This window comes from Perognathus longimembris, chromosome 7 (assembly GCF_023159225.1).
Source record: "Perognathus longimembris pacificus isolate PPM17 chromosome 7, ASM2315922v1, whole genome shotgun sequence".
NCBI lineage: Eukaryota > Metazoa > Chordata > Mammalia > Rodentia > Heteromyidae > Perognathus > Perognathus longimembris.
In genome coordinates, this window is record NC_063167.1 from 11937787 (window position 1) to 12007649 (window position 69863).

The following is a 69863-nucleotide window of genomic DNA, read 5'->3' on the forward strand; positions in this document are numbered from 1 at the left end:
TCCTGTCTCCCCAGGTGGTCTTTCCCTCTCACAAGTACTCCTACCATGATGCCATCCATTGTGATGGGACCCAACCAACATGGCCCTCACCAAAGCTGTAATCAATGGACCACCTAATCGTTCGTGTACAGCCTCCAAAAACTAAGCTACAGAACCTCTTTTCTTTATAAAACACCTGGCCTCTGGTATTTCATATAGTCACAGAAAATGGGCTGATACAATCTGTGAATGGGATTTGGTCCTTGGTTAGAGGTCAATAGATGTTAGCTGAGCTTTTTCCCCATGTCATGTCCCCTTCTTCACCCTCACTCCAGACCATAAACAGAGTAAGTAGCTAATTTCTCCATCGGCATCATCAAATCTGCTGCACTGCAGGTTTCGTCTCTGCATTTTGTTCTCTTGATGAATTTGATCTAGGTCTCCTTCCCATATGTTCTGTTTCTCAGTGTACCCAAGCTTTCTTTTATCTTCTTAAATGCATAGCTGCTAATCCTATCATCTAGGTTGAGTCATTTCTAGGTCTTTTTCTATTGCTTGATTTAAAAAAAAAAAGCAAACAGAACAAGTTTATTTGAAAGTGAAAGGAAAGTCATGAAGGTAGGGAGATTGTCTTTTCATACAGGGCCTCCAGAGAGGAGTTCAGTGGAGTCCTCTAGGGGGAGTTTTATAGCATGGGGCTCCTGTCATATCTCCTCCCTCGGGCTCTGTGTTGATTGGTTGATGTCTTTCGTATGCAACACTCTGGCCTTTTTTCATTGATTGAGTGGGTCCCCGGGGCATTATGGGAAGAAGAAGTGTTTAAACAGGGGCCTAAGGCATTATGGGAACAAGAAGTGCCATGATTATCCCTATCTGCCTAACCATTTCCCTCCCCCCCCCCCCACCTCTAGGATAGAAATCCTATTAGGGGACAGCGGCAGTGGCTACACTAGGTTACTTCTTGATGAGAGAAGTGGGGGGCATGGCAGTTGGGGGGGGGCCTCTGGGAAGGGTCTTTTAGGTAGACAGGATATGGTGTGTTCCCGTGGACCACCACAGTAAAACTCCAGAGGATAGTTAAGATGAGGCTTGTTTTTATGGCCATTTGTAGCTTGGCTGACTCCAATCTAGAAGAAGGTTGAGAATGCAGGGGTCAAATATTAGCAGAACTGTTATATGCCTGATGGACTCTTTAGAAGGCATTTCCAGAAGCGAAATAGCCAAATCCGTTTTGCATTCTCTAAAGTTCTGTGTGGATTTAGACCTGCCCTTCCTCCTATCCCAGCTGCAGGATCTGATGAGGCTGGGTGTCTCTTGAGACTTGTCAGCTGCTCTATGCTTTGGCTGCCCTGGTCACCGCTAGAAAAACTCTCGAAGGAACCGCTGGGCCGTAATTGAACACAATCCCCAGGCAGTGGGTGGAAAGAGGCAGGAAGACATGCAGATTCCGAAGAGTATATGCATAATGGTTACCACTGGGCCTCCCAGGTGCCAGGCTTTGGGTGGTTCTGTCATTCAACTTTCTCAGTGACACCAGAAAGGAGAGACTGTTATTCCTGTTTCACAGATGGGGGGAAACAGGGCTCAGGAAGGTGGGAAACCTGAGCAGGGCCAACTAGCAGGGTGTAGCTGAGTTGGATGAGCACACAGGTTTGCCAGGGCCCTAGATGGAGCAGCGGGGGTTCTTCACACACGTGCGAGGTGTGTGGGTGCTGTCCTGGTCCCAAGTCAGAGGCGATTGGCTCTGCTGGATCTCAGTGTACCTGGTTGTGCCACGCCCTGGCACCTGCTGCCCCAATCCGCTGCAGAAAAGAAGAAAGGAGGGCCCTTCGCCTAGGATATCTCCCCATGTTCGAGAGTGTGTTTCCCTAGCCAGCCAAAGCCAGCGTCCTTGCCTCCATCTTACTCCCTTCAAAGCCCTATTCTTCAAGGAAATCCAGTAGCCACCCCATCCCTGCAGAGCCAATCTGAGGTGCTGCTCAGAAGCACAGCCAGGGGTATAGGACCAGGATGTCCATAGGGTCAGGGAGCTGGGCTTCCTCAGGGTGGGGCCCGTGGGAACAGCAGAACCAAAGGAGTCATTCCTGTGTCTGCCACGGCATGGTGGGCAAGGGTTAATGTCACCACTCACAGATACAACAACAGGTTAACAAGCCACGGCACACGATGCCTCAGGTGAGCCTCACAAACGTGAGGCTGAGTCCATCTCATAAACACAAGGACATGTGTGTGAGAGAGAGAAGAGTCAGGACTGTGGTGTTCCAGAACAGTCCAGCTCCTTTGTGCTTCCCAGAGTCAGGACAGTGGGGACATACAGATACCTGCCAATGCAGGGGCCACCGGAAGTCACTCTGTTGGAGACGTAAATGTGTTCACACAGAGGAAATTTATCTAGCTGTTCTATGGTTTGTTTCCTGTCTATGCTTCAATGACTTAAATAATTAACTGGCAATGGTGATTGAATAGGCTTCAACTTCAGTAAGAAGGCTCAGAGAACCTCCTAGATAATCAGACATCCTAGATTATAACCAACAGAGATTAAGTAGCAGAAATAAAGCCACAGCCTAGATATCAGATGTATTAGCTTCAAACTGTATCTGAATACCACAGTTACCTTGGCGACTTATTTTTTTTTTTAAATCTCTCAGATCCTCCAGTTTTTCATCTGAAAAAAATTGGGCCCACAGGGCTCTGCAGGCTTGTTGTCATGGTAACTGATAGGCATCGGCACACAGTAGGTGGCTAGGTAATGCATGATAACTGCTCTCCAGGAGGAAAAGGCTCTCCAGGAGTGATGAGAAGAATCAAGAAGCACTTTCAAGACGACTTGAACTCCAACAGCTAAAGGATAGGGTTTTTGTGGGTTGTTTTTTTTTTTTTTTTGCTTATTTTCAGACCAAGCCTGGTTTTTGGTTGTTTTGTGTTTTTGTTTTCTTATTCAGTCATTATAAGTAATGTGGGAGGGGGATATAATATGCTGAAGGGTGTGTGTATACAGTATTGTACTGAAACAATGTAGACAGATTTAAGTACTTTAGGGTTTGGAGGGTTCCCCAGAGACACCAAGTAATGACTGTATTTAACACACAGGGTGATGGGTGGCATGTGTTCATATCTGTGAGATGCTTACCACAATCCATCACCCCCATATGGATCCTAGACAAGCATTAGTTGGCTTTCTGTCACTATAGATCCATTTGCATTTTCTAGAATGTCATAGACAAGTCATCAGGCCCTATGTGCAGGTTTTGTCTAGTTTCACTCAGCATAATTATTTGGAGACACATCTTTGATGCCCCCCTGAGTCTCTATGGCTGAGTAATATTCTGTTATGTGGACTTTTTAAATAACCATTTACCAGCAAATGTGTATTTAGTAGTTTCTAATTTTAGTCTTTTACAATCTGCTCCTTTTCTCCTTCTTCATCTTTGTTTTTGTCTTCTTCACTTAGATTTTACATCCAGCCCTGTGACCCTTTTTTTTAAAAAAAACACACATTTATTTCTTTAAGTTATGTAAATGACATATACCATGAAATCTATAATCAGAAAACTTTCCATGTGCAGTTCAGGCAGTCACATTCCCACTGTTGAGCAACCATCTCTCCCATCCACCCACAGGAGGACTTTCATCTTGCAAAACTGAAACTCTGTCCCCATTAAGAGCAACTGCCCATTCCCTCCCCAACCACAGGAACCACCATTCCAGTTCTCGTTTCTATGAACTTGACTGCTCTCTGTACCTCGGGGGGGGGGGGGGGAGAGACAGACAGAGACAGAGACAGACAGAGAGAGAGACAGAGACAGAGAGAGAGAGGGAGAGAGAGAGAGAGAGAGAGAGAGAGAGAGAGCCATGCAGTTTGTCTCCTGGTGACTGACATTGCACTCCTTTCATTATAAACACAAGTGTCTTTAAGGTTCTTCTAAGGTATATCATAATTTCCTTCCTTAAAGACTAGGGGTGTGGGGGGGGAGGGAAAGGGGGGGAGGGAGGGGGGCATGAGGGACAAGGCAACAAACAGTACAAGAAATGTATCCAATGCCCAACGTATGATACTGTAACCTCTCTGTATGTCAGTTTGATAATAAAAATTTGAGGAAAAAAAATTTAAAAAAAAAAAAAAAGACTAGGGGTATGGATTAGATGGTAGAGGATCTGTCCAGCACGCACAAGGCCCTGAGTTCAATACTTGATAATGGCAAAAAACATTTTTTCCTTCTTACTGGGTGCCAGTGGCTCATGCCTGTCATCCCAGCATCCTAATGACTCAGGAGGCTGAGATCTGAGGATCCGGGTTGGAAGCCAGTTCAGACAGACGAATCTAATTAACCAGTAAAAGGCTGGTAGTAGAGGTGTGGCTCAAGTGGTAGAGCACCAACCTGAAGCATTAAAGCCAAACAAGAGTACAAAGGCCCTGGATTCAAGTACCAATACTCTCTCTCTCTCTCTCTCTCTCACACACACACACACACACACACACACACACACACACACTCATGCTGAGCATTATGATATTATGATCTACTTTCAAATATAACAGTATGAAGTTAATATGTATATGCCACACACTTTTATTTCAAATGTATAATTCAATTGTTTTTCCTCCCAGGCTAGGACTAGAAATTGGTATCTAACACTTTACCATCTGAGCTATACCTCCAACCCCATAATTCAGTTCTTCATGTCATGCATTCATCACTGATTTGAGACCCCCCTACCCCCGAGATATATCCTGCCTGTTAGTGGTTTTCCTGAATCCCCTCCACCACACATGCCCTGCCCTTTGCCCCCGGGAGAATCACGAATTTACTTCCTGTCTCCACCTATTTGCATATTCAGCCTTTCACAATACTTTCGACATGTTATAGCCAACACTGGCACTGGACCCTTCCAGTGGTGTGGGCAGCTCCACTGCCTGGACATGTTCGCCCAACCCATGCTGCGCTGGTGGGCTCGTGTCCTTCCCCACTTTGGCACTAATGAACAGAGCCTTCTGGGTGCAGTGTGTGGATGTGTGTTTTCATTTCTGTTGCTTGCACACCTAAGTCCAAACACTGCTTGGTGGAAGCTGTTGAACAATTCGAGGAACTGCCAGACTGTTTTCACAGGAGAGATGATTTCACACTCTTGTCAGCTGGGTGAAGGTTCCAATTGTTTCCCATTATCACCAACACTTGTTATCATTGTCTTCTTTGATAAATCACACTCCTCCCAGCGGATGCGTTGTGCTGCCCCAGCATGGTTTGGAGTTGTATTTCCCTAGTGACTAACGATGTGAGGCATCCTTCCATGCTTATTAGTCATGAGTTTATCTTCTTTGAAGAAACGTCTAATTCAAATTATTTGTCACTTAAAATTAGATTGTTGTCTTTTTACTGGTTTTTTTTTTTAATGTGTTAAACAGTGATGGAGTTTGAATTCAGGACCTCATGCTCTTACTTGGCATTTTCACTCGTAGGTAATGTTCTACCACTGAGCCACACCACCAATCCAACTTTTTTGTTTTTGGTGGTTAATCTCAAGAACTTTTCTGGCTGGGCTAGCTTTGAACTATGATCCTCAGATCTCAGTCTCTTGAGTAGCTAGGATTACAGACATGAGCCACTGGTGCGTAGCATTCAATTTTATTAGACACACACACACACAATAGTTGAGTTAGCTGTCCTATATACTTTTGGGGGGGTCCGTTGTGGAGCATGAACTCAGGCCCTGGGTGCTGTCTCTGAGTCTCTTTGTGCTCAAGGCTTGCACTCTACCACTTGAGCCACAGCGTCACATCTGTTTTTTGAGTGGTTAATTGGAGATAAGTGTCTCACAGGGACTTTTATGTCTGGGCTGGCTTCAAATTGTGATCCTTAATCTCAGCCTCCTGAGTAGCTAGGATGACAGGTGTGAGCCACTAGCACCCAGCTATGCTTTTAATTTCCACTTAATTTTAGAAGTAGCCTGAAAATCTCAGCAAGAGAAGTTGTTAGGATTTTTGATTAGCAGTTTACTGATGTCACTGACTCTATAGAGCCAATAGGAGAATTGACATCTCAGTAACACTGAGTTTCTGATTTATGAACATGGTCTAGCTCTCAATTTATCTTGCTTTCCCTTCATTTCTCTGAGCACTGTTACAGTCGGTGTACAAAAATAGTACGTTTTAAAATTGCTTTCATTCCTAAATATTTCATATTTTTAGATATTATTGTAAATCTGCTTTACAATTTCACCTTCAATTATTCACTGCCAGAATGTAGAAACATAACTCTTTTTTTTTTTGTATTTTCATCTCATCTCCTGCAACCTTGCTAAATTCACTTATTCATCCCAGTAGCCTTTCTGTAGGCTCTACAGGACTGTTTGTGTTGTTAAACAATGGATTTTGTTGCTTGAGTATGGAGATAGGTTTATGCAACCAGGGCAGAGGCCCTGGGTGACTCATATTCTTGACTGTGGGGAGCACTCATTTGGACCTGTACTGGGTCAATCTATTTCTTTGTGTCATCAAATGTCATCTTCAGCCAGGTGTGGACACTGCCACAGTAAGGCAGAACATGTATGTGATCCAAAATGTCGGTGATCAGGCAGCAAAAAATCATGACAAGGACAATTCTGTTTGTGCTGTACAAGACATCTTCCTTTCTAATCTGAATTTTTTTCTCTTCTGTCTTCTCCTCTCCTCGCTTCTCTTTCCTCTCTTCTCTCCTCTCTTCTCTCTGTTCTCTTTTCTCTTCTCCTCTTCTCTTCCCTTCCTTTCCTTTTCTTTTCTCTTCTCATCTCTCTCTGCTCTCCTCCCTTCTTCTTTCCTTCCTCTCCTTCCTCTTTCTCTCCCTTCCCCCTCCCCTCTTCTCTTCTTCCCGTCTCTTCTTTTCCCTCATTACACAAGACCCACCAGTGCAATGCTGAGAACAATTCCTAACTTGGGGAAGGAAGCATTCCATTCTCACCATCAAATATGATATTAGCTGTCAATTTTTTGAAGATCCTCTTTCGAGTTGAAGATGTTTCTTCTGAGTTTGTATTTGTTGACACTTTTGTTATTGTTGTGGTTTGGTTTTGTCTTTTGAGATAGGTAGGCAGTCCAGGCTGGCTTTGAACTCACTGTGGGGCCCAGGATTACCTTGAACTCATGATCCTCCTACCACAGTCTCCTCAGCAGAGCTACTGAACCTGGCTTGGTTTGATGAAGAAAAACCACATATAGCACACATACAATGATATACACATATATGTCTGTGTGTGTGTGTGTGTGTGTGTGTGTTGCAGTACTAAGGGATGAACACAGGTGATGGCATGCATCTGTTATCCCCACTGAGGGGATGCAATGGCTGGATGCAGTGGCACATGTCTGTCTGTCATCCCTAGCAATTTGGGAAAACACTATAGGAGAATCATAATCTAGGCTGGCCCAGGCACAACAGCAAGACCTTACTTTGAAAATCGCCAATGCACTGAGTGGCTGGAGGTGAGGCTCAAGTGGTAAAGCAACTGCCCAGCTAAGTTTGAGGCTCTGAGTTCAATCCCCAATATCATAGAAAAAAAAATCACCCTTTCATTCCTGAAATAAACCTGTCTTGGTCATCATATATTTTTCGGTTGTGATATTATTAGATTCTGTTTGTCAGGAATTTTCATGTCTAGGTATCTAGATTCATGGAGTCTCCTTGACCCAGTGCTTTTTAATTTAGCGTTGATATGGAATAACGGAGATTTAGTGGACTGGGCTGGGAAGCCTCTCCTCCACTTAAATCCTGGAGGAGTTTGTGACTAATAGACATTCTGAGCTAAATCGTATCCTCTCAAGTTTTATGCGCTGCATGCAGCCCTAGTACCCAGGACGTCAGAATACCACTATATTTAGAGACAGAGTGTATTTAAAGAAATGATTAACTTCGATTGAGAGTGGGCCCAATCCACTTGATTTCCTATGGAAAGAGAAGCAAGCTTTGTGCATGACTGACATCCTTGCACCCAAAGAGCCACAAGGCTGTGCACGCGCAGAGAGGAGATCACGAGAGGGCAGGGAGAGAAAGGCACCCATCCGCGAATCAAGCTCAGAGAGGTCTGGGAGGAAAACCAGCACCTTCACCTGGGACTCGCATCCTCCCTATCTGTGAGAAAAGAGATGCCCAGAGCCCTAGGCCTGTGATATTTTGCTAAAGCAGCCTTGTCAAACCAACAGGGATGCTGTTTCATCTTCCTTCAGGGACTGAATGTGTAGTCAAACTTCCCAGTGAGGCCTCTACCCCCAGAGGGCATTCCCAGGAAACATTTAGCCTACAAGTTCAATGTCTTTAGTAGCTACTTCCAGTTGTGTGAGTTTATAGTGCCTTTCAAGGAAATTTGCCATTTTACCTGAGTTGTTGAACATATTGTTGCATTTATAGTAATATGATTACAAATAAAACCCAAAGCATACGTTTTGCCTCTCTCCCCAAACCCCTTTCTCTCTCTCTCTCTCTCTTTCCTTGAACTCAGGGCCTGGGCGCTGTCCCTGAGCTTTTACACTCAAGGCCAGCACTCTCCCACGTTGAGCCACAGTGTCATTTCTGCTTTTCTGGTGGTTAATTGGAGAAAAGAATATCACGGACTTTCCTGCCTGGGCTGGCTTTGAACCATAATCCTCAGACCTCAGCCTCTGGAGTAGCTTCGTTTTTTGTTCCCCCACCTAATATTTAAAGAAACTCTCGTTGTAAGGTGGGTGCATCATCTCCCCTTCAGCTGGGTTGAAGGAGACTTGGTTGCCTTCCCAGGGTCTCAGGTAGAACCAAACCTATTGGTTTGTTGAGTTTGCCTTTTTGCTCTTTTTCTTTTCTTACATTTTGGTGCCAAAACTTGGGACAGAGCCTTGGGACAGGGTGATTCCTTCCTTGGCTAAGCTCTGGCGCTCTCTCTCTCTCTCTCTCTCTCTCTCTCTCTCTCTCTCTCTCTCTCTCTCTCTCTCTCTTCCAAAACCGCCAAGTGCTTTTTTTTTTCCTCAAACATCAACTAGTCTTCAAAAACACCATTCAGAATGGATACTTAATAATTTGCCTAATGAGTTCCCCTCTTTAAGTTGCTTGGATTCGTGGAAGCCCCCTAAATCACCCCAGTCCATGTCCATTTGTATCTGTCTCTGAAAAACAACTCAGGTCTTGTATTTTGGTTTACAAACCCCAAAGTAGAATTTCTGGGCCGACCAGTTTATTAGTGACATGATTATTGAGCACACCTGGGCTAGGTGCGGGGAGGGCCGAGCGAGGAACCGCTCCTTCCCCCGGGGGAGAAGGCCTCTCCCACCCACGTGACCGTCCCAGTGCAGCTTCTCCAGTGGGATTTACAGAGGATGAAGTTGCAGTGGGGCCTAGCACAGGCTCTTAGGGGTCCTTGGCCTTGGCTCTCTCTGTATGAATCTCAGGGACTCCGGGGGACCTGTACGTTGGAGGCTGGGGACTGTCCTCAGCCTTACATCTTGTTCCTTCCTTTGGAGCATGGGGATCTCATTAAGAGATGAATGCAAGCATGAAAGCAAGAATGGAAACCCAGGCTTGGGCAGTCAAGTGAGAACACAACCTTGTCACTGAGTCTGTGGAGGCAGTGATGCCTTTATCCCACGGGGAACCCCCAGGCTTGTGGAGGAGATAAGGGCCCTTGCTCTGTAGGATCCCTGGTCTGAAGGAGCTGTGCAGATCCCCAAGCCCAAACACATATAGCTGTCTATAAAGCTATGCACACGCAAGCGCAAACTGCCCCCTTTGTATGGGAGGACCTGTGAATGGCTTTGGCCTGGTATTTCTAGAACAACTTCCTGGGAAGGAGAGGGACCTGGCTCCATGGAGAGGAAGCTGGGCAGAGGGGGACGAATGACACAGGAGATAGGCTAGGCAGTTTGGGGCCACCAGAAGAGGAAGCTGGCAAAGCTGGGGTTAGGAATGGAAGCCCCAGAGGCTCCTTGATGTGTCTTGTCGGCAGGTGTGGGGAGATTGGAAAAGAAGTGTCATGTCCAGGTTAGGGGTCCATGTTCCAAGTAACCTTGTCTCCCACCTCCTAATTCACCTGAGGATGGTGATCAGACTCTTGAACAAGCAAGTCTTCACACCTGAGTGGACCCCCCCCCCAACCACCACCACAGCATAGAACCCCTGACCTCGGCTAGGCCAAGTCTTACCTGGTGAGGTCTTGGTGCTAAGGACCAGGCAGAGAAGGAGGAATGCCAGCCAAGTCCTCTGCCAGGAAGCAGAGGATGCTGGGATTGTACTCCCACCAGCTTGACCACCCAGTCTAAGGAGAAGCCTCCCTCTGCCCCCTCCCCCCCATGCCAACGCCCTTGTCACCGGAAGCCATCAGTGCCGACTCTCTGGCCTTCCACCAGAGGCAATGGTGCCTGTCTGGATACATTTGGCAGTATCCAGAGACACTTTCAGTTGTGACACCTGAAGGGTGAAGGAGGAAGACAGATCCTGGAGGCCAGGGGGGACCTGAACAAATGTCTTTTTCTTAATCAGACCCCACTCAGCTCCCCTGAACTCTTCAAGAAAGCCGTGTGTGTGTGTGTGTGTGTGTGTGTGTATTGCCAGAGTTTAGTAAGAATCCTGCTATGTTGGTTCAGCCACGATCTCGGCCCTCTCTAATCACCCCCATATCTGATGGGTTGCCCAGCCTCCCCTGCCCCCCAGGGGATGTCTGCTCACCAGGCTTCCTCAGCAAGAATCCTGTTGAGTCAGTTGAGCCAGAAATCCCTTTACCTCTTGGTCATTTTCCAGCCACCAGCCCTCCTCCCCACCACCCTGCATCTTAGCTGGAAACTTCTACTTTTCCTTGCTAGATTTGGCGTCACACTTCATCTCTCTTTCTCACCCCGAGACCCGGATGCAACAGCCCTACACTTACCTGATGCCTCTCCACCTCCCACTAAAGTTCAAGGGCTTTAACAAGTGTCAGTGAATGAATTTTTTGTTGTTGTTGTTGTTCTTTAGCATCTTCCAGAAGGGGATGGAGAGATCTTCTGGCTAATTTCAAATCCACACGGGGGTGATTCCTGGGCAGGTACACAACTCCACCCAGGGGGCCAGGCTAGACCGTGTGAGGGGTGGGGACTTTGCCAGCTGGCTGTGGGCAGGGCTGTGGCAGTGGGAGGGAAGAGGTGGGGCCTCCTTTTTCTAGGGCACCTGGGCTGCCTCCTGCCCAGGGGCATTGCCCCAGCACTCCCCTGCCAGTGTGCGTGGTGATGGTGTGAAGCTGGGGCCTGCTCCCCGGAGCCTTCTGAGCATATCCAGGACCTTTTGAGCCCTATGTCGCTGGCCCCCCAGAACCCAGGACATGACAGATGGGGCGCAGGCCAACCCCAAAGGGTTCAGGAAGAAGGTGCTGGTTAGATGCCCCTCTGGGTGGAGGAGGCCAAACCTCAGGGCCTCCCCTCCTTGGAGAACCTCCAGGTAGGTACCTGCTGCTCCAGGATGGAAGCTTCTGGAAGGGTAGGGAATGTGGTAAGGATCTAGCTCCTAGAGCTCATTCCTCCTGAAAGCATAATTCTGTTTCTAAGTGCTGGGTTGGGATATGACATTGTGTTTATAGTGCTAGAAGGAATAGAAGGGTCAACCTTTAATGAGATGCTTGAGGCCACAAGCTGTGGTCACTCTACATTTTAGTAGCAGAGCTAGAAGGAGAATCCAGGTACATCGATCTCTTTCTTGGCTGTTGGGTCCAAGACCAAGCCGCCATGTTGGGTCACGTGACTTCTCATCCCAGGACCAGAGTGGTTGGCTCTGGACTGAGGGAATGACTTCCTGTGTGGGAAGCTGATGCATGGTAGGAAATTGGTTCCAGAGCCTCCTGGCTCTGCAACCCCATGGAGGTGTGCTTTCAGGAGACACAGGAGAGGTGGGGAAGCCCAGGTGACAGCGACTGAGGCATGGAGGGGCAGCATGAGTGGTGCCTGTATTGAGGCCAGGGAGGAACAGTAGGCCCCACAGCAGGAAACTGGAAGGTTGGACTCAGGCTCTGGCTTTCCTCTCCCTCAGGTCCAGCCTGGGTGTGAAGAAATTCTTTGCCATCGCCGTCCTGGCCGGCAGCGGTGAGCACTGGTTTTGGGGAGATGCCCCCCTTCTCCTTGTTTCAGTCTTTCCTCTGAAAACCCGGGTGCTTCCATTATGGTTCCACTGGCCAAAGGCTCCTTCCTGTCTCTGGGCCTCCACTTCCTGTCAGGCTTCTTCCTCTCCTCCAGGCTGTTTACTCCTCTGGGCTCTTGTAAAGGTGCCATGGGCCTTTGGCATTTACAAGCCACGAGGGCGCCGGGCACAGAGCTGAGCAAGCATCGTAAAACGGTGCTGTTTGCTGACATTTGTGGACCTACGCGTGTGTATTTGTGAGTTAATGAGTTTGTGTGCAGCCAGACACATGTCTGTACGTGCATAGAGGTGTGTCCAGGCATGTGGGGGTGTCTGTGTATGCCACACATGGCTGTGAACTGTGTCTCCGGGCTGACACTGGAGTGTGTGAGCCCATCTCGGTGTGAGTATGGTTATTGTGGTGTGTGTCTCCAGAGGTGCATGTGTGTGCGTGTGCATGCGTGTGTATGCATGTGCACACATGCATCCTGTGCCACATTTCCTGTTCTTCTGATGGTGGGGGCCTAGCTCTGAGCTGGTCCCTTGCAGGGCAGCTCATGTATAGCTGTGAGGATTTCCACCTTGGAGCAAGGTGAGGGGGCCCTGGTCAAGTCATTTCTTGGGCCAAGTGGCACTTAAACCACTCGTTGTTACCCCAGGCCCTTGGATTGGCTCAGGTCTGTGTGACGCTCTGGTCTGAGCCCTTCTGGCTGGGAAAGAGTTAAGATTGTAACACTGGGGACTTTAGACAGTCATGTCTCAAGAGTCGCCCGAGAGATGGGGGTGGGGAGGATCTGAAATCTTTGGCTTCCTCTTCCCAAGCCTCCCTCATCCATGCAGGGTGCGGGTGGAGGTGTGGAGAGAGCAGGACGGGCGGTGGGCAGGGCAGGGCTCGGCTCACCCTCTGGCTTCTCTTGCAGTTGTGTCCACAGCCCACAGCAGCCTGTTCAACCTGAAGTCCATGGTGGAGGCCGTCACAGGCCGAAGCGCCATCCTGGCCTTTGTGGGTTACGGGTGCTACTGCGGGCTGGGGGGCCGCGGCCAGCCCATGGATGAGGTGGACTGGTAGGTGCAGGATGCAGAGGACCAGGAAGGGGCAGCTGAAGGTCAGACTGACCTCTGTCTCCACCAGGAGGAAGGGGCCCTCTTCACCAAGGCCTGGGCTTGTTGGATGATCTAGGGGCCCGGAGCCTGGTCTTTGATGGTTAAGGCATTCTGTCATCTCTCCCCAACGTCTTGGACTTAGAAATCTCTCAATTCCTCCCCCCTCTAGGGAGGAACCCAGAAAGAACATGTGGGGGCAGTGGTTACACAGCAATGCTGCCCTAGACACAAGGCCGGTGACAGCCGCTCCCGTCAGGCTGATGGGTTCTGGGTGATGGACAGGGGGCCTCCTGGAAGCCCCAGCTTCTGCGCCTCTGGCATCAAGTCACTGGTCGCTTATCAATGCATGCTGACCGTTGACTTCACCCCTCCGGGGGAGTGGGAACACCACTTTGCACTTGCTCCCTGTGCCCCATCCTCCAGTGCCCCCCTGACCCTCCAGAGTTTGTCCCTCCCAGCCATGAGGCACGGCCAGGTACACAGCATGAGTGTACATGGGGGCTCCTCCACACTGGCTTAGAGCCAGGCACACCTGCCCCTCTCCTTGCTGGACCGCATTGCATGATGGCCTGCAGCTAAGGCTCCAATGGGAAATGGGGGATAGAACAGAGACAGGATCAAAGACAAAAATCCAGGGCAGCAGACTCAGCTCTGCCTAGCTGTGGGACCTCAGGCGAGCAACTGTCACTCTCTGGGCCTGTTTGAAGATCTGGCTCAAGAGGGACTGGAATGGATGGTCCCAGGTCACTGCTGGGAGGGGGACAGAGCAGCCAGCTGCCCCGGAGCCCCGGGCTCACCGTTGCTGCCCCCCAGGTGCTGCCACGCCCACGACTGCTGCTATCAGAAGCAATTTGACCTCGGCTGCCGCCCCTATGTTGACCACTATGACCACAGGGTTGAGAACGACACAGTGATTGTTTGCAGTGAGTTCCCCCCCCCCGCCCCGCCCATCCAGGCCAGGAATGGGTGGGGGTGGGTGGGGATGGACGGCCAGCTTTACCAACCAGGGCTGGGTAGGCTTGCCAGATAGACATGGGATTCAGATTTCAGGCAAACAATGAAAAATGATATACTGCCTGGGATACGCTGATGCTAAAAGTGGAATGTTCATCTAAGATGAATAATAGCGTGCAATGAAGAAGCTGGGCGCAGGGGCTCATGCCTATAATCCGAGCTGTTCAGGAGGCAGAGATAGGAAAAGATGGTATTTTGAGCCCTCCCACCCCACCCCCAGCTCCGTCTCCAGGACTGTAGTTGGAAGCCAGCTCTAGGGAAAGGTGAGACCTTACCTAATAACCACATAAAAAAAAAATGGCTGGGAGCAGGGACTAGTGGTAGGGTGCCCAGCCAGCCCAAGGCCCTGAGTGCGAGCCCCCTTACCAAAGCAGTGGAATACATACTATATGCGTGTGAATCTGAATGGGCCTAAGGGCTGCTTCTCCTTCCTTGGTACTTACCGACTCTCCCTTCCAGGGATGGGTCCTCATCTTTGCCACAAAAGGGAAAGGAAGTCTGGGAGAGTAGGAGGTGACCAGTAGAGTTGGAGTAAACCCATCCTGGGGGGGGGGGGACTCAGTTTCCCCAATTGTACCCTACCATATTGGATGTCCACAGCTTCCTCAGTTTGAAACTCTAGGCTCCCACCTGGCACGGCTGGCTGGCACGGTGTGTGTGTGGGGGGGGGGGGGGAGAGTGGCAGTGTTGCTCTTGGCCTGGGCCCACTCTATGTCCCCTGACAACATCCTGACATTAGCACCTGCTCATCACCCACCCCCGACAGGTGAGCTCAACAAGACCAACTGTGACAAGGAGACGTGTGAGTGTGACCGGAGCTTGGCCCTGTGCATCAAGAGCCACACATACAGGGACCAGTACCGCAGCTACCTCAACATCTACTGCCGCGGGCCCACCCCCAACTGCAGCATCTACGAGCCGCCCCCCGAGGTCCCCGAGGAGGTCACCTGTGGACAGGGCCCCCCAGCCTCCCGCATCCCAGCCTAGCCCCTCTGCAGTCTGAGAGAGAAGACGGTGGAGGGTTTGGCTAGGGGACCCCAGCAGATGGGGCTCATGGGGGTAGGGCCAGGCAAGAGTAAAGGGCTGCCCTGCTGCCCCTCCTCAGAGCCCAGCACTGGGCATGGACACGTCCCACGTGGATTCTGGCCTTGGGGGGATGGGGCATGTCGGGGGTCTCCCCTGAGTGCAGAAGGTGAGGCAAGAGAGGAAAGAGCAGGTTCTCAGCTTGACTAGCAAAGCCCTTACTACCCAGCCCCACTGGGACACCAGCACAGGCCTGGGGCTGAGGGGTGTCCTGGGGCCACGCTTCCCGTCAGGCCTTGTGCTGGACATGAAGTCTGGCTTGTGGGCTCCAGCCAGTCCTGCAAGATGGCTCAAGGAGGCTTAACTCGGCCTTGGGGACTTGTGGCTCCGCTCCCACCCTCAGTAAAGTGGCTCAGAATCCACAGCGGCCCCCTTTGAGCAGGCCGTGAGCGAGATGGGCACAGCTGTAGCTCTTCTTGCTCATGGTGACCCTGCCCTGGCCAGAGCCCTGCACACCTGGGGAGTCACAGGACTGACCTCCCTGCAGCAACCAGGCCAGTACGGTGGGTGTGGACACCAGAGGCCAGGCTGAGGCCAGGTGGAGGAGGCCTGTCCACGGGGAGGAGGCTGAGGGCCTCGAACCTGCATCAGTAAAGAGGGCTACAAAAGTAGAAGAGGCAGGCAGGAAACCTGGAGGAAAATTCTGGAGGGAAGTAGAGAGGGTAGTAGAAAGGGAAAGAAGAAGGCAGGAGCAGGGCTAGACAAGTGAGGACTAGGAGCCATCTAGGAGGCAGTGGCCTCTGGGTAGGAAAAGGGACAGTTGCAGAAGGGAGGCAACAGGGGACCTGTTCCCCGTGGATCTGGGGAACTGTAGGCAGGGGTGAGGGGCCCAGGCTCTGCACCGCACCAGACCTGCTGTTTCTGCAGGGCCCTCTGCTCCTTTCCTCCCCTCCCCTCAGGGTCAGCAGCCCCCAGGGGACCAGACTCAAGAACCCTCAATGCTGTGCCCTGTCTGGACAGCCAGGAAGCTCAGCCCAGGCTGGCAGTGACCGCTGCTCCATTGTCACAGGGGAAGCCAAGCCCGGTGGAGATGAAGGCAGAGGGAGATATGTAGGAAGATGGCAGAAAGGGCCAGAAGCCTGGAAGAGAAGCAGCCTTTAGGACAGCAGCCCTGGGATGGAGGGGCCACAGGGGCCCTGAGGGGTCGACCTAGGCCCCCCTACTGCTGGAGTGGTGGTCAGCTGTGTGCTGGCCCAGCCGCCCGGCCCCTGGGGCCCTACTTGTTTACCCTTTCAGAAGCCCAGCGGGCAGGGCAAGCTTCAGGCCTCCTCCCTGCCTTGATGGGCCCCACCAAACCAGGGGCCGAGCTGACCCACACCGCTTGCAGGGTGCTGCCTTCTGACCTGTGGGGCCCTGCCAGAGGCACACCGCCCCCTTTCTGGAATCTGGGCCAGTGAGACTCTACTGCCCCAAGTCCCCCTTCCCTTGGCCTCATCCTGTACCCCACTCCTCCAGTCAATAAAGGTCTCCTGACTTGGCTTCCCATGGCGGGGTCCTTCTTGGCTGGGGTTGGGGCCTAGTCCTGGGTTTCCAGCCTGGGAAGGCGGGGTCCCTGACACCCTGCAGCTGGCCTGGTCGGGCTCCTGCCCCTGCCTGGGGGGAAGTGGCCATGGCCTCGAGCTTGAAGAGCGGTGCCCCGCCATGGGACAACGACAGGGACAGGGCTCAGAGCTTTCTAGGTTCCCGTCTCCACAATGCTCCCCTCTTCCATGTCTGTGGAATAAGTGAGGCCCAGAGAAGTAAGGCAGGCTGTCCCAAGTGACACAGCCCACCGCTGCACCCTGAATCCTGCCCTTCCCCTTCTCCCTAGTCACAGCTTGGGGCCCTCTTGGTCAGGACCAAACTCTTTTCTAAGACTTAGGCGCCACCTGGCGGACATTTTGTGTCACTTTGCACATAGTGGGGGTCTCACCTGGGGAGAGACCTCCCCCCTGCAGGCGGTGCCCAGGAGAGCAGCTGCTCATCCTCACTGTCACCATCACCTCTCCTGGAGATCAGTCCTTAAAGTGGCCAGCGGAGACGGGGCAGCTCCCTCAGCCCCCCCCCCAAGCTGCTCAGCCTCGGGCAAGTCCCATCCCCCCTCCAACAGTCCAGACTCCCTGCTTCCACGCAGTATGGCTGGTCACGAGGCTGGGATCAGAACTCCTTGGCACAGGGCGGGTGTGGAGGGCAGCAAGTCAGAGGTGGGGACGGTCCTTGGGGGCTGGTGAATGACCTGTGACCTTCCGCCCCCCCCCCCATACGGAAACTTAGCAGGACCAAAGCTGGAGGCACAGTGAGGCAATGCAGCTCCCCCCAGGCTGGGGTGAGGAGTGGGGGAGACAGTGGGCAGAGGGGAGGAGGGTTCTGTGGTGTTGTCTCAAGAAAACAGAGCCCCCTGGCAGCTTGGCCCGGCATGGCCCTGGCCACTCAGGAGCCACGACTTCCTCGACTTCCTCAGCTGGGCTTTGACTATGAACACAGAGGCGGCTTCCAGGGATAAAAACATCAGTCTGCCAAAGGTGGCCTTGCTGGGGCAGCCCTCCTGGGCAGAGCCAGGGTCCCAGGGGTCAGGGCCTGAGGAGGGTGAGGTGGATGTGTGGCGTCGAGCGTGGTGCTCAGAGACTGGGCTGTCCTCGCCTCTCTCCCCCGGCTCGGTGCTCACAGCTTCCTTTCTCAATGAGGAGGCGAAGGGCGAGACAGGCCAGGCAAATGGCTCCAGGCCATGCGGGAGTGGAACCCTGACTCCAAGCCTCACCCTTGGAAAGCTCCTGGTCCAGCATCCTCCTCTGGGGAAAGACGGTGGGAACAAGAGATTCCGAATGCGACTCAGCCCACCATGGAAGTACTAGCCACCTGCAGCCACGCCCCAGTTCTCACCCACTCTTCACTTCCATCAGCAAAATGGAGAGTCCTCTCGTGATAAGTCAGAACAAGGATAGGCAGCAGCCTCAGAAAGGGGAGGGTGGTCACAAACATCAGCTTTCCATCATGATGGGGAAACTGAGGCCCAGAGGGAAGTGAGGGCCTCCTCGCTCCAACTGCCTTCACAGGAGCCCAGGCCACATCTATTGGCTGCCGTCCATCTCACCCCACATTCAGCTTCTTTCCCATCTTCCCCGCCGGGGTGGTAGTGAACCCTCGGAGGAGCCTCTAAGACCTCTCTTCTCTCTCCCAAGCGGCTCTGGCTCTGGTGTCTCTCAACCGGCCTAAGAGCTGGACAGGCAGGGCTGGGCTAGAACACCAGCTTGCAAGGCGGCCAAGTCATGGCCCCGCAGTGGACTTGGGGATGTTCACACTTGCCTGCGGGCGGGCGCTCCAGCCGCAGGCACTGGGGTTTGGGGAACACATACACACACCCGCACCCCCCCCAACAGGCTTTGGGGGCCTGGGCCATGCCTCCTAAGCCATTTCACTAATGCCTGGCCTGCAGCGGGTGACAGCAGTCCATGCACTCAGAGACCCATTCACCCGCGCACCCGCTGCCTGTCCCCTTCAGGGCCACAACCACACCCACGTGGCCATACGCCACGGACTACAGGGCCCTGCCACCACGCCTGGCCCCTTATGCGTGCGTTCTTAAAATCTCTGCACACAGCAAGCAGGTGCCTAATCAACGTGTGTCTGGTGAACTGCTGAACAGTGAAAGCGCTCTGTGTGCTTTGTTCTGGGAGTTGGACTCGCCTCCGGTGTCTCAACCAAGGGAGGGCCACGTCACAAGGCTTCAACTGCCTCCAAGTAGGGTGAGCTTTTGAGAACCCAGGAATCTCAAGGAGTGAAGCCCAGTGTCACCCGGCAGTTACTCTCACACCACAAGCCACGGCAGAACAACATGACAACCTTTATGCAGCTCACAGTTCTGGATACTTGGGGGTCGGTGTGGGGAGGGGAGAAGGAAAAGGGAGGGAGGGAGGGGGGTTATCTGGGACACTGAGCTGACCCAGCTTCCTCCCAGAGGAGGCGGTGGAGAGGGGCAAGCTCAGGCCTGCGGAGGCCAAGGCCAAACAAGGCTGGCAGCCCCTCCCTCCGCTTGAGCACTGAGTCGAGAGGCCAGTGCGGCTGGGCGGGCAAGCTGAGCATCATGGTGAAAGGCTGGCAGGAGGCCATGCTGGCTCGTTCCGGTCAGGCTCTCTACCCCCTAGTATCCCCCCACCCCCAGGGCACACACTTCCACGTTTATTAAAATGGACATCTATCTGGTGGACTGAGAGGTTCTTACATATGGGCGGGGTTTGGGGCCCCTCCGATCTGCTGTGTCTCTCCCCTCCCCCCATTCCTTGACATCTCTTACCCCTGACCAGGCAGGGGTGGGTGCCGGGGGCCTCGTGGTGCCCTGACTCCTGGGATGCCACACAGCACAGCTCTCCTGCCTGAGGGCCCCAGCGGGCCCCACGCCCGGGGTGGGGTGGGGGGGGGGGGACGCTTGGGACCCTGTCTGCTCACCTCACCACTTCGCTCTCCGCCAGATCTGGGTTATGGATCTACATTCTCGGTCAACCCTGTACCCTGATTGGGAGTGGGGTGGGGGTGAGCTGTAGGCGAGATAGGGGTGCATTCGGGGCCTCTCCCCTCCCGAATCTGCCTGGGAGGGGGTTGGGGACACCTCTGTCTGTCCCCCTTGTTTCCTGGTCCTCTCGGTCCACCATACAGGGAGTCCTCGTTTCTCACCTCGCGGGCCTGGCGGCCGTGTGAGGGGAGGGCCACGCTCGCGTGACGGAGGGCGGCGGCCGCTAGCACTCCCGCTTGCGCCTTCTGCACTGGGGGTGGCCGGAGTAGAACTGCTTGAAGTTTCTCTCGTAGGTGGGCAGGCTGTCTTTGAAGCAGTACACCGATTGCTTGTCGCACTCACAGGCCTGCAGCCCGCAGAAGCAGCTGCTGCCGAGCCCCACGGTGCATCGACCTGCAGAGATGCACAGTGTCACACCGAGGGCTCCCGGCGGAGGGTGGGTTGGGGCGCTAAGCACTGAGGACAGCGGGGGGGGGGGGGGATGGGAGCTGGGGATCCTTCCCTTTCACCTGCAAGCCCTTCCCTTTCACCTGCAAGCCCTTCCCCATCACATCTGGGCATCCCACAATGCTGGGAGGGGGCCTGGAAGGAAGCAGAGGAGGCCAAGAGGTTCCCCAAATGATGGTCCCCCCGACACCCATGGGCCACGGGGGACAGGCAGAACCATTCCCGTAGAGCTCAGCCCCTGTTTCTACACACGGGTGTCTCGGCCACCTCCAGCTGAGCACACGCCGAAGGGCAGCTGGGAATGCCAGTCCCCCCCTCCACCTGCCAGTCATGTCCTCTCACCACTCAGGAAAATGCCACCACTGCTGGGCCAAACCCTGCCCTCCATCTGCTTCCTGCATCTGGCCCACCAGCCAGTCCCGCACGTGCCCCCATGTGTGTGTGTGCCGTTTCACACTCTGCCTCCTTCTCTCCCGCAGCCTGGCTGCTGCCCAGACTCCTGTCACCTTCAGTTCTCTCTCCTGTGAGTTATGTTCACACTCCTGCTAAAAGCCCCATCCCGGCTCCCCATTATTCAGGCAAGACCCGCATAGTGGTAATCATGTCCTCCCATGCCTTCCCCCTCCTCCCCTCACTGTGCTCCAAGGCACACCTGCCCCTTTGAAGTCATGTGTCCAGCTCTGTTGTGTCTCAGGGCCTTTGCACGTGCTATATCCTCCTGGCCTAAAACTCTTCTCAGAACTGATCCAATGGAAGGGCTTATCATCCCCTTTGAGTTTTGATCAAATTCAGCTCTTCCAAGAGGCTGGCCACCTGGTCTGAAGCTCTCCCCCAGCCCCCTTCCTCCTTCTATCCCTGCGGCTGGAGCAGGCTCCAGGCTGTGTGCATGTGTGGGCAGATGGGTGCCAAGCGCTTGCCAGAACCCGCTCAAAGGAGGGGTGCCCTCCACACCAGAGGGCAGCTGTGCCCCCTCTTGGCCAACCAGCCCCACCCTGGGCTTGGGAACAGGCTTTTCTCTGCACCGATGATCCCTCTGCATTTAGAACCATGGACAGACCAAGTTGTTTCTTTTTTTTTCTCCCGGCTCACCTACCCCTCCCTCCTGAAGAGCCACTGGTTGCTAGGTAACCAGGGCCCAGGCTCAGGTGTGGCCGGCCTGGGTGCCAGGTTTCAGAGCTATGGGAAGTCTGGAGGCTGGGGGAAGGGGTGGGAGGCATTCACCCAAGCTGGGGCCACTCTTTGAACTGGGTGTAGAGGGTGAGGTCTCGTTCCACGACAGTAACACCCGTGACTCTCACCCCAGGGGAGGCAAGTGTGCAAGGGTCTAAAGCTCAGTGAGACCACTGAGCAGTGAGGAAGACACTCCAGTATTTTCCCACCATGTAAAGGGGCCACGGAAGTCTGGGCAAAGCCAGCAATCTCCCTATCTAAATGGAAATCCAGTCAGCACCTGCTGGTGGCCAGCCCCACCTGTGGGTCACTTCTGTCACCCAGCCACCTTGCCAGGGGTGGGTGATCCATTTCCATTTACAGAGAGGGAGACTGAGGCCTGGCAGGGCAGGGGAGAGCTGAGGTTGGAGCTGGCTGGCCTCTTAGCAGGCATGGGAAGAGCACTGATGCCATCTCTCCCTGCCCTCACCAGCTTGAGGTAGACCATGAGACTCGAGTTAGAGTGAGAGCCAGGCCCACCATCTTCCTCCGTGGTATGAGGCAGGACCACCAGGGCCGAGTCTGAATCCCCACGGTCCTCTCCCTGGCTCTGTGGCCTTGGCCATCTCCCTCGTGCTCTCTGAGCCTCGGCTCCTTCTTGGGAATGGGGAGAAGAATGACCGCCTCTGAAGCTGCCCATGTGGTGCTGTGTTTCTTGGATGAGAAGATGGAGGCTCACACAACTCAGGCCAAGCGGGATGCCGTGGAGCACTGGAAAGGCTGGGATACAGATATCCTAACCTCGTCAGTGACTCGGACCCGCCCGTCCCTGCCCTCCGTCTCCCCATGGAGATGGTCTGGGAGGGCGCATTCCGCTTCAGAGTGTCCGTAAGATCACCTAGGCCAAGAGTAGGAGCTGAGCCAGCCTTGCTTTGGGCCTGTCCCCCCGCCTCCCTCCCGCCCCGTGGGCCTTCACGCAACAAGTGAGCAGTGGGCAGAGGTCCCTTGGTCTCAGTGCCCTCTCACATTAGAAACCGAGGTGCTGGTGGGCAAGAGCAGCACCCCAGTGCTGAGGCTCCTTGGCAGGCCTCTCAGACCCCAGGCTGAGGTGGGGGGGGAGGAGAGGGGGACTAGGAGGGGAGCACAGCCCATGCCATGGGCTCCCGGGTCTGCTCCCAGCCCCTGCTTTTAGTCCCCAACTGTCCCGCACACCAGGCAGGGACCATGGTCACAGCTGGGCTCCAGCCTCTGCCCTGTGTCTCTTTCCTGAACTCCCCCCATACCTCCTAGGGTCCTGCACCAAGTCACAGAAAAGAAAGTCCATGAATCATGCTAGGAAAAAAGATTAGGAGTGCATTTGTTGTACAAGTCCCCACCCCCAAAAAAACCCCAATACACACTAACCAACAACTAGGCGCCCACCACTCCAGCACAGCGCCCCCTGCTGGTAGACCCTGTCCCTGGCCGGGCACTAGGTGACTTCCTGCCTCCTTCCCTCCCCCGCCCCCCCCCCCGGCCTCCCTCCCCTCCAAATGTGAGTGCGGAGTGTCCCATGGAATGACGCATGGCTTGAGATCATGTGGGCAGAGACACATTCCAGAGTGTTCTGGTCTTGGAGCTGGCTCCAGGAAGGCCTCCCGGTCCTGATTCTGTGACGTCCCTGTGGTACATTGGGGGACACGGTGTCTAAACCATGAGCCCTGGAGAGGAGGGAGGGCGGGGAGGGGACACAGGAACCCCCAGGGACACACAGCTGTGGACACACACCTGCGAGGACAGTGGCTCACCTGACTCCACAAGGCCAGGCAGGAGGGGGGCTGCATGTGCATTCTAAGGGGCACCCATAGCCCGCTGGCCTGGCATAGATGGGCTCCCCAGAGGTCGATGCCCAGAGCCTTCAGTGTTCCCTCTTTGGAGCAGAGTTGCCCTCCTTGTACCCACGTGCCCGGCCCGGGAGCCTGCTCTGGAATCCCAGAGCCCTCCCTGCAGGCCGCGCTGCACACTTGCCCACTCTGGCCTCTTCCCTGTACCCTGCCGTGCCCCTCCTGGTTACCTTTGTGTCCCCTGCCTAACCAGCCCCAGGGCATGGCCTACAGTCGCCCTTCCCAAACATTTGTTCAGCTGAAAGATGGCTGAGCTGCTTTGGTAACGGGTGACAGAAAGAAGGAAGCGCTTTCTCCACAGCCACCACTGCCAAGGGAAGCTGCAGGTGTGTCACTGCCAGCAGACAGCCTTTCATTGAGCAAGTACTAAATGCCGGGTCCTGCGCTCCCACAGAGTGCTGAGGTTCGGTCATGGGCAGAAGAGACCCTGAAGTAAGACCTTGCAAGGGGTCTGGTTTCTCACAAGCATCCCGCTCTCTGCCTCAAAGCACTTAGGAGAAATAACCCTTGTTTCCTAGAAGATCACAGCAACAATGAGGAGGAGGCCCTTCAGGAAAAGCCTAGTTACTCACAGGCCACAGTCCCGTTGGCGATGTAGAATTGGTAGGAGTTCAGCAGGGGCTGGCAGCCCAGCTCCTTCAGCTTCTGGTAGCAGCAGTCGTGTGCCCGGCAGCACCTGGGGCCCGAGAGAGACGAGATGTGCTAGGAGGGAGGGTGGGAACAGGGAAGGACTTGCTCGCCTGCCTCCTCCCTTGGTGGTGGGGGGGGGGGACTCTGGCTGGGGTGGGGTGGAAGTGGGGTGAACATGGAAGCGGTTGTCCCTTCATAGCCAAAGGGAATGGGTTCCAGGACCCCCAAGGATGCCAAAGCCCTGAAAGTGGCATGGCATGACACACCTTCCCATGATGCCTTGTCGATTTATAGTACTTAATTCCACGTACATAACCATCATACTGTGTCATTTAGGAAATGACAAGGAAGTCTTGAACATGTCCAGTCCAGGTGTCATTTTATTTTCAGATATCTTATATCAAGGTCTTATAGATTTGAGGAGATGGGAACTATATGGATTCAGAGAAGTCAACCTTAATATTAAAAAATAATAAGTTGGAGCTGGGCACCAGTAGCTCACGCCTGTCATCCTAGCTACTCAGGAGGCTGAGATCTAAGGATCGCACTTCGAAGCCAGCCCAGGTAGGAAAGTCTGTAAGACTCTTATCTCCAAGTAAGCACCAAAGGAAAAAAAAAAGCCAGAAGTAGAGCTATGGCTCAAGTAGGAGAGTGCCAGCCCTGAGCAAAAATGCTCGGGGACAGTGCACAGGGCCTGAATTCAAGCCCCGGATCTGTAAAAAATCATCATCATCATTATCATCATCATCATCATCATCATCATCATCATCATCATCACCATCGTCATCATCATTGTCGTCATCATCTTCATCATTGTCATCATTATCATCATCATCGTCATCATCGTCATCATCTGGCCATGAGGTACATACCCAGCACCACTGACTGGGCCTCTGTAGGACTGACTGCCATCACGTTGGCCACTGGCAATCCTCCTAAGGCTTACAGTATTCTCCCCACTTTGTAGAGGAGGAGAAGAGACTCAGAGATACGTATTTCCCCAAACAACACAGCTGTAAATGACAGACCTGGAGCTCAAATCTACATTTCCCGACCCCTTCATCAGGTCTGCTACGCTGTCTCCTCCCCGGGCCCACACAGAGCGGCCGCCTCCCGCCCCCCACAGGCCAGCCAGCTTTGTTGGTACGTGGCCATGGCTAGGTAGGCAACGTTCCCAAACTGGGCTGCTTGGGTTCTCTCTTCGTGAACATGGAATAGCGGCTGGGAGGACACGGCAGGCCTACTGCCCCCTGTCATTCTAAAAGCTGACAGAAGAGCACATGTGCTACAAAATGTGAACAGGCTTTCACAGCGATGTGCAGGACCAATGACATAATGTCGCATCAAGAATTTTGAGAGGTGGCACGGTGGCTCAAGTGGTAGAGTGCTTGCTTTGAGCAAGATACACTTGGGACAGTGCTCAGGCCCAGAGTTCAAGACCCAGGACTGGAGGAAACAAAACAAAAAGAAAAAGAAAGAAAAGAATTTCAGACGGCGCGGCAGAGCATAAGGCAACATGGAGCCCTTGGTTGTGCCAAATGCCCCTGGTAGCTTCCCCGGTCACGCTTCACCTTCGAGGCCCAGCCTGCACCTCCATGGAGTTCGAGCTGGTTTCTGTCACCTGCACTCTAAGCGTCCTAACCCGTCCTCGGCCTGCCATGGGAATCCGTGGGACCCTGCACGCTCGCACGCACCTGTCAGTGTCGTCCACGGGGATCCCTTTGCCCCCAAGTCCACAGTAGCAGCCATATCCGTAATAGGAGAAGAAGGCACTGCGGCCCGTGATGTGCTTCACCATCCTCTGGAACTGCCAGAAGCTGCCCGGGGCGGGAGCAGGCCCTGCCAAGGAGGAAGCAGGAGCAAGGAAGCCAGCATGAGCCCTGGGCAGCCTCCACAGGCCGAAGCCACAGGGCTGCAGTCCCCTCCCAGGGCCCTCAAACAAAGCACGCGACCCAGCCAGACCCTCAGCCTCCCGATGGGAAGGAAACTAGGACCAGACTCAACCTTGGCAACTCAGGATGGGCACCCAGTTTGCCTCATGTGTTGGACAATGCTCTACTGCCAAATAGGGTCTTCCCCTGAATAATTGAGAACTACCATGCACTGGGCACCAGATGGGGTGCAGTGGTAACTAGAAAAGCTCAAAGCTAGATATCTCTCCCTACCAAATGCACTCAGCTACAGACTCTGTGTGTGTGTGTGTGTGTGTGTGTGTGTGTGTGTGTGTGTGTGTGTGCATGCATGTGCGCATGCGCGTATATGTTTGAACTCGGTCTGGGCACTGTCCCTCAGCTTTTATGCTCAAGTCTAGCACTCTACCTCTTGGGTTACAGCTCCACTGTGGTTGCTTGGAGATATGGTCTCACAGACTTTCCTGCCCAGCTGCCTTGGAACCTTGATCCTGACTTAGATCTCAGCCTCCTGAGTAGGTAGGATTACTGACGTGAGCCCCTAGCATCCAACTCAGAGCTGGAAACTTTAACTTCTATACAATGGTTATGAAAGTGGGCCCATGTCAACAAAAGAGGATTTTTACCACAGCATTATCTGTGATACCAAACTCTGCACACCACCCACCTGTCTATTGAAAGGAAGAAAATAAGAAAAAATTGTCTTTAAAATATGCTTCTCTTAATAGCAGTATCTCTAAGTGACAGGAGTGAGGAGGCAGAGTGGGAAAGAAACAGACAATGTTTATTTTGTACACTGCTATGTGTTTTTTTAAAAAATAATAAGCATGCATGGCTTCTTTATTCTAGCGTTTGAACCCATAAGTGTATAGCTCTAGAAGAAATGTATCAGGCTGTGGGATGGATGGGGATAAACTCATTTCACTTTTAAATTACAGGGTATATATGTTTTATAATAAAGACAGTGAAAACAGAAACTCAGAGCTGGATGCTGGTGGCTCCCTAGCACTGTGATCCTAGCACTCAGGAGGCTGAGAGCTGAGGATTGTAGTTCAAAGCCGGCCCCGTCAGAAAACTCTGTGTGACTCTTATCTCCAATGAATCACCAAAAAGCCAGAAGTGGAGCTGTGGCTCAAAGGGTAGAGTAGCAGCCTTGAGGGGAAAAATGCTAAGAGCTAGCTCCCAGGCCCCAGTTCAAGCCCAAGTCTTGGCTAACAAAACAAACAAACCCCAAAGTCATGAACTTGAAGAAGATAAGCAGAGAGTTTGGCACTGGAGGGGAGGAAGGAGTTTTATCAGGCGCCTTCCTGTCTCTTGGCCATGTGAGACGCCTTGTTTATGAAGCGTTGCTGGGGATGGGTGGACAGTGAGCCCCAGGGTACTCAGTTGCCCCATGAGACTAGAAGGAGGAGGGGGCCACAACAGTCCTATGGAAGTGGCCCTCCCACATGGACGTCCCCCCCCCCACCCAAACCACCCACAAAGAGGGAAACCTGGTTTTGACATTTTTGACTTAAGGATCTGAAAGTCAGCTGGAGAGGCAGAAAAACCGATTTAAATAGTTTCACAGCTAATTCAGCAAAAGTCTCTTAGTTTCCCAACAGACCCCAAATGGTTCCCTCGGGCAGCCCTCGCCCACCTGGCAGTCTCGCGGCGGCCAGGACTTCAGAGTGGCCACTCGACTCCACCAGCCATCCTAAGAATGGCTTTCCCATAAGAATTAATCCAACTAGCTAGACATGTATCTGCAGCATGGGGCTGGAATCCACATGACGTTATTTATTTGTTAAGGGGCCACTCTCGGGGCTTGAAGTGAGGGTCTCAGTGCTGTCCCTGAGGTTGGTTTGTTTGTTTTTGCCCAAGGCAACCACCATTCAAAGGACAAGTTTCTGGGAGATGGGGAAACCACAGCCCAGTGCCCTCTCCATGGTCAGTGAGCATGGATTTCCTTTAGTTCTAGGAGGTTCCAGCACAGGAACTGGCCCATCTGACATCAGAAATGGAAGCAAAACTGTGGCACTGCCGCAGCTGGCTTCGTACTTACAGCAGGAGGCGAAGACAATGAGAATGGCGATGACCTTCATTCCCGAGGAGATGAGGGGGCGCGGGGTGCCAGGGTTCCTGCCTTCGGCTGCCAGCTGAATTTCTGTTTGGGGAGGAAATGGCCAAAAATGGACAAGGTCACTGGGGGTGCAAACCCTAGTTTCAGTATAGGCCTTGAAAGCCTTCAGCTTCTAGAAGGCGCAGCTAGATCTTTTTTCAGATCTAATTATCTCTGAATGTGGGACTCTTCCTGGTGTTAGACTCAAATATAAAACAGAAGAAGGGCTTGAAAAGCACCAATGTTAGCCAGGCACTGGTGACTCAACGCCTGCAATCCAATTCCTGGGAGGACGAGATCTGAGGATCGCTATTCAAAGCCATCCCAGGCAGAGAAGTCCAATTAACCAGAAAAAAGAAAAAGAAAACCACAAGTGGAGCTGAGGCTCAAGTGGTAGAGCCCCAGCCTTGAGGGGGAAAAAAAGAAAGCTAAAGGAGAGTGCAAAGCCTTGAGTTCAAGTCCCAGCAACAGCACAAGAAAAGAGAGCAAATACTGTGGGTAATTTTTCTTTCTTTCTTTCTTTCTCTGGCGACACTAACTCTCCAACTTTTGTCCCCTTGGAGGAGTCGGTAGGCCCCGTATTCCCAGGTTTAAATAGCACAGGTACGTTTTCCAAGGCAAATAGGAAAGACTAGCTGCATCTTCCTTGCTGTGCAAGGTGGTTCCTTTCTTTGACTTTTGGGATCCCAGTTGTAAACTTAGCCTTGCATGCTTTGTTTCCTCTTCTGGAAAGTTGAGACTGAAAATCTCTTATCATGTCAAACCTTTACAAAGAAACTTTCCAGGCTTTGAAGGCATTACATTACGCAATCCTCACAACTTAAAAGGGTTTCCATGATCACTTTAGAGATCGGGTAGCAGAGGTCCCAGAGAGGGTGGACGAATTCCTCACCATCTCACAGTTGTCATGGGGACCAGGTGGAATAGCGAAAATAAAACTGGTCTGCGCCATCAGCTTCTGTGACAGGTAAACGCGATGCTTCCACTATGATCAGCGGAGGAAACAGCGCAGCGCCCCCTCAGGCACCCCTGCCACGGACAGCAGGAGACACTGTGGGACTGCTCAGACATGGGGCTGCCTCACTCTGTCCATGGGCTCTTTCAACTGCTGCCCTGGACTTTCTCTTTTTAATTAAATTCTGTTTCCATAGGAACGGGGGGGGGGGCCCTCAGGGAACAGTGGTGCTGGGTTTGGTCCACAAAGAAGGCATCTTTTGAACAAGTAGGTGTTGACATTTAAAGAGACAGAGAAAGGGGCTTAGCCCATGCCTGGTAACAAAACCAGACTTTCATTAAGCGCTAACTGTGGGCTTTGCTAATGAGCAGAGTCTAGCCCAGCTGGCTGCAGACAGCAAACCGGTATATGTAGAGCAAAGATCCACCAAAAGCCCTGCAAGGGCAAAATTCTAAGTTTACCCTCCCCTCCCCGCCCTCCATTAGCTCTAGAGTAATTACATTCTGGAGAAGGAGCTCCTATCTGTCCCAGCACTAGTCACTGATCCTCTGCTCCAAGATCCAACCATATATGTATATACACACACACAATTCTGGGGGCTTGAACTCAGGACCAGGGACTCTGTCCGTTAACTTTGTCAGTCAAAGCTGGTGCTCTATCCACTTGAGCCACAGCTCCACGTCCAGCTTCTTGGTGGTTCACTGGAGATAAGAGTCTCATGGACTGTCTTACCCAGGCTGGTTTCAAACAGTGATTCTCAGACCTCAGCCTCCTGAATAGCTAGGACTACACGAATAGCTAGGACTGGTGGCACGAGCCACCAGTGCCTGGTGCAGCAATGGTCTTAAGGGTCAGCCTTTGCCTCTTGCAGGAGAGTAGTGAAAGGTATGGGGGCCCCAGAGCTCCCTGGAGGATCAGCTGAGACTCCAGCAGTCACCTCTGTGTCAGTTTCCCCCCCAGTAGCCACCGGCCCCTGTGTGTGCCAGCTCTTCCCAGCATCTGCTTGGTCTACTCCACAGATGCACCCCTGGGGGCCTCCCAGCATGGTGCTGGCTCAGAGTTGTTTCTAGGGAGCCCAAGCCCAGGTCCAGTGGGAACCCTGCTGTAGTGTGGTATAAAGAAAGGCCTCCAGGGGCTGGGAATATGGCCTAGTGGCAAGAGTGCTTGCCTCGTATACATGAAGCCCTGGGTTCGATTCCTCAGCACCACATATATAGAAAAGACCAGAAGTGGCGCTGTGGCTCAAGTGGCAGAGTGCCTAGCCTTGAGCAAAAAGAAGCCAGGGACAGTGCTCAGGCTCTGAGTCTAAGTCCCAGAACTAGGAAAAAAAAAAAAAAGAAAGAAAGAAAGAAAGAAAGAAAGAAAGGCCTCTGATATCAGAGGCAGGAATGGTGAACCCCACTGGGTGGGTCATGGAAAGATTCCCAAAGGTTCTGAGGAGACCTTGGAGTCTAGTACATTCCGGTTCTGCCCCATCCCCTGCTCACTGCACCCCTGCTGGGTGATCACTGTCACTTCTCCATTTGACAAAAGGAAACCAAGACTCAGAGAAGAGAAGCGACTGGGAAAAGATCCACAGGGCTCCTCAGCCTCTAGTCCCTAACTCCAAATCCAGGGCTCCCCCCGCCCCCCTCTCCAGGTCATCGGCGTTTCTAAGGTCTTGGGATGCGTTCAAAGACACTGCCCTTCACAGGAGCCACTTAGGCCACAGGGACACATGGTTCTCTCCACTTGACTTGAGGTTTGGGGCTTTCAGGTCTGTGCTGAATCGAAACCCAGCACACAGGACCAGAGACTCGGTAAGGGGCAAGGATCTCCACACTAACCTCTGGGGCAGCGGCCAGCAAAGCTTTAGGGGCTTCCCTCGGCCCTTCAATGCATGGTTCAATGCACAGCTGTGGTCAGCTCCTGTCCCTCTGAGGACAAGAAGATGGAAAGAGCCTGCCTGCCAGACCCATGAGGATCGAGGTCCACCCTGTCCCAGGGCCTACTTGGCATCATGCCTGGCACAGCCAGACACTAAAGATGGTCACGGGCAACCTACATATTATACTTACTTAATTCCTTGCATGTCTTTTTTTGAATACAACATATACTACTCACTAAACACTCCTATTATCCTCATGGTGTGTGGGTTGTAAATACTTTGAATGAATGAATGAATGAAGAGTGAATGATCTGAATCTTATTCTTCAGCTCACAGAAATAACAGTGGCCATAATCCATTGAGTACCCGTGTAGAACTCGCTGTAAGGACTGTAGGTGTGGCTCAAGTGGTAGAGTACCAGTCTAGCCAGCATGAGGTCTGAATTTAGTCCCCAGTCCTTCCAAAGAAAAGGAAGCAATGAAAAGTTGCCAGGAGGCATGTGTTATCAATCTCAGTTTATCAACGAGGGCAGAGATGAGGTAAATTTGCAATTTTCAGTGCAGTGTGTCAGACTCAAAGCTAGTCCTCATCTTCAGCTATTCTTGTACTTGGTAGGCGAGAGGGCTGTGCTAACCCAAACTCAAAAGAGAAGGCACACCAAACCAAGCAACTCTGGAGATGCCACCATCATCTTCTTTCACACGAACTGCTCGGCCTCTTTCTCTGAGACCCAGCAGTTGAACAGGACTAGAGTTCAAGAGTGGCTTTTCTTAGTAGGAAGGCTACAGAGAAATGACCCAAACAATAACCATTAAAGGCTAGGATCCTGGGACTCTGACTGTAGGGCAGATGGCTGGGCCCACACCAACAGTATTGTACCTGGAACACACTTAGTGACACTGAGTTGCCAGAACGCTTGCATTGTGTAAGAGACAGACATGGTTTCCATTAGCTTGGTCTCTGTGTCAAGAAAGAGTCAGAGCTGTTCCACCACTTACTGTCAGAAGGATTTAAGCTCCTCTGTTAAACTTCCTTGTCTGAGATGAAGACCATGGGCTCCTACCCCCACCCCAAGGCTGGCACAATTCTGCAAGTTCTGGAGGGGAAGGCACTCTTAACAGTCGCCAAGGTCACTGCCAATGTTTGATTGGTTCCGCTTCACATGACTGGAAAGTAGGCAACACATTTCTTGGACATTTTCCAGTGATGTGGGGGGAAATAACAAAACTCTGCCATAGGATTATGTTTCATTATCTAGCAACGTCCTTCTTGCAGGTTTGCTCAGAAAGTGACGCACACAAGGACACACAACTGAGCAACTCTAGGCCTTGTGACTTCGCTTAAACCTTACCCAAGATCTCCATTCACAGGTCTAAAGGGATTAAGAGACAGCATAGAAGACCCTGGCAAGAGACTCTGAAATGGAGAAGCCACCAGTTCAAAACAGGGCTCTTTGGGACCAAGCTGCTAAGACACTGGAGCTTCCGCCTTCTGCCAGCCCTGGGGAAGGTCATTGAGACTTCAGGTGGTCTCTCCTTCAGGATACCACCTGGGAGCTTGTGGCTCTCTTGGTAGAAGAGCCCGTTGTTGGAATCAGCACCAACATCATCATTAATTTAATCATCATTTGCTGGGTACTTACTGCAAAGCAGACACTGAGTAGGCAGAGTAGAGGACTCTGAGATCTATAAATTCCTGCCCCCACCCCCAAGAGGCCCATAACCTACTATGGTAAGATGGAAACAAGAAAAAGATTGTCGACCCTCACCAACCACCTCTACCTACCAGGCACTGTGTAAGACTTTTATAGACATGACTTCTTTTCACCCTCACCATCCCTACAACCCCAGGACAGCAGGCAGCTCTACATGCCATTTGAGAACATGGTAGTGGGGGGAGAAGGTAGGGTCCTGTGGGTACAGTGGATTTGGGGACCAGCTGGAGGTGAGCTCTGCAAGCTCACCAGCAAAAGGCCCTGAGTTCCTTTTAAGGCAAAAGATGTGCTTCCATGGAGGAGAGCTGACCTAGTGAAGGTGCATGGAGCCGTCTTGGGTAAATTCCACTGGACCAGAAGGGACCAGAAATAGCATGGGACACTGAGGAGAGAATGGTCAAGAATGGCCTTCACAGAAGAGGCAGCTTGTAAGACAGGCTTGGGGGGAGCAGGCAGTTTTGGACTCATTTCAAGGAGAGAAGCAAGCTGGAGCAGGCAAGAACAAAGACCCAAGATAAAAAGGCTGAAGGACCAGTTAGAAGGCAAACCAGCTAATCACTACAGAGACCTGGAGAGTGGAGTGGGACATGGCTACAAGGAAGGTGAGGCCACACTTGAGAGGGTGACCTCCACCATGTTTCCTGAGAAGAGAGAGAGAGAGAGAGTGTGTGTGTGTGTGTGTGTGTGTGTGTGCAGAGCCCAGGGAAGCCTTTGAAGATACTCTCTGTGGAGAAGGCCAGAAGATAAAGGCAGCAGAGCCTCACTCCTGGACTGACTGGTTTCTTCTCCTTTCCTCCACAGGGCCCTGGACAGCAAAAGGCATGTGCTGCTGAACATGAAACAGGCCACAGGCACAACCACCACCGCCCCAGGTGTCAGCAGGGGCACACGGACCAAGCACACGGATGTATGCAGATGGCAGGTAAGAAGCTAATCTGAATCCCTAAGGATTGCATAATTCCTAGTTGATGTTAAAATAGCTGATGAAGAATCTACTTTAATCTCTTCTGAGTGGGCGCTGAAGAGCATTGCTTAGATATTTCTGACAGAATCATTAACAAGAAATAAGCTGCTAGCACCAAAGTGCAAAAAAAAAAAAAAAAAAATTCACCAGTTCCGAAAACTGCCACCATCTCCTCCATCTTCCTGGATGTCCTTGGTGGACCACGGGGCAGGCTCTTCCTCTCCCACATCAGCAGGGTGTGCAAGGCCTTGGAAATGATCCCCAGTTTCCCTGCCCTCAAAGAATGTGCTGTCTGTGCCAGTCGCTACGCCCATCCTCACATCTAGCCTTTGCCTGCTCTTCCAACTCTGGCTCAAATTGTACTGAAAATAATCTCTTTATCTAGGTACAAAGTGTCCTCTCAACCAGCTTTTGAATGTCTTACAAGAAAGGTTAGGCTTGTGCTCCTATCAAAATCCTGTGTCTACACGTCCAGGATAGGCCAGAGAGCAAATATTTGGCCATAATACTAGATAATGAATGAATCTGATTCTTGAATCAGATACCAAAACTAGCTTCTAATAATATAGCCACTAAATTATTCATCTGAATAACCTAAAATTCCTAGAACAGAGCTTGAAAGAAAGTAGGTTCAGTTGGGACTCCTTTTAAAGCCATCCTTTTTTTTTTGGGGGGGGGGGTGGGGAACAGTACTAGTGATTGGACTCAGGGCCACTAGCTTTTTGTCCAGGTCAGCATCAGACTGTAATCCTCTCTTACCTTTGCTTCCTGAGTAGCTGGGATTACAGCTACTCCTCACCACAGCTGGCTTGAAGTCATCCTAATTCCGCCTTGGAAGGAAGGTTTCATCCATTCGATGGGATGTGAAGGACAGGTGGGGACGAGGCAAGTGAAAGGGGCAAGGGTTGGGGATGGGAGGGAAGAATCAGACAGGCCAAAGACACAAGGACTATCATCCAAGTGGAAGGAGTGGGAGGTGAGAGGTTTCACAGGAAGAAGGAGGTTTGAAAGCCTCACCGAGGAGGGAGAATAGCAGGTTAGCCCTGCTGGGGAGAGCTGAGGATCTGACTTGAGACCAGGACGCACACTGTCCCTTCCACGGGGCTGGATGGGGCCAGGCCAGGCGGACCAGCAGAGCAAGGGCAGAGGGAAATTCTTGGCAAGAAAAGGGCTGAAGGCCTGTGACCCCGCTCAGGGTGGGGGAAGGCAGACTGGGTGATGGGGCAGAGCCTGGAGAGGCCGTGGGGCTCTCCGGACAGGTGTGGGTGCCAGCGACCAGGAGGCCCTGGAAGGCTCAGGAAGGAGGTGCTGGTTCTGAAGCGGCTACACTGGGGACCCCTTCTAGGACACCCAGAAAACTGCCGCTTGGATTCTTGGGTTCGCAGAAACGAACCCCAACCCCATTTTACAACTGGAGAGGGCAGGGGCCTAACCCAACGTCGCAGAAAAAGAGGAGAGTCAGGAGAGACGGGGTGACACCCTCTCCCCTCACCCAGGGCCGGCCTTCCCCTTCCCCTAGAGGTGATGAGGAGAGAGGGGGAGGCGCAGGCCGGGGGGCAGGGCCGCCTCCCGGGGCAGGGCCACACCTGGCACACCTGAAGAACCTCCGCCCTCCGGGCCCAGCTCCTCCTCAGCACCCGGCCGGGCAGGTTCCGGTCAAGCCGGAAGCACGTGGCCCCCCCCACCCCGGGCGGTTGCCCGGGAGACGGGGCTGTTTACCAGCGGGACGCAGCCGGGGCGCAGGCGGATGGAGCGCAGAGGTGAGCGAGGCCGGCTGTCAGACCCGTGGCCGGGCCTGCAAGGGGGACACCCCCCCCTCCCCGAGAGGCAGAGCCCCTAGCACCCCACAAACCGCCCAGGTGGGACCCCCTCAAACCTGGCCCCAGAGGGATCCCTGGGAGACTGCAGCAGGAGGAGACTCAAGCTCTGTGTCTGCAGCCACCGCTGAGGCGCCTAGGAAAGTCCTGGGGCCATGCCCTTCCGGAGAGGGCGCACAGCGCCTCTGGACACAGACCCAAGGACACAGGCCAGAGCGAGCGGGAGCCTCCCCCACACCTGGGCCCTTGGACTCAAAGCAGTTCTCCTTTTCTAGAAGTTCTTTCCTGCCCCTCTCCCAAAGCCCTCTGCACTTTGAAGTTGTTTGCTTGTAGGGCTGCCAAGAAAAGCAGAAGGAATGGAGTTATCTCTGCCACTCCCCCCTCCCTTCCTGCCCAGAAATCTCCCCCAATTTTCCTCCCAAGGTTTTGATCAGAGAGTGTTCTGGGTTCTCCAGCCAATTACCATCTTCTAATTGGTTCTTGTAGCCATTTCATCCTGCAAGCCTGGCTTGTGGGGCGGCTGGGGATGGAGGGCAGGAGGTGACATTAACTGATAAACAGTTTTAAAAGACTAATTCAAATGTATGCATCTTGCTATAAGCCAGCAGATGGTATGTAGGAGGCTATATTTTATTGCGTTTATGGGTTTAGATTTGGGTTGTAAAATAGACAGGGCTGACCCTGCAGTGGGTTGTGGGTGCCCTTGGAATGCAGAAATCTGGCTTGCATTTCTCCTCCCTGATTTTCCTTCCTTCTAGTTGGTTTGGTGGTCATCTTCAGGAATGGTCACCTACCCACCTGGCAACAGTGCCCAGTGTTTGCTTCTTGCTGCCTAGCTTCTTGCCCCTGCAGCCAGCTATCGTGTTGAAGTAAACAGGCCACTTGCCTATTCAGCTGACAGCTTGATGGATGCCTGTGCCGAGATCTTGTCACATCACTTGGCGGTTGGATGTCTGCCAGGACCAGAGGTGGCAAAAATGCTCAGAACAGGCTTAATGATGGCTGCTGCAGAGGTCTGCCTAGACCCAGGAAAGCAGGCAGTGTTTGGGACGCAAGGTGCGAATAGAAAAGGCACAGTTGGGAGCTGAGTGCCAGTGGCTCAGGCCTGTAATCTCAGCCACTCAGGAGGCTGAGATCACAGTTCAAAGCCAGCCCTGGCAAGAAAGTCTATGTAACTCTTATGTCTAATTGTCTACCAGAAAGCCAAAAGTGGAGCTGTGGTTCAAGAAAGTAGTAGAGCACCAGCCTTAAGCAAAGAAACAAAAACAAAACAAAACAAAAAAAATCCTGAGGGACAGTACCCAGGCCTTTTTACCACATACACCAAAAAAGAAAGGCACAGTTGGCTTGGCTCACCCAAATACTGGTTCTCCCCACCTCCCAGGCCTTTGCACTGGATGCCGGGAGAACTGGTGTTTCCCCCATGTAGCAGATGGTCACTGCCCTCAGGAGGAGGCAGTGGGTTATGAAATCAGGTTGGATATAACGGTTTTACCTGAAGGAGGTGTTAAATCTCTAAATAACCGTGAGTGGGCCTCTGGGAATTAGTCATAATTGAAATTTTTCTCTCGAGCTAGCTTGCAGTCATGTTATCTTATGACCAGGGTGTCTTGATTATGACACCCCCTGAACATAGCTAATTATATAGTACCAAAAGGTATAGCAAGTGCATGCACGTACTCAAGTTTTACGGTTAAAAATAATCTAGCAAGAGTGCCTGTAAAAACACATGACTTTCCCTCACATCAGAGTTGTTAAGGAAGAGGTTTCTAAGTTACCAAACTCACTGACAGATAAACCTTCCTGAGGCATGTGTGGGTGTTGGAAGCCAAACCTGTGATGATTCTGTGGAAGCTTCGGGCAAATTAATAGCCATTCTCCAGCAGGAAGGGCAGGCGGGGTAGGGGTTGCGGGGTGGATCTTATCTTTGGCTCATCATCGGACGGATCTGTCTTTCTCCTGTCACCCTGAGTTAAAGGGTAGAGCTGCCTCCTGCAAGTGAAAAGCTAGAGAAGTGAACTCAGAAAGAAAACCATAGCTGTCACAGAAGAACAGATGAAATGAGCATGGACAGGGGCAGGTGTTTTGGGTATCAAATCTTTGCTAGGGAAGTGGCTCCTAAACTCCTGGAAGCCAGATTGGGGTGGGAACAATAGCTGAGATTCGGGCTGTGAGTGAAATGAAGCAAACATGAGGCCTTTAAAATGCTGGAAGCAAAGTAGAAAGTATCTGGAATGAGGTGAGAGAGGCCATTATGTTATTAATAAACTTTTGTCCATGCATTCATAGGTATATAGACAGCCGAGGGAAAGGAAGGGCCCCCTAATAGAGAAGGTAGCTCTAGGAACACCTGGATTAAAATAAATAAACCAAGCGCAAAATGGGGGATCGCTGTCGAAGATTCTGGATGGAGCAGGATGTTGGGAACTCACAGGAACTGTGTGCTTGGGTTCACTGTGGTTTGGTGGTGCAGAAGAGGAAATGCCCTTATATTGCTGGGTTGCGTTCTCAAGTTCTCCTTTGATTTAGGAAAGCCAGAAGCCAGGATGCCAGGCAAGGTGGGGAGGAAGGTCATGTTTATCCAAAGCTCTCTGCCCACACAGTGATCACTGGCAGTAACAGCAGCCTCAGTCCCCAGCCACCCAGCACCCTGGTTCATCCCACTATAGGCTCACGGACTGCATTCTATCACAGATAGCACCCCTGTTCTCCAGGGGCAGCTCACTGTCATCCCACGCTTTACCCCGCCCGTCAGTGGTGCCTATTCATACCCTCTCCAGAGAAAAGTGGCATCTGGCCAAGGATGGCCACACAAGGCCAAGCTCCAGGCTACGCACTGAGTTGCCTAAGGTGGCACATGCGTACATGACTCAAGGTTACCTAGATGTGCTGAGCCAGCTGACTCCCAGTCCTTGGGATGTGCAGGCCCCAAAGCCCCCCAGAAGCCATATTGAGAGAAGTCTGACTCCATTTACCCCACACTGGGAAAGTGCAGAGTGGCAAGATTAGAACACACAGCTTGAGGGCTGGAATGACATCATTCAGGATGGGGCTGTGACAAGGGGAACTGGAGGAAGTGAATCTGAGGTGAGTGAAAATGTGTTGTTGGAAGGGAAGGGAGCTGTGGACAGGGTGGGCCTGAGTCCCAGGTTTCCTCGCTGGTTTGCAGGGACTAGGAGACACACCACATGCACCCTGGGAAATGTTCTAGCAATAGGTTCCCAATCACACCAAACCCAAACCCAAACCGCTTTCCTTTTTCCCTAAGTAAGCCTCAGAATGTTTGCTTTGTGTTGCAAAGGGACTGAAGTTCACAAGCATTTAAATAATATCTTCAAGGTCAAGGTGCTCAATGGGGAATGGTTGTGTATCAGAAAGGTGGAGTGGTCATATGGCTGGCTGGTGGCAGAGCCTGAAATAGGTCCTGTGACTCCTGGTCCTCTGTCCTTGGGGACCATGGGTTGGGAGGAAATTACCAGAAGGTCTTCCATAGGCTGAGAATGGCCTGGCCAGTCTGTGAGCAGAGAAAGGATTGATCACCATGGCAGTCCCTGCAGAGGGACAGGGAGCCCAACAGGAAGTTGGCCATGTTTCAGGAAAGGTGTACTGGGGGACAGGAGGAGAAGGTGGGGGACGCTGGTGCTGGGGAAGGGGGGTCAGATGTTGAAAAGGGTGACATGATGTGGTAGTTCCATCCCACCAAGTCTGAAAGCTCCCATCAGGCTTCAGGGCTTTGCTTCTGTTGGATTGACTCATCATTCCCCAGCACCGTGGTGGGAGCGCCAAACCAGAGGCTTTGGGGGTGTTGTCAAGGCAGCTGGGCAGCAAACAGACAGGCTGCGATGTGTGGGGAGAAAGCCAAAACTGCTGCTTCAAGAAGTGGCTTGTTGGCTGGGGCGTAGAACACTTGCCCAGCAAGCATGAGGCTCTGAGTTCAAACCCAGGGCTTCAAGAGGAGAGGAATGATTTGTTTCAAGTACAAAGGAATAATGACTAGATGTCCTAAGACATGGATTCTTTTTCAGACTCTGTCACCAGCCAGGAGTGTGACTACCAGGTAACCACTCTATCTTCTAGCTCACGCAGGCTGCTGAATTAACAAGTACCCAGCATTTTCTTAGACTAGCTTTAAGAAAGCAGGGTTCAACAAATTATGGCCCACAGATCAAAACTGGGTGATTTGTCACTTGTGTCTCATGGGCTAAGAATAGCCTTTACATATTTAAATCACCGTGACCCATGAAAATGACATGAAATTCAAATAACAGAGTCCCACAAGAAGCCTGATTGGCTATTGCCAACCTGTTCATTTACATATTCTCCATGGCTGCATTGGAGGCAGGAGCCATATAGTTATGTTAGACCACATGGGCTATGGAACTCCAGATAGCTACTCTCTGGCTCTGTCAGGAAGGGCTTGTCCAGCCCAGCTCTAGAATCGAAGTGCCTCCGCTGTAAGCTCTGGCAAAGTGGGCCTTCTAGCTCCTCTCCTCCTAGCCCAGTTAGGGACTGATAACTGCACGGAGTGATTTGTGCAGAGCCTCCTATCCTAGCAAGGGTGAATCAAAAGATAGAAGGAAAATGAAGGAAGGGCAAGCTATGGGTGAGTAGAGAAGGAGGAGCGAGGAATGCTTGTGGCAGAAGGAAAATGGCATCTCGGAGTGTGTTTTCCTCCAGTGAATAATGTGCTGGGGTGGGCCATCCCTCATTTGAGGAAGTTCTAAAGGGCTGTGGAGGGACGAGTGACCTGCCGTTCTGCCAGCTTTGGAGTAGAGCTCAGCCCCGCCTTCCTGCTAAGATGGAGTGGTTGTCTAGTAACAGGGTTACTCTCCCTCTCCATTGCTACCATGACTATATCTCCATCCATCTTCCTCCATGGGTGGTACAGGGCTGCTGGAGATCCCGCGAGGTCCCTGAGTTCAGCAAGCTCTGCCTTCCCCAGGTGCCCCCCTCCCCTGGACACTTCGAGATCAGGCTGGACAGCCTGGGGCCCTGGGGCCCAATCTTGCCTGCCCTGTTTTTGTGATTAACTTTGCGCTGGAACACAGCCCCGCATTTGTTGCATGCACGGCCCACACTGACTTGGTGCGGTGGTGCTGTAGCTGAGCAGGTGCAGGCAAGATCTATGTTTCCCACAGCAGAAAACATGTAGGGAGAACGTTGGCTAACCCTGGCTCTAGAGTGTCTCAGGACACACTCCCTTTCATCATCATCCTCTCTAAAAAAATCAAAAAAAAAATCATCATCATCCTCTCCAACTTAAAGACCCCTCCCCTTATGAGCAAGAATTAATCCCCTACCTTAATCTCTTGCCTAGTTACTATGGGCTAAACCTGTTGTTTCTGACTCTAATAATTTAAGTTGAAGGGACTTTGAGTCACTTGATAGATTCCAAGTGTGTAGAGTGAATGAATGAAGAATGAGAGAATGAATGGTAGCTGGTATCCCAATGCCAACAATCCAGAGAGAAACCCATTGAGTCCCGAGTTTGGCCCATCGAGCTTGCTCTGAGCACTTGCAGGGGAGGGCCTCATGTGGCTCCTGGTATCCCAGGAAAGTTAACCCAAGGCCTCTGTTTCTGCTTCCTTAGGGGCCCTGAGAAGCAATGGCCACAGAAGGCCCTGTAACCGCAGCACCACTGGGACGCATCCCTCTTAACACGGCAGCTGAGAGCTCATCTGCTTTCATCTGGAAGCCAAACTCACTAAAAATGCATGTCACCAGGCCCAAGTCTGCCAAAGGCCGCAAGCGGCCCAGTCTGCACAAACCCCAGGGCGCACAGTCAGGACCTCACTGCGCACCTTCCTCTCCACCTCCAGCCAGCTCCTCGGAGTCACCGGGCAGTCAGAAACCAAGAGCTTGTGCGCCCACATCTCCAACCCAGGGAGCCCCAGATGAATTCCCTGAGCTGCTACAAGTGCCCATGGGGGCCTCCTCTTCCCTCAACAAGTACCCAGTCCTCCCATCCATCAGCAGAAGAGGCCTGAAGGAGGAGGCTTTGGGCACAGTGGCGAGAAAAGCCAGCTCCCTGCAACTGAGCAGCATCCAGGCCCTTTACCAAGAGGAGACTTGCACCACAGAGACAAAGAAAGATGCTAGAGCCCCAGCTTTTGCCCCAGAGAGGAAGCTTGTCATCCAGACCAAGAGGCAGGGCACTCCCAGGCCTGGAACCCTGGAGGAACACTCAGACCAAGAACACAGGCTGCTGCTTGCTGTCCGATCACCATCAGGCCAGAGGTTCGTGCATCACTTCCGGCCCACGGATGACCTCCAAACCGTCCTTACTGTTGCCGAGCAGAAGAACAGAACCACCTACCGCCACTGCAGCATCGAGACAATGGAGGTGCCCAGGAGACGTTTCACAGACCTCACCAAGTCTCTGCAGGAGTGCGGCATCCTCCACAAGTCGGTGCTGGGCATCGCTCAGGAGGAGGGGGAGGGGAGGCCCTGAGCCCACAGGCACCCACCTGGGGTCCCCGTCTGTGAGCCAGAAGCATGCCACTGTGGCAAGGCCTTCCGTGCAGCCCGGTTGCAAGTGCCATATGAACTGGTGCAGCTGTGGCCCTTGGGCCTCCCTCCCACAGCACGTCCTTGGGGGTCAGACACATCTGTGCGTGGGCTGGGCAACTGAGAGACTCAGCCTTACACTCCCTCCTCCTCTGGAGAAACCACGAGTTCCAAGGCTGTGTCTGAAGCAGCTGCAACTAGGATTTTTCTTCCCAGAGTGTTGGCTACGTCTAATACAGTCCTTTCGGGAGCACCTGCCGCCTGCACAATGAACTCTGATTCTCTTAAAGCCAATGTTTGCCTTTCTGTATTTGCTGCAGGATTAAACACTTCCCTGAGGGATTGCAGTCTGGTAAATAACCAGGGTTCAGGAAGTATCTAACTGGCATTTGTATTTCTTGCAAGTGTCTGACGTATTAACAGACTGCTGACCCTGTCTTTAGAAGCAGCTCCTCTGCTGGGCTGGGAGGCCAGAGCTGTTTGGGGATCCCAGTCTGTGTGAGAGAACATCAAAGGGGAGAACAGGCCTTCAAAACCCCCCATACAGGGCTGGGAATATGGCCTAGTGGCAAGAGTGCTTGCCTCGTATACATGAAGCTCCTGGTTCGATTCCCCAGCACCACATATATGGAAAACGGCCAGAAGGGGCGCTGTGGCTCCGGTGGCAGAGTGCTAGCCTTGAGCGGGAAGAAGCCAGGGACGGTGCTCAGGCGCTGAGTCCAAGGCCCAGGACTGGCCAAAAAAAAAATAATAATAAAATAAAACCCCCCATACAGCGATCATCAGGCCCACAACAATCTTAAGAGTGGGAAAGTCAGTTGCTTCCTTAGCTGTGGATGCGCCGCTGGCTACTTCAATTAGAAGCTGGCTAGCTTTCTCAGTCTTGGTGGCTCCTGACTGTGCAGAAGTCTTCCCACCAGAAAGAAGCCCGAGTGCTCTGATTCCCATTGCCTTTAACATGCACAAACTCAGAAGTCTGTCCAAGTTCTCCTAAAGGCATCCTGGCATATCTGGGCATGGACAAAGCGTTTTCCTCCCCAGGCTCAGTGTCTCGATGCCTTTACTCGCGGAAGGTCTGGTGAAGCAACCCCATGCCCTGTGTTCCGAGGTGCAGGGGGCGAGGCAGGCACCTTGCTGGGGCTGCTCTGTGTGTGGCACCTCTGCGGAGACCACGGCCACACAGCTGGCTGACTGGCATCTGGTCACTTAACTTGAGCTGCCCTGAAGACTAGTGAGTCTTGTCTACACACCTCTGAGGTGGGAATGTGGACAATTTGCCAAAGTCCTCTAGTACTGCAGACTCAGCCAGACTCTTACCACTCTTCGGGACCCCTCTACAGCCCAATCCTCATTCAGAGTAGACTTGGGTGCCTTATCCCACAGGGCATAGCTGTCACACAGTCCTGGGGACCAGCAAACCCCTCCCCCCCCACACACCTCCTAGGCTCACACAGGAGGCAGGAAGCAGGAGTTCTAGAAGCACATGACAAGGGCATCCTAGAGCAGATAAGGCTGGTGGTTAGAATGTTACCCTATCCTGTGCAACTACAATCGAGACAGGCTTGTCTCCTCCACACTGGGGCCCACACCGCATCGATCACTGGATCCTGGGTCCTCTCTGAAACGTTTGCCAAATGCCTTAATGCCAACCTGGTCTGGCCAACCGCTCCTCTGATTAGAGAGGTCAGCTAGGCCTGGCAGGGCCCTGGACAGGCCCAGGTAACTGGCCATCCCTTCCATTCCCTGACTATGGTAGGAAGGACCAGTGACTCGATCCTGGAGCCTACAACACAGAATCTTCATCTCTCACAAGGATACAAGTGCAGAACTCAGCCTCTGACCTCAGAGGCCAGGGAAGAGCCTTCCCTCACATTTTACCTTCTTTATGGTAAGAATAAAATCCTGCTCACCTACAACTTGGTAATTTCTCCAAACTGAAAAGCTTTAGAACGCTTAGTGAAATGGAGCTTGCTTGACAGAACTAGACTCCTTTTTATTCCTGATACCAGGACTTGAACTCAGGACCTTGCTCTTTTCATGAGGCTTTTTTCTTTTTGCTTATGGCTGGCACTCTACTACTAGAGCCATGCCTCCGGTCATTAGCCTCCAGTCAGGGATTTTGCTGGTTAATTAGAGATGGAGTCTTATAGACTTTTCCACCTGGGCTGGCTTTGAACCACAACAATCCTTACAGCCTCAGCCTCCTGAATAGCTAGAATTACAGGCAGGAGTCACCGGGTACCTAACCAGAGTTAGAATGTTTTACCCATTGGGGTTTGCTGTTGGCATTTAGCTTAGCATTTTGTGGTGGCAGAACAAAAGGAAGGCATGGACATAGAAATATTTTAGGATATTTTAAGATATGTGAATTCACTCTAGATTTGAACCATCAAAATCTTTTTTCAGACAAAAGATGATAATACAAACAATTAAAATGGATTTGTGTGAAGCATTCTGTGAAGCATATCTTGTATTTATCCAAAGCCTTTGGCCTCCACCCCGGTGGGCAGAGGTGTCTGGACTGTCTCCTTTGTTTTTTCCTTGGAAAGCACTTGCCCCCCTGTCAGAACCAAGTCCTCCTCCCCCTCGCAGTGGGAACTCCCCTGCCCCCCCTCGTTCCCCCCCCCATTGCTGCCCTTTCTCACGTTCATCCTTGCTCATCTCGATTTCTCCTAAATTCCAGGTACTGAAAGTTAGTGAGAACAGACACTGAGATCTTGGTGGCTGTGCCCATGCTAATACCAGCGAGCACCCTGTCCCATGGGGCTCCTTTAGGCCCGTGTGCTACTTTTGGTGGCCTGGGGGAGGCCATGGCCCACTTTGCAGTCATAGATCTTAGTGATTTGTGTGACCAATGGTCATTGAAAGCTTCCTGGGGCCACATTTGTGCCAGCCATGGGAATCATAGGAAGAGAGAGGAGACCACCACTGAGCTTTCCCCTGGGGTCTAGTGACGTCAGTGGCAGCAGCTGTATCCCAGGGTGAGGACCACATTGTGTCACAGGAGATCTTCTTGCCTGCCCTGAAGGAGCTGCTCACCCACCTTTCCCAGCGATGGCGCCCAGGGGACTGTGCAGACACGAACTTGGCATAGGACAAAGCTTCATGACATACTCCCTGATAAAGCCCAATAGGTAAATTAGTCTTGGCAGCAGAAAGAACAGCAGGAGAAAGAAGTGACTCATCATTTAGAATCCACGGAAAGAAAATGGCACCAACAGATGGCAGGTAGTTTAGACACAACAGCCTCACCCTGACAGTACCTGGGGATTCCGTAAAGAGCCACCAAGGCCAGGGCTGGGAATATGGCCTAGTGGCAAGAGTGCTTGCCTCCTACACAAGAAGCTCTCGGTTCAATTCCCCAGCACCACATATATGGAAAACGGCCAGAAGGGGCGCTGTGGCTCAGGTGGCAGAGTGCTAGCCTTGAGCGGGAAGAAGCCAGGGATGGTGCTCAGGCGCTGAGTCCAAGGCCCAGTACTGGCCAAAAAAAAAAGAGCCACCAAGGCCAGGGCAGTCCTGTCAACAAGATGGCCTGTGGACCATGACTATAGGCCAGGAGTTACCACAGGGCCCACGTAAAATGCGTCACAGAAATGAAGGCCATTCCAATGGAGGATCTTAAAGATGAAGGACAGAAAGCCAGCATCACAAAAAGTCAGCACTGGTGGAACTAAACTTAGCTTTTTGTTTTTAATTTAGTTTTTTTTATCAGTGATTTCAAATAAGTTTCCAATATCAAAACCCCTCTACTCCCAAAGGTGAAGAAATTTCTCTTTAATTTTTATATGAATGTTTTCATGATAAACTTACATGAAAGAGTGCACACATACATGTGCCAGTCCTGGGGCTTGAACTCCAGGCCTGGGTGCTGTCTCTGAGCTTTTATTTTTTTTACTCAGTGCTAGCACTCTACCACTTTAGCCACAGCTCCACTTCTGGCTTTTTTTCCCCTTAGGTGCTTAATTGGAGATAAGAGTCTCACGGACTTTCCCACCTGAACTAGCTTTAAACTGTGATGCTCAGATCTCAGTCTCCTGAGTAGCTAGGATTACAGGCATGAGCCACCGGTGCCTGGCTTTGGATGGCACTGTAATATGCTAAGAAGATGTATTTTTCTATCTTCTAAACAATCATCAAGAAAACTAATTTGCTTTGGCGTTTGTTTGGAAGTCATCCCGAGAATTAAGCAGGAATATCTGATTTCCTGGTTGAAGGCAACATACCCACAATGACACTGAAAATTCAGGAGCCTCTTTATCCTCACATCTAGCCAGACCCCAGCCGGCCTCCCTGAAAGACACAGGAAGGTTAGAGCCACGGTGGGGGAGCTGGCAATCAAAGTAGAGCAGGCTCTGGTGACTCAGTCCCCAACACGAAAGACAGCATCTCACAGTGTAAATGTAAATGGGATGTTTTTTTCTGTCCGCACTGATGACATGCCATTTTCCTTTCTCGATTTTACCAGGAAAGGAAAGTTCCTAGTAGCCTTCTCTGACATCCCTCTATTTCTCTACATTCGAACAGTACAGGAATCCGCAGCCCTCCTGCACAGCCCGGGTGGAGGAACAAATCTCCAGATATTTATGGGCACACCTAAATTCTATCCCAAGAGGCTGAATAACAGATGTAACAAATGCCAGTGGGTTAAAAAAAAAAAAGCAGCCCTTATTCAGCTTGTCCTTGTCAGAGGTGGCACCTGGCTGCTGGGCTGAGTGGACCCCAGGGGCTGGCACCACCATCCTGGAAGATAGGAGCTGATTGGTGGTGACTCAGGGCAGGGTGGCAGTCATAGAAATAATGAGAGGTGGGCAGGTTCTGGACATATCCCTCTTCCTTAGGGACAAAGCAAGGAGAAGTATGGATTGACAAGGTGAGAATTACCCGAGTGGGCCTGGCTTGAGTCATAGTGCTAGTGTAGGCAGTTTCAACAAAAACTAGCAAACAATTATGACAGCAAGAAAACAGATGGTAGATAAAGAGGCAAACGCTGGCCAGCATCAAAATGTTCAAAGAGGGAAGTCAACTGCTTAGGAACAAAATGTATGGAGAAAAAACCAGGGCTAACTTACTGCTTTCATTGAGAATCGATACAACTAAGAAGGTCATGGATTCATTCAATGTGTAGGTCCAAGTTGGAATGAATTACCATCTCACTCTAGGGGTATGATGAACAGCTCAAGGATGCTGATTAGACATCCTCGTTCCAGTGAGCAAGTGATCATTTATCCATCTCCCTCCTTGTCATCTCCACTGCATTGATTCAAATCCAGTAGCCGACTTGGGATGCATTTCTTCTTGGGATCTAGTGATATTGGTCCATACTGTCTTGTTCTTTATATTGAGCGGAGTATGCCATGGGGCCTTGGACCTGTAACTCTCTGCCATGTGTCCTTTGTGACAGGAGATGCAAACGTCATGGCTCCCTCCTGGCTGCTGAGCACCTGACAGGCAGCCCTGGGTCTTCCCAAGTCCAAGCCCACGTCAACAGAAATGACCTACCACCTGTAGACTAGTCCTGGAGGAATGGCATCCCTGCCTCCTTCCCAATTGGGAAGTTTCATCAGAAATACAGTTACTGCCGCCTCGGCCTGCACCCAGCCCTGGGAGGCTGTGATGCCCACCTGGACCGTGTCCTGAAGACCCTGGGGTCTGGACTCTCAGAGACCCTGGAGTGGCTTCCTGCACCCAGACTCTTCTTCACAGACTTCTCAGTAAGGCCTTTGTCATACTGAACATAGGGACGCCACCTGTAATACATTACTTCAACAAATATAATTAAGAACCCATACAACAGGCACACGTTAGACTCACCAGTGAACAGAACAGGTTCCCCAAAAAATGTTTTCATAGAAGTTACATTTAGTTAGGGGACCCAGAAAGCATTCAATGGACATAATATGGAATGCACGATGGATGGAAGAGGAAGTGGATAATGGAACACAGAATAGCTGAGCAGGATCAGAGGGTGTGGAGAGCCCGGGTAGGGGAAGGATGGCCAAGCACATGCAGGTGAGCAGGAGAAGAGAGGAGGAGGGCGTCCATGTATGGCTACAGAGGGGATCTAGTCTGATGGAATGAAGGTGGTGGCCGGTGTGGGTAGAGTGAGGAAGGAGAAAGCTGTCACAGAGAGGGACAAAAGTGGCATTGTCATCTAATCACATGCTGAACAGAGAAATATGGCTCAATAACATGCTAGTGTGATGAAGAGGAGAGGAAAGAGAGAAGGGATGGGAGGACTGGGAGGAAGAGAACGAGAAGCCACCAGTATGATTCAAGCCAAAGACCAAGACTAGGTGGGCAGGTAGCTACAGCGATGCTAACAAGTGGTATCTTCTGGAAATACAATTTACTTTAAAAAAAATAAAAATCATTCTATTGGTAAAATAGTATTACAGTCAATGCTAACCCATAATAAGCATAATCATCATACATTATTTTTTCCAAACAATAAAAGGCTCAATTCATATGGAATCCATTGTATTCTGCCTCCAAAACAAAATACATGTTGTTGTTTTTGAAGGCAAAACTTGGGGGTGAGGGGGAAAGAGTGAAGAGGAAAAGAAAACCATAATCATTTTAGTCAAAGATAACAGTTTTTTAAATATCTTGGCATATATGGTTTTATCCTTAGAGATTAAATTTATGTTGCACATCACTTTCTTGCCAATAGACACACACAGACATATTTTTAACATTTGTAATCCTAGCAAACAGTTTTATATCCTTTTTCTCCCCCCCAAATTCCTACAGTCTTCACAATTATTTTAAGAGTGAGTAATATTTCAACATGTTGCTGTCCTGTAATTATTCTGTTCTCTTCCTTTTTATGGAACATTTTTCACATTTCCAACTTTTTTAGCATGGACGTCAAAGTTAAAGTCTTCATTTATATAGTTGTTTTTTTGTATCTTTTGAATGATTTCCTTAGGACAAATGTCTAGGAATAGGATTGAAATGTCATATGACACATTTTAAGGATTTTTACTTTGCAAAAGATTTCAGAGCAAAGCAAACCACAGTAGCACCTATGTAGAGATAAGTGTGTGTGTGTGTTTAAATAATTGTCTCTCTTCTTTTTTAATGGATAAAGAAATTAAATCTTTGCCAGGAATTGGTGGCCTATGCTTGTAACTCTAGCTACTTATGAGGCTGAGATGTGAGGACACAGTTCAAAGCCAGCCTGCACAGGAAAAGCCATGCAACTCTTAACTCCAATTAACTGCCAAAAATGGAGCTAGGCCTTGAGTTCAAGTTGCAGTACCAGAACAAAACAAAACAACAACAAAACTAAATCTTTTCTTCCTTTCATGTCATGGATAGCTATTAAATAGTCACACTTTCCACATCTTGTTAATACTAAAAGAGAAAGGTGTGGCTCCTTTCTTGTCATAACCTATGCCCCTATATTCTGATGGAAGCCAAGAGAATTAGGGACTGCTGGAGGCCAAGAGAGAAATTGCTTTGTACTTAATACTCATAAACACTGTTCAAAAGATATATGGTATTGAATTATATGCATGTTGGATTTTAGTTTAGTTATAGAAGATTGGGCTTACAGGTGGGTGCTACCATGTCAGGTTTTGCATGTTGGATTTTAATGAATCCAACTTTACATAATCTTTTCATTAGGCCAACTAACTGGACACACACACACACACACACACACACACACACACACACACACACACACACACACACGCCACAGAACACAACAGGCCAGATTGGTTTCTGCAAACTGGTTTCTGCTCTCAAGGAATTTCCTTCCGATCAAGGGGGGAAGAAAACCATGTGAGGAATGAAGAAATTGTCCTGGATGGTAAGTAATCCTTTATCTCATCTGACAAAAGCTTGAAACTAAGCCCAATGTGACAAACAATAATTCTATTCATCGGTGATAAGCCATCTTTTACCTCAGGTCTGAGCATTCAACTTCACAGGCGCCAAAGCCATTAACTTTAAGTCTGAGGACCACAGCGACCAAGCCACTGTCTCCTAATGCTTTTTAAAATTTGAGTTAAAAAAAATAAAAGAGGAGAGAGGGAATGTGAGAGGAGGCAGAGAAAGACAAAGAGCAATGGGAGAGTCCTGGAAATCAGTCCACTCTGTAGAGAGCATTTGTGCCCATTGCCTCATAGTCTGGAAAGGGGCCACTGGGGAGTTCCTCTTGCTTACTGCAAATGCTCCTGACTTCATCCTGGCAATTCTGGGGGTGCTACACTGCTCAAATCACTCCCCACCAGGCAGGCCAGCAAAAGGACTACTAGCTCTAAACTCCCGAGATTCTTCAATCTCATCTTCCAAGAAGTTCAAGGACTGAGCCACAGACTTTCTCGTCCAGTGTAGACATGTAGGCAATGCAAGAGGCTGTCTTTCCATGTACAGGAAGAGGAGCTGGAAGACTAGTGTGTAAAATGGGGGTGGGGGTACAGCAGGCAGACAAGAGCTAGACCACAAGCAGTGGGGGAAAGGTAGATCGTCACCAACAAATCTCAGACTATGTGGTTTCTATAGGTGGAGAAAGGTAACACTTGACTCAGGATATACAGCCCAGATGGCTTTTGCATTCTAACGCTGTGCCCAATAGGATCTTAAAAAGGGGTCTTACCAAGGCACCAGTGGCCCGTACCTGTAACCTCAGCTACTCAGGAGGTAGAGATCAGGATGAAGTTCAAGTCCAGTCCAAGTAAAACCAATAGCTGGGTGCAGTGGTATGCATCTGTCACCCCAACAACCTGTGAGACTTAGATTAAAAATATATCCAGAACAGGAAGGGATGGCGGCATATAGCTCATAGGATAGAGAGGCCAAGCTAGAGGCCAAGTTCAATGCCCAATACTAGACAGAATTTTTAAAAGGCAAAGGGTGAAGGGATTATCTCAGCCTCCAAAAGACAGTGGAAATTTTCTAATAGATCCAGCTTAGCTCTGAATTAAAGTATCCAGGACTGGATCCTTGAAACCATACCTTTCGAAACAACCCAGGGACACTAAGGATCAGCCAGGCTAAGAGCTGGACTATTGGAGGTCACTTTAAGGTCACCCCAAGAGCCATGATTCTTTTCCTCCCACCCTCCAGACCTGCCTAGGACTCCCTCCTCCCCATGGTCAGCCCCCACCCTCCCTGGTAGTCTCTCTCTCCCTGGGTCTCCCCAGTTCATCACCTCCTCCAAGCTTTTATGAAGGAAACACTCTTCTGTGGAGTGGAAAGAGGGTTGAATCAGGAACTGAAAGTCCCACGTTCAATGTCTGGATTGGGCCGTGCTTTCTGCAAGCCTCAATTTTCCTCTCCACAAACAGAAACAATTGCTTCATATCAGGAAGATGGAACAGTATGTGTGAGGATGTTTTGACATCTGTAAAAATATGTATACATGCTTGCTTTTAGTAACTATCTATCTTATAGTGTGTCATTTCTTCCCTTGCTCTGCAGATAGCTAGCTTTGTGCCAGGCACTGGGATGGGGGGGGGAGCATACAAAAATGAAGACAGGCTTGCTGCTCTCAAGGAGCTCCTTGCGGGAGGAGGCAGAGGACACACAGGAAGCTGCAACCTCCAGCCTGGACTGGTGCAACTGTCTGTTCTTCAATGAGCATGTCCTGTACCTAAACTGCACGTGACAGGTGCCCAGTAAATGTCTGGGGAATGAGTGAGCCAATTGCACGGTGGATTAGAATTACAGATCCGAGGATGGGGATACTTCCAAAGGATAATAGAGTGGGGGTAGGGGGAGTAGGCACAGAGACTCAAAGGTTCAGGAGAGAGCCAGCCAAGGAGAAGCGACATTTGAGAACCAGGGCACAGATGGCCTCTCCCACGAGGCTATTACACCCTTTGGTGCCAGCCTATGATCAAGTCATCGTTTGTCCATCCTGGTGTCTAGTAGTGGACTCAGGCATGGTTGGTGCCGACCTCAGACCCAATAAAATGGTTAAAGTTCCTGCTTTCTAAAATGCAAAGCAGAGCTCGGCATCCCAGGCATGAAACCAACTTAGGTGACCTGGATCAGCCAAGCCCTTCAGCAGGTTCACAGTGACGTGGCCCGGAAGAGCTTGGCATGGTTTCAAAGCTCCTCGCAGTGCTCCGTGTGGAGCTGGCAAGCACAGATTAATGCAGCCCATCTGCTGCCATCCTTCTGTGCATATTTCGGGGCAGGCCTCTCATTACCCTAATAGAGATAATAGATTCTTCTCAGCACGGGGTTGTACACACAGGTAGGTTCCTGTTCTCGAAGTGCTTTACACTTTCATGAGAACAGAAGCTCGGTGAGCAGGTGAGCAGGGCCCTCTCCATAATCAGCGAGCCATCAAAGAATACTCATCAGGTCCCCTTAGGAGCCCTGTTGCCAAATGAAAACACAGTGATCCGGACTCAGGCACTAGACCTGGGGCAGAACTGTCGTCACGTTGCAGACTCGGGATAAACACATTGTGGGGGGTAGTGCTCTGAGCTCTGTCATTGGATCTACCCCCAAAGAGAAACAGACCCTTGTCACAAGGATGGTTTATGTGTTTCCTAGCTGATGATGGAAGCCAGGCAATCAGGACCCTTTCCATTCCACGATGCCATAGCCCCTGGGACCGAGTCTCCCTGGCCTGTAACTGAAGGTTTTGTTCAACTCAAGCAGAACTGCAGAGTTTTTCGTTGTTGCTGCTGTTGTTTTGTTTTGTTTATTGTGAGTCCTGAGTCTTGAACTCGGCCTGGGCACTGTCCCTGAGCCAGCACTTGAGCCACAGCGCCACTTCTGGCCTTTTCTGTTTCTGTGGTACTGAGGAATAGAACCAGGGCTTCATGCATGCTAGGCAAGCACTCTACCACTAAGCCACATTCCCAGTCTAGAACGGCAGGGTTCTGTACCTAAAACATGCTCAACTCCCAGGTTCAACCGTTGCCATTGAGCCCTCCACCGCCCCCCCCCCCAACATGGCCAGCTACCCAGCCTGCCTGGAACTAGGTTTCTGTACCTTTTACACCTGGGGCCAAGTGAGAAAGCAAGCCTCACAGATACTCTAACCACATTCTAGAACATCCAGCAATGGGAAGACTCCCCCTATCCCCGCATCTTTTTTTTTATGCTTTGCCTACACCCAAATTGATGTTCTGTCAAGATAGGTGCTCCCCAAACAATTGTTGGAGACCCAACTGCACCAGGGCAGTGTGAACCCCACTGCTACCAAGCATCTCTGGGTAGAGCTTTTGGCTGGCAGTAGCAAGAGGAGGAATGGCCCAAGGCCTCGGAGATCTGTCCTGACCTTGCATTGGAATGGAACTTCTTAAATGGCCACCAGGGACAAAGGCTACTTCTGTAGAACCTGGACTGGATTTCTAGCTGAGCTGAGGACAGAGAATGGAGTTAACAGCATGCCGCTATCTCTCGGGAGCTTCATGAGTGGAATCTTGTTTATCTTCAAGGTGTTCCTTGGAGGCAAAGGCCTTACCTCCAGTTTGTAGATGAGGAAGCAGAGGTCTGAAGAGTGGCTTGATCAAGGTCCTACAGCCACTAGTCATCTCTTATGCAAAGCCCTGCTCTGTGCCTGCAGGAGGGCACAGGTGGCAAAGAGGAAGGAGGGTTACTATACAATGAGGGGGCAGAAGGGGTGCAGCATCAATGCCATGGGTGTGAGAAAACCTAGGGGTGACCAGGAGGCCCTGGGCTCCCACCTCCAGTGAAGAACCCCACGACAGCATTCAGAGGACATTTCAATTCCAAGTCTTTGTGTGCTTCTCCATTTGACTATTACAATAATAATGAGCCAGTTTAATGGTGTTTACCAGCTCCTAATAATCAATTACACAATCCTCATGGGTTAAAGTCTTTGAAGGAGGCTGAAGCAGACAGCAGATGACAGACAGCGAAGCAGACAGCAGATGACAGATCTTTGAGGAGGGTTTTCTAAGGCTACAACACACTGCCCGGCAGTAGCTGAGCCTGTGGGGCAGGACCCAGGGCTTGAATGGCAGGAGACACTCTGGCCCTTATTGGACAGGGGGCCTCTGCTTGCAAAGGAGTAGAGATGGAGTTGAGAAGGATGAAGGGCAGTCAACACCCTGGTCTCCCTCAGAGCTAGAGAGCAATGGCAACTCCCAAACTCTAACTCCCATCTGCCCAACTGGATTGTATTTCTTAGGACACACACACACACACACAAACACACACTCATGCATGCTCGCACCAATACTAGAGCTTTAGCTCAGGTTCTGGGCATTGTCCCTTGGCTTTTTTTTTTAATCTCCAAGCTGGTGCTCTGCCAGTTGAGCCACAGTTCTACTTCTAGCTTTTTGCTAGTTAATTGGAGCTATGAGTCTCACAGACTTTCCTACCTGTGCTGGGTTGGAATAATGATCCTCATATCTCAGCCTCCTGAATACTAAGATTACAGGCATGAACCACTGGCACCCTGCAAAAATAAAATTTTTTATCCATCAAGTCAGACCTTTAGAAACTTGCTGGGAAACCTGGCATTACATGTGGAGCTCCAGTCAATAAACACTAAATGTTCATTGGTTTCAGGCCATAGACTCGGCCTAGGAGGTTCAGATCTGCCCTGAAGCTCACTGTTTATGACAAGACTGTAGCTAAGTTGCTTAGAGGTACCCTCAAGGTTTCAAAAGGAAGCAGAAGTTCCCTAGGCGGTGTAAAAAGCAGGCGCTGGGATTGGAGGAAGGAAAGGTCTTCCTGGGCAGCTTTAGATGAGACAGTCAGGGCTCTGAAGGTCACGCTGAGGTGGGTAGACTTGACCGTGGAGGTGAACGGAGCTGGCAGAGATTTTTTTTTTTTTTTTTGCCAGTCCTGGGCCTTGAACTCAGGGCCTGAGCACTGTCCCTGGCTTCTTCCCGCTCAAGGCTAGCACTCTGCCACTTGAGCCACAGCGCCGCTTCTGGCCGTTTTCTGTATATGTGGTGCTGGGGAATCGAACCTAGGGCCTCGTGTATCCGAGGCAGGCACTCTTGCCACTAGGCTATATCCCCAGCCCTGGCAGAGATTTTTAAACATGGGCATGTACCATGATCCACATCAGATGCTGGCCTTGGAAAGGCCTTTCTGGAAGGTGAGACGGAGTGGACCTGGAGATGGGTATAGAGCGCTGAAGCCAAGGCCACAAGCCTGGCCTCCGTGGCAGCTGCCAGGCAATTAGCACAGCGCCATCTACAGCACAATCCTGGAGCTTCTGCATCAGCAGCGCAACTGGGGAACTGGCACTGCAGTCCGCACCCTGAGAAACGGGTGGCAGGGCCCTCAGGAGCCAAGCTGCCCACCAGAGCTGACCTGCAGTGACCGGAAAGTGAGTAGTTCTGCTTGACCTCTTCCTGTGTTTCTGCGCACGTGTCACGGCATGCATCTCCTCCCCTGGTGAGGCATTAGAACACAGGGCAGCAATTTCCCCAGATGCTGGCTGTGCAGCAGGCACCGAGCCGGAAGCTTGGGTGGCTTTTCTCTTGTGACTGTACCACAGCCGTAGCGATGGCTCTAGAAGGACCTAGAGGCTCTAGAAGGGTCCTTGTAGGGAAAGGAGGGACAGCTGAGAAGCACCAGAACGCTGATCCGTGACACCAGAGGGCCTGGTGAATAGGAAGGAGCAGGAGGAACACAGTGTGTGTGGGGCCCCTCCCCAGCCCATCAGAAATTGGGAGTGTTATTTTAAAGGTCTTTGGTAAATGTGCTTTGTCTACCAGAAATGTCTGTTGAATATTTGCCACACTTTTTTTTTTTAATGCTCTTCATTAATTGATGAGGTGGCCTTTCTTTGAGGATTCCCATGTGTACCCAGCCTGGGGAATGTCTCTCCCATTTAATGAGGTGGTCTGTGGCTTTTGTGGTGTGCTCATTAGTCACACTTCTCAGTTCCTGGTTTAGAAAAGACATCAAGCGCCTACAGACACACAATGAATCCCTTCACCCCTGAGCATCTGCCCCTCTGTTACGAGGCCTAGAGCATACCTTGGAAGTAGATTCAGGCCAAGCATTTACTGCATCGAACAGTATTGGGGGGGGTGGTTAAGGGGCAAGGGTAGGGTGAGCTACAGCTGGGCCTGACTGGTCAGACACAAATCAAGGCAGGATCCTCTGTAATTCACTTAGGAAGATGACTCAACTGGCAAATGACTGCTTTTGCAAATGTTCTCATGGACCATTTTGAGAAATGGGATATGATTTGCTTTGAGCAGGTGTTTTTCCACGAGCCGAAGTTTGTTCATTTAAGCAGGGGATGATAAGTCTTTGTTTCTTTATGTAAAGCCCAGCAGGCAGACCCCATCATCTCCAGAACTGCAATTCAGGAAAGGACCCCATGCCGGTGGCTGAGGAGAAGACCTGGCCGGAAATCCACCATTATTCCCCCAGAATCCAGAAGCGAATGCCTGTGACCAAGGAAGACAACCTTTAGGGGAAAAGGTACCAGAGCAGTGATTCAAGAAGGGAACCTCTGGCGGGGGGGTGGGGGGGGGTGGCTTCCAAATGGCAGTTTGCATCCCTGGGGAGCCATGGGTGTTTAGGAGACAAAGGCGCCTTGAGGTCAAGTGAGGGATTGTACAGACAAAATGCCTGTCAGGGTCCTTTGCCTCCAGCCTCTCAGAGAAGGTGGCATCTAGCCGGCCAGGTGCCTCGGTGAAGCCTTGCATCCGAACTAACCGCCTAGGAGTTACCAAGAAGCCCCACACAGCTTCTAGAGTAGTGTTGGCTGCTTGACCCCAGGCATTTGTTTCCATAACAACTTCTCTGTCCGTCCAGGGCAGTGACAGAGGACAACATAAGCACACCACTGCATAGGGAGCACCCATGGAGCGTTCAGAGCCCCTGTTTAGTCTTGGTTGTCATGCACAAGCTCCAAAAACGCTAGCCCCATTGAACCTTAATTTCCTTCTCTCCAAGGCACGGTTGGTAACACCTGCCCATCCACTTCCCCCAGAAGAGCAGAGGAGCAAAGGAAGAGAATAAAGGTGGGAGCACTTCAGAGCCTGCCCTGAGCCAAGTGAAGACATTGAAGGTCACAGTGCTCTTACTCACCTGAGACCTCATGAGAGGCCTGTGGAACTAGATTTCACACCCAGCTGGGTCTAACCCCAATATTTCCTTCATCCCTCTGACCAAATCTCTACCAGGAGAGCCCTAAAATCCTAGATGTGGAATCTTCATATCATGGTTCCCAAATATCCACCTAAAAGTGGTAAAAAAAAAAAAAATCCTTACTGTATGATAGATTCTATATTCTGTGCTCTCAAAATCAAAACAAATGTAGAAAACAAAGAATTTAGCATGGCCGTGCCCAACAGTGTCCTCCAAATGTAGGCATTTGATACCAGCATGCTACTGGAACCCAGGCCCAGCCCATGAAGCAGGACCTAGCTTCTTCTCCCTGTCAGCATCCAGAAGGTCAAAGTTAGAAGGGTTCCGGGATGGTTCCTTTTGTTTTCATCTTGAGGGTGGGGTAAGAAGGCAGAGCCAGCTGTCTCAGAAAACAAAGGGGAGTTGCAGGACAGCCAGGTGGTCATCTGCCCAAATATAGAAAGCAAACCTTTCCCTAGATTCTGCTTCTAAAAGACTGCCACATTTTGCACCTGTAAAACTATTTCCTGACTGAGAGCTGACCTACATTGCTATGCCTGTCCGTACTGGTAATTGTCTACCACAGGGGGCCTGTTCCCTGGCCATAGTTCTTTTCTCTGGGTTTTCAGGCTGTTAATTGGTTTCCAGGGGTTCTGTTGTGCCAACTGGACTGACTCCCTCCCTGTGATCCGTTCACGGCTTCCTTGAGCATGCTCAAGGGGGAAGATGCTCCCCAAAAGGCATCCAGTGGCCCCAAAGAGGCATCCCACCCACAGAAAACACCCTAAAGAAAGGGTCATATAGCTGTTCTCAATGAAACATCCCTGAGCACATACAGATGAGGGAGGGAGGACCTGCGGGGAGTTAGGAGGGGAGCCTGGTTAAGACGGTTCTTTCTTCTTTCTTAAGAGCAAAGAATCATCCAAGCAGAAGAGAATTGTGAGGGCAGTGAGGGCAGGGCTTGAATGTCTCACTTAAGGCCATGCAGGCGAGTTCTCTCCTCTTGGCTGAGAAGCCAGTGTTTCTGTAGTATATGCGACATAAAGGAGAAGGTCTTAGCTGAGAGTCTTTCCCTACGACCGAGTCCAATCTATTCATCAACGTCCAGATGGGGTCAGAGGGGGAGCTGTGCCCCTGGGACTTCCCAATTCCCCCTGCCAAGAAGCTCTCCACTCATGACACAGATGACATGATGGTGTGACCTCTATAGTACTGTGTAGGCAGGGATTTTTAAAAAAAAATCTATTTTCTCCACGTGATATCCTATGTGCCTTAGAAAGCAGCTGGCACAAAGAAAGAGCTAAATAAATAGGTTTTGGGGGGTGGGAAATGAATGCTCTATTCAGCCCTCCTTCCCCTTTAAGGCATAGTAGACTTGAGGTCTGCTCAGGAGGTCTTGGGGCTCTGGCCGGTGCGTGTTCTGCTGGGCTTCTCTTACATGCCAGTCACAGTATGGATTTCACACTGTGGGGAGGGGAGCTGCTCATCCCAGCTCAGATTGTACCAATGTAGCAATGGGGGAGGGGGGTGTCAAAGCCAACCAATGTGCAAGGAGAATGCCCATCCCTGGGTTCAAGATCAAGGCCAGGATAGAGGGAAGGGGGGATTCCAGGGGGTATGGCTGGGGAGGGAGAGTTAGGCTCAGGACAGTGAGTAACACAAGTTGAAGGCCATCCAGAAGGGAGAGAAAAAGGCTTGTCAGAGAGTTCTTCTGATGAATGATCACAGAGATTTCAGGACAGGCTGGCTTTTCTGATTCACAGCCGGATACCACTGCCATGCATCTGGTGCCAGGCTCTGGTGAGACATGAGGCCTCATTATAACCGTGCTTCTATGGGGGCCAGGGAGGCTGCACCCTAAAGATATGCTTCAGAACTCCTTTGCCTGGATGTGTGTGGACACACTGCCTGTGTATCTATCTACATTTCAACCCACTCTGGGGTACTGTCAGAAAACCCACTTTTGACCAAGAGTACCAAGGAGAGTGGATTTCAGAGAGCAGGCCAGTAAGTATGGACAGGTGGTGGGAGCAAAGGGAACAGAACCTGGCTGGGTGGGCTTTCTCTCTGGGGGCTGTTGGAAGCTGCTTCTGTTGCCTGAAGAACTTATAGAACATTTTGCTTGTGGCCAACCATGCCAGGCAAGGCTGTACTGTGACTCAGCCAGGGCTCCAGGCACTAAAGGTTTGGCCCAGTCTCGGCCAGTTTTAGACATTCCAGCCCACAAACCTTCCTGAGTCAGATCCTCCAGGACAGAAAAGCCAAGAGTATTAAAAGTTTTCTGAACTCTAATCAGCTTTTTATTCTGACTTTTTAAAGGACAGACAGACCGATAAATATGGCTTTACAGATACCCTCAAGACACTAGGCTAAGGCGTGTCCTGAAGCACAGTCAGTCATGGGGCTGCAGCCAGCGTTGTAGATTTTGCTTGGAAGGAATGAAGCCGGCACTGGTTTCACCTTGCCATGCACCCCTCAGGCTGACACTGAATAATGCAGTGTGCATTCCCAATGCAGTGTCTCCTTCCCAATTGTGGGATAATCATCTACTAAGCGCCAGGCCTTTTAGCCAGAGATTGCTGAAAAGTTCCAGTGCAGAGCAGTTCCTCATGGCCGTCTAGTTGAATTAGGGCCACGCCATCTCCAGAGAGCAGCAAACAGGGGTGCTCTCCCCGCCCCTCCCCTGTGATCTGGGCAGCTGTGCACATGGGAACCAGGAACTCAGAGTTGCAGGGTGTTCTAAGAAGTGGGAGAAGGTAGGACTGACCCTAGAGGCTTCAAGTTTTCTGTAAGCAGGAGAGGGGATTGGAAAGGCCAGGCTGCCTTGCCCACCTGCTCTTTACCTTCTTTGCCCTCAGGTACAAGTAGCCCTCTGTGGTATCTACTGGTCCCTAACCCAAATCCTTCACATAGGTTCATCTACTGAGCCTCCTAGCAGGTGACATGGTGTAGAGAAGGGAACTTTCTTGGGCTCTGTACCCATTACCCAGAGCCAAGCCAAGGCAACTAGTAGTGGACTGATTCCTCCTCCTCCTCCTCCTCCTCCTCCTCCTCCTCCTCCTCCTCCTCCTCCTCCTCCTCCTCCTCCTCCTTCTCCCCCTTACTCCCCTCCCCCTCCCCCTCCCCCTCTCCCTCCTCCTCCTCCTGATTTGAACTCTGGGCCTCATACTTGCTAGGCAAGCATTCTACCCTTGGACCTCCAGCCTTTTGTACTTTAGTTGTTTTTCATATAGGGTCTCAGGCTTTTTATCCCTAACACCAGATGCAAACCACAATCTTTCTACCTACACCCCTCTCCCCCCTCCCCTCCCCACTCACTGCCATGCCTGGTGTGTTAGTTGCAATGGGAGGTCTTGCTAGCTTTTAGCCTAGGCTGGCCCCACACCACAATCTTCCTGACCTCCACCTTCCGAGTAAGAGGGATTACATTCATGAGCTGCTGTGCCTGGCCGCCATGTCTTCTTTAGCCATCAGACCAAGAATATACCCACGTCCATCACAGTGAAGATCTGAAGTGGACGGGGCTGGGGATATAGCCTAGTGGCAAGAGTGCCTGCCTCGGATACACGAGGCCCTAGGTTCGATTCCCCAGCACCACATATACAGAAAACGGCCAGAAGCAGCGCTGTGGCTCAAGTGGCAGAGTGCTAGCTTTGAGCGGGAAGAAGCCAGGGACAGTGCTCAGGCCCTGAGTCCAAGGCCCAGGACTGGCCAAAAAAAAAAAAAAAAAAAAAGATCTGAAGTGGTACTCAACCAGAATCAAGAAAGCTTTTCACCTTGTGTTTACTGTAGAACAGTGCCAAGAACGTGGAACCTAAGCTCAAATCATGAGGGTCTACAGTGTCAGGGCTGCTGGCTGTGTGCACTTTAGGAAATTCATTTCCTTCTCTGGATTTGTGTGGGAATCAGTCCACTTCAATGGTTCCCCACCACCACCCCCAAAAAACAACCCCTGCAAAACCCAAAGTGCGATGAGGGCATTTTCCTTTTGTCCACTAGATGGCACTGTGCCTCCAACTGCAGCCTGCCAGGCCCAGAGATGTTCCTGCCAGTGTTCTCTTGTTCCACTTGGCACCGGGCAGGTAGGGAGAGGGCGGCTGCTCTGCCAGGACCAGAACAAGATGGTACAATCAGGATCTGCAGGTCAAATCAGGGCAGAACAGGAAATGATCAGGAGCTTCCATTTCCAACAGCAATTTGATTTTTAAAGGGCAAGTCTTAGTGAAGAGCAGGCAGGCAGGTCCCTGGAGGCAGGCCTTCGACTTGGGTCCTTCATTAGAGCCAGAGCTGGGAGAATGCTGGGCCAGGTGCGGCTGGGTCCGGCTGGGTCTTCACTCGCAGCTCTGCTTTCTAGGTCGGCCCCTTCCAAGCAAAGACTCTGAAGACTGAGAAGACCCCCAGCCGTGGAGCCTCCATTGCAGAATCTCCCACGCGTCCTGAGGGAGACCGTGCTCATCACCTGTGAAGAGGCTGAAGATGACAAAACTGGCATTGCTCTCCTTTGAGCTGTCATCCCAATATTGTTGTTATCTTTGATTGATAGTAATAATAATATTTTGCCAGTACGGGGGCATTGGGGCTTGAACTCAGGGCCTACTGCTCTCGCTTGCCTTTTCCTCAAGGCTGGCGCTCTACCACTTGAGCCATGCTTCCATTTCATGCTTCCATTTTTGCTGGTGAACTGGAGAAAATAATCACATGAACTACCATCCTCAGATCCTCAGATGTCAGCCTTCTGAAGCGCTAAGATTATAGACGGGAGGTCCCAGCACCCAGCTCAATTTCATTTTATTTTATTCTTAAAAAATATGGAACACTCCACAGATTCGCATGTCATCCTTGAACAGGGGTCATGCTAATCTTCTCAGCATCATTTCAATTTTAGTATATGTGCTGCCAGAGCGAACACTCAATTTCATTTTTTAAGAGAAGGCCAAATAGTTCACAACAATAAATGTTCCAGCATAACCATGTTGTAAAATGCAGTTATTAACCCCTTTGGGGGGGATAGTTGAAATAATTCTGTATTATTTTAAAAATAGTCTTTTTAGGGGCTGGGTGGGGAAGAAATAGAATGAAATGTATCTAAATCTACATTAATTTTTTTTCTGTATAGATGGGTAAATTATTAGAACATAAGGAACAAGCAGGAAGATGGTTTGTATGTTGTGGTTGATGTTTTTTTCTTGCTAAAGTCAGAGTGCTTTCAGTTTTGCTCTGATGTTTGAAAAATATCAATAGCAAATCCCTAATGACCAGGACATATTGATTTTTCAAAATTCTGCATTTCCCTAAAGCCCTTTTCCAAAGGTCAGATGCACCAACTGTTAAGTTATTTTCATCATTCCCTTTCTGAATCTCACCATTGATGCTTTTCCACTTGATTTTTTAAAATTAATGTCTTAGCTTTAGCAGAATAATGAGTGTTCTTCCTTCTCTGAAGTGAGGACACTATGTTGAAAAAAGTCTCATAATTAATAAACTTACTACTTCAAAGTAACTACAGTCGCCACATATATTTCCCTCTGGATGCTGGCCTGCTAGACAATTATTTTGACATAATCATAGAGTACATTTTATCTGACAGAGTATTTCTTTTTATTAAAGATCTGCCAAAATTTTATCCAATATCTGGCTGACAGAGCTGCCCGTGCCCAAACTGTCAATACTTAGAGATGCTTTGGAACAAGGCTTGGTTAAAAGCTAAAATGATAATGGGTGATCACATTGTCCAATGTGACCTACTTCATTCTCAGAAATAGGGATGGGCTGTGGGTTCTGACGAGTCAAAATGGTCTAAGGAGGCCTATGCACACATGATTCACTGATCCTCACCTGGGGCTGTGTTCCTCATCCCTCCTGTGCTTTCTGGGTAGCTCTACTTAGTACTTTCCAGAGTTCTATCCTGCATGGCCTCTTGTTTACCCGCTTCTGTGGTGACCTGGCCTGGCCGTGTCTTCTTGCTTTTCCCTCCTGGCCCATGGCTGAGTACAGCACTTTATAGCTGGCAGTGTAATGTGCTGCTAGTGACAAAATTGGCCATCTTGGGTTGAGGGCATAGCTCAGTGGGAGGCCACTCACTTAGCATATGCAAAGCCCTGAGTTTGATCCCCAGCACTAGGTGGGAAAAGGATAGGATGGGAAAGGAAAGGAAAGGAAAGAAGGAAGGAAAAGAGAAAGGGAGGGAGGAGAAGAGAAAAGAAGGATGGAAAACAAGAGGGAAGGAGACAGACGAGGAAGGGGAGGGAGGGAAGGAAGGGAGAGAGGAAGGAAAGGAGGACAAAGGAAAGGAAGAAAGAAATGTTCTCCTTGAAAACCAAAGAGGCTAAGAAATAAACAAGAGCCATCTCGATTCCCCACGTTAAGGAAGAAGTCACTCTTCCTCAATTTCCAAGCTTTTGCTTTCTGAATCCCATGTGATAAAGAAGAAATGGCGTGACTGCTATAGCCTCCAGGCTGGTGCACCCCATCAACTCCTGCAAACTCAATGATACCCTTCAGGGGTCTATGCACATCTAGGGACTCCAGAGCAGCTCCTCTGCGGGGGGATGGGGGTGCTGCCTGCCTACTCCCCCAGTCCCCAGCAAGCTGGCTGCAGATTCCTCTTGAGGAGGGTCAGGGCTTTGTCAGTTATTACCTTACAGCAGCAGAGAAGTTGGGGAAGGGAACCAAGAAGCTTAGCAATCACTTCCCAGCACAGCGGTGCTTTAACGAAACAAGTCAAGGTTGGTGCTCATGTTTAATTAAAACACATACAAAATAAACTACTGTTGGGTCCCTAGGTTTTGCTCACAGCAGCCTCACAGATACCCATAACGAGACATGGCAGGCCAGTAATTAAAATGTAGACTTGGTTTTCATGTCGTTACAGGGTAAGAATGGGCATGACTTGCTAAAATACTTAGGGAATGAGGGTAATTACTCGAGACTTCTCTGCATGGTTCTATTAAAGCATTCCACCCAAACCCAGATGCCAGGACAAAAGAGCTACCTTTTTAATAACACTTCATCACATCATCATCTATTTATACCCCGCCTTGACTCAGAAAGGATCTGAGGTAGCCAACCAGAGCCAGAAGAATAGAAATAGCGGCCATTGGTGCGTAACTCCCATGGCAGACACTGCCTGTCAGGTATTTTTATTTGTATTACCTGTCATTTTATGGAAATCCCTCCAGAAGAGCCAGTATGAGGGAGACAAAAGGTACTGAGAACTCTGGCCCTAGAACAAGGCTACTCAACTTCTACCCAGGCCCTATGGCTTCCTGGCTATAAAACACTGACAGTTACCTAACCTCCCCACACTGTGTGTGACATCTGTGTAATAATCTCTCTGTCCTCAGCCCCATTGGGCTGAGATGAAATGGGAGCGTGCCAGTATAGAGAGTTCCAGATTTACTTGCTACTGCACCAGAGGATACCCTACCCTGAACAGCATGGTTATGGAGATGCTAGTCTTATGTTCTTTTTGCACTTGAAGAAATGAAAAGTCAACTAGCGAATGGGGGACTTTGCATTCAAACTTCCTGGCTATGTGTTTAACTCTAAGTGTGGCACCATTCCCTTAAAAGTTGCCTTTTTTTTTTTTTGAAGCTTGGCATACACATAGAGGGTTAAGCATCTGTTAAGATGTCAGAGATAGCAACTGTTGGGGAACTCATGGAACCTCCTCTGAGTGTGGACCGTGGCCACCATGTAGAGCCACATGGGAAAACAGGGAGGAGAAGAAGCTTAGAATTCTCTTATCACCTGAAATTTAAAAAAAAAAAAAAAGCCCTGAATCCTAAACTAAAAAACATCAGAAGGCCTGGTACACTAGAGACAGAAAGTACTGAATCCAGGAAACAGGACTGGGCAGGGTCACAGAAGAGAGTTGAGGATGACCTGTTACCAGGGCAAGAGGAGCCCAGGGGCCAGCTGCTCAGCCAGGGAATGTGGCCAGCAGAGGTAGCCCCACGCAACCCTGATGTGTGTGTGATGTGCGATACTTCAGTGTCTCCTCTTCCTTCCTGTAAGGTCTTAGCACAATTAATGCTATCTATTAAACCAAAAATCTCCTTTAGAATGTCCTCCATCCCAACAACTAGGCATAGGAATTCACTTTTCAAATATCAGGCTAGCACAAGGCTTGATGGTCCTCTTTATGAGACAGTGGACAGATGTCCCCAAGGTGCTGACAATCTTAAATGTCTCTGCTTCAAAGAGCGAGGAATGAAGCTACCACTTCCTCACCTGGGCCCTACACATCCTAAAATCATCACAGAGGCAAAGTGCAGCGTTCATTCTACACACACACACACACACACACACACACACACACACACACACACACACCTTTATCCATAAAATCATCACAATTCCTGCTGCCTACCACACAAGGAAGGTATAAAAATGAGCTCAGGTGCAGTAAAATGCTTTAGAAACCTCCCACAGCATGTTATATAAGAGCAAACATTAATATCCAACAGCTGCCACTCAAAACCAAGTCCTAATTTAAAGGTTCTACCTCTGTGTCCTCCAAAACCTATGAGATTTTTGTATTTTCTTTTGCTAACTAACACTTGTATTGAAATTGAAGTCATTTATATGTACCATGGAAAAATAGAAAATATCAAGACTATAAAGAAGAAAATAAAAATCACCACCCTACACCAAAGTGATAAGTTTGGTACAGTTATCGGCATAGCTATTCACCTGTCATCATTTCATCTGTCTGTCTATCCATCCATCCATCCATCTATATTAGATAGAGAAATTTAAGTCAAGATCAGGCTCCCCACACAATTTGATGTCCTACTTTTTATTACATCATAAACATTGTCTTACATCTTCCACTAAAAACTTCTCATAAATATAATTTTAATGGCTACATACAACTCCCTTCTGGTGATGTGCTTTGATCTTAATCATATCCTCATTGCTGGACATTCCAGGGGTGTTTCCAAACTTCTCATGTTATGAGTAATGCCAAGATGAGAGCTTTAGGTTTTATGACTAATGCTGAGATGAGAGTTTTAGGTTTTTGTGAGTTCATTTTTTCCTTAGAATAAACTGTTATATATACTGGAGGTGTAGCTCAGCAGTAAGAGTGCCTACGTGGTAATTAGGAAGGCCTGAGTTCAAAACTTCAGTACCACCAAAGAAAGGAAGGAAAGGAAGGGAGAGAGGGGAGGGGGAAGGAAGGAAGGAAGGAAAAAGAAAGGAAGTGCTCTTACATGTAGTTAGTTTGTGCTAAAACAAATACTCAGATTGTGCAAATCCTCAGCTCTGGAAAAAAAAAAAAAAGAAGGTAGAGAATCCAGTCATGGTAGCTGATGTTACTAAGGGCTAACTTAAGTAGCAGAGCTCCTTCAGGGAGCCTATATGAATATAGAAGTGACAGCTTCCACCTTCCAGTATACAGACAAAAGAAGGGAACTCTTCACATTTACTCTTCATCTAGGGTTAAGATACTGTTATACGCCACCACTTAGGCAGAGAGCTATTTAATCAAGACCAGACATTAGTTTCAAAGTGTAATATCACCACTCAAAAGAAAGAATTTGAGCACCCACACCTTCCTCGTAATTCAAAAGGCTCTCTGAGAGAACGCACATTGCCCGCAGGCACAAAGGCCTTTGCAAGCCTCACCTTTCTGTGTCCTCCATCTGAAAGCGAAGCGAAGCTCTTGCCCAAACAGTTGCCAAGGATACCTGAGTAGCTGCAGAACCTAGACTCAATTAGTCCAAGGGGCCCATTGGTTAAACATTTTTTTTCTTTCTGTTTTGACAGATGAGTGCATATTTTTTAACACAAAACAGACAAAATACAGAAAATGATCGGGTCTTATTCTTCAGCTATGTTCAGTTACATGTACCTACTTACCACCCAGCAATCTGTCTTGCAAAGAGAAGGAAACCATCAATAAGCAACATAATAGTGATGGTGACAGCCACAATAATTAGAGCAGCAAATCACTTATTGCACTAGAGATGCTTGTGTCTGTGAAAATGGTAGGTAGATGGATCAAACACACCCTTCTGGGTGTGCTTACGTTACTAAAGTAAGTAAAACTGTAATGATTTCATTTTTTAAAGACCTACTTGTTTGTTATTGAGTAATTACATAGAGGCCTAAAATAGACATTTGGAGCAGTCCCATAACAGTCCAGTAATGGAAGTATTAGCTCCATTTTACAGAAGAGGAAACGGAGGTTCATAGAGGTTTAAGAGACAGGCTGCATCCAGAGCTGGGATTCAAACGAGCTCAATATCCTGAGCTCGTGCTCTTTGCCTTGCAGACTTCATGAAATCATTAGCCTGGCAGTAGTTCTCAGCCCAAAGCTGAGAGCATTTTGAGTTTGACATGAGAAAATCTACAGGGTAAGTGGAAGGCGGGGGAGAAGGGCCGAACTCTCTGCTCTTCAGCTAGCTCCTTCTACATTAGGGGTCTCAGCACAACCATCAGTGAAAGACAAGTGTGTGCGGCTCTTACTCTTAAGCATGCTCTTCAGCCAGTCCTCAAAACGAAACAAAACAAAACTATGATGCTGTCTCCAAGGAAGAGAGGCCAATTTTTTTTTTTTTTTTTGGCCAGTCCTGGGCCTTGGACTCAGGGCCTGAGCACTGTCCCTGGCTTCTTCCCGCTCAAGGCTAGCACTCTGCCACTTGAGCCACAGCGCCGCTTCTGGCCGTTTTCTGTATATGTGGTGCTGGGGAATCGAACCTAGGGCCTCGGGTATACCGAGGCAGGCACTCTTGCCGCTAGGCTATATCCCCAGCCCAAGAGAGGCCAATTTTAAAGACTGTTCTAACACTTCACTTTAAGAAAACCCCAGAGCCTCTAGATTGGAACCATTTAAAAAAAAAAACAAAAACCAACGCATTCCACTAGGACATGTGAGTGGCGGCCCTCTTTTGAAGGTAAGAGGGATGAGACTCCGTGGAGGACCCAGAACTATAACACGTGGTGAGGACGAGGAGAGGAAAAATGACTCTACTAAGGAAAAATGACTCCAGAGACAGTCACTTCATGCCACGGGCCTGCGGAGTGAGATGAAGATGGTACCATCCAAGCCAGGGAGAGCCACCTAGAGCTTGCCGGGGCGAGCATTTTCCTCCAACATCTATGTGTGGATTCAGTTCTTTGAGCTGTTCTTTGGAGCTTTGGAGCACGAGCAAGAACATCCCAAAGAAACTAGACTGGGAATCAGGAGTCCAGATCCCAGGCTCGGCTCTGCCATAACCCCTCTGGAGGCTTCGTCTCCTTCACGGACAAGAAGGAAGGGCTGGAGTGCAGCTGAAGTACCTTCCAGGCTTCACGCAATGTTATTTAATTCAATTTGACAAACATTTATTGAATGTGCAATTGGGCCAATTAAATGCCCCTGGCTTTAAGACTTCAAGACCTGGCTACTGCACTTGAGCAACTCAAAGACTAGTGAGGGAGAAGCTGGGTGCACACTACAGCATGTTGAGGGGAACAGCAGTCAGGGATAAGGCTGGAGCAGTTCCACACCGGGGGACCTAGAAAGGCTCATGAACTCTATGGCTAAGGTGAGGATGAGGGTTGGTGAAGCAGTTATTGCTGGGGAGTGGGAGAATTCGAGCAAAGGATCTAACTAGGTCGTTGGTTATTTGTGTGGCAAGGTGGTATGCAACCTTAGAGCAAAACCCCAAATCAAGCATACTGGTTCACTCCTACAATTCCAGGAGTCCAGCCAGGTTATCTTGGGAGAGCATCTCAATAAATAAACACAACACAACAAAGGAGCTGACTCTAGAGCCATGATGCTTGGAGTGGTGGTAATACTCAGTGGGCTTTATTCGGGGGGCAGGGCAATGTACCTAGGCCTTACCCTCCCCCCACCCCCACCCCAAGCCTGCCCTTGTAGGCCTGCTCTACCAGGCCTGCATTGTCAGACCTGCTCTCCTAAGCCTGCCTTCCCAGGCCTGACCAGTCACTTCTTACTTGACCTTCACTTCTCTGCTCCCAGGTTTCTGTGAGGAAATCTGCAGTGTTCCTGCAGGACATGCCTGCAGTACAAAGGCTTTATCTTCTGCAGGGCTGTGTACACTCTTTTCTACAATCATTTCTTTATTGTCTTGTTCAGAGTCACATTTTCATCATGGCCCTATAACCTTTGATAGCCCATTGCCTGGCACATTTTATAGGCTCTGTATATTTTTAAGGTATCTCATTAAACTTCTTTATAGATACTTGTGTTACTTCCTGGCACTCATAAACATTCATGGCCCTCAGATTTGGATTTCCCCTTCCCCTCATTCTCCTGTTTCCCTTATCGCCTGGCCTTGTAGTTCCTGTTATTTTCTCTTTCCAGTCAGGCATGATTTCCCATAACCCTCACACACTTCCATACCCGGGAACTGGCCTCAGGTTCTACGGAGTAATGTCAACGGTGTAATAATCAGCCGGGTATCAGTGGCTCATGCCTGTAATCCTAGCCACTCAAGAGGTTGAGATCTGAGGATCATGGTTCAAAGCCATCCCAGGCAGGGAAGTCTGTGAGACTCTCTTCACCCATTAACCACCAGAAAACAGAAGTGGCGCTGTGGCTCAAGTGATAGAGCACTATCTTTGAGCACAAAGAGGCTCAGGGACAGGGCCCAGGCCCTGAGTTCAAGTATCATGACTGGGGAAAAAAAAAAACACATCAGAATTCCAGCATCCTGTCTAGAGTCCAGCACCCAGATTGACATAAAAAAAACGGAGGAAATATGATTTCAAATATCCATCTGGTCTCAAGGATCACTGTTGCTTTTGCCAACAGATAAATCATGTATACACTTTGGGAGATTGTGCAGGTTCAAGAACTCAGCTTAGTCTGGATTTATCACTTATCTCAGAAGCACAATACACAGAGGGTCATCGGTGGGTGCTTTTGACCCCTTTAAAAGTGTAAGCTGTGTAAGCTCTAAGCACAGAAGAAAGAAAAAACCTTGTTTTCTGGAGTCTGAATCGGCTGTCTCCCGCAGGGCGGCCTCTCGCTAGTGCTGGCAACGTGACCAGGAGCGAAGCATGAATGACGGAGTCTGGTTTGCTCAGCAAAGCCTGTTTCAAAGCAATTAAAAAGAGAATGTCATCTCCTGTGCAAGGTGCAAACAAAAGGCCATGGATGTTTTTCCCTTATTCTTTTCA

The 69863-nt window shown here is 50.4% G+C and overlaps 3 protein-coding genes and 1 non-coding gene across 5 annotated transcripts; 2 read left to right on the forward strand and 2 right to left on the reverse strand.

The window, feature by feature from the left end:
* Positions 1-11245: 11245 nt before the first annotated feature.
* On the forward strand, positions 11246-15158 carry Pla2g2f (phospholipase A2 group IIF). Its single transcript, XM_048352094.1, has 5 exons — positions 11246-11381; positions 11967-12019; positions 12974-13118; positions 13971-14080; positions 14938-15158. The coding sequence occupies exons 1-5, from the start codon at positions 11266-11268 to the stop codon at positions 15156-15158; spliced, it is 645 nt and encodes a 214-aa protein (XP_048208051.1). The 5' UTR covers positions 11246-11265.
* A 4250-nt stretch (positions 15159-19408) lies between these two features.
* Pla2g2c (phospholipase A2 group IIC) lies at positions 19409-34366 on the reverse strand. 2 transcript variants are annotated; one of them, XM_048349836.1, is made up of 5 exons: positions 34120-34366; positions 27804-27905; positions 25544-25688; positions 23792-23895; positions 19409-20133 (listed from the first exon to the last, which is right to left on the reverse strand). In XM_048349836.1, exons 2-5 carry the CDS (start codon positions 27841-27843, stop codon positions 19964-19966), a joined length of 459 nt encoding a protein of 152 aa, XP_048205793.1. In that variant the 5' UTR covers positions 27844-27905; positions 34120-34366; the 3' UTR covers positions 19409-19963. The 2 variants fall into 2 exon arrangements, with proteins under 2 accessions (XP_048205793.1, XP_048205794.1); XM_048349837.1 differs by lacking the exon at positions 34120-34366 and having other exon boundaries at positions 27804-28151.
* Positions 34367-34997: 631 nt separating this feature from the next.
* Positions 34998-42225, forward strand: Ubxn10 (UBX domain protein 10). Its single transcript, XM_048349840.1, has 2 exons — positions 34998-35120; positions 40768-42225. Exon 2 carries the CDS (start codon positions 40783-40785, stop codon positions 41626-41628), a length of 846 nt encoding a protein of 281 aa, XP_048205797.1. The 5' UTR covers positions 34998-35120; positions 40768-40782; the 3' UTR covers positions 41629-42225.
* A 19303-nt stretch (positions 42226-61528) lies between these two features.
* LOC125355875 lies at positions 61529-61635 on the reverse strand. The gene has a single exon (XR_007211796.1). It is a non-coding gene; the product is annotated as a U6 spliceosomal RNA (small nuclear RNA).
* Positions 61636-69863: the final 8228 nt, after the last annotated feature.

Coding starts and splice junctions, on each gene's coding strand:
- Pla2g2f (XM_048352094.1), top strand. CDS start 11,266: ATGACAGATGGGGCGCAGGCCAACCCCAAAGGGTTCAGGAAGAAGGTG. Junction 11,382..11,966: donor CCTCCTTGGAGAACCTCCAG/GTAGGTACCTGC, acceptor CCTCTCCCTCAG/GTCCAGCCTGGGTGTGAAGA. Junction 12,020..12,973: donor CGCCGTCCTGGCCGGCAGCG/GTGAGCACTGGT, acceptor CTTCTCTTGCAG/TTGTGTCCACAGCCCACAGC.
- Pla2g2c (XM_048349836.1), bottom strand. CDS start 27,843: ATGAAGGTCATCGCCATTCTCATTGTCTTCGCCTCCTGCT. Junction 25,689..27,803: donor CATTGTCTTCGCCTCCTGCT/GTAAGTACGAAG, acceptor CCTCCTTGGCAG/GGCCTGCTCCCGCCCCGGGC. Junction 20,134..23,791: donor CGCCAACGGGACTGTGGCCT/GTGAGTAACTAG, acceptor GCATCTCTGCAG/GTCGATGCACCGTGGGGCTC.
- Ubxn10 (XM_048349840.1), top strand. CDS start 40,783: ATGGCCACAGAAGGCCCTGTAACCGCAGCACCACTGGGACGCATCCCT.